The following is a 72,089-nucleotide window of genomic DNA, read 5'->3' as shown; positions in this document are numbered from 1 at the left end:
CTCACACACACTGAGAGAGAGACTCACACACAGAGATTCACACACACTGAAAGAGAGACTCACATGCACTGAGAGAGAGACTCACACACAGAGACTCACACACACTGAGAGAGAGACTCACCCACACTGAGAGAGAGACTCACACACAGAGACTCACACACACTGAGAGAGAGACTCACACACAGAGACTCACACACACTGAGAGAGAGACTCACACACAGAGACTCACACACACTGAGAGAGAGATTCACACACAGAGACTCACACTCACTGAGAGAGAGACTCACACACAGAGACTCACACACACTGAGAGAGAGACTCACACACAGAGACTCACACACATTGAGAGAGAGACTCACACACAGAGACTCACCCACACTGAGAGGGACTCACACACTGAGAGAGAGACTCACACACAGAGACTCACACACGCTGAGAGGGGGACACACACACAGAGACTCACACACACTGAGAGAGAGACTCACACACACTGAGAGACTCACACACAGAGACTCACACACACTGAGAGAGAGACACACACACAGAGACTCACACACACTAAGAGAGAGACTCACACACAGAGACTCACACACACTGAAAGAGAGACTCACACACAGTGAGAGAGCGACTCACACACAGAGACTCACACACACTGAGAGAGAGATTCACACACAGAGACTCACACACACTGAGAGAGAGACTCACACACAGAGACTCACACACACTGAGAGAGAGACTCACACACAGAGAATCACACACACTGAGAGAGAGACGCACACACAGAGACTCACACACTGAGAGAGAGACTCACACACAGAGACTCACACACACTGAGAAAGAGACCCACACACAGAGAGAGACTCACACACTGAGACTCACCCACACTGAGAAGAGACTCACACACTGAGACTCACCCTCACTGAGAGAGGGACACACACACTGAGAGAGAGACTCACACACACTGAGAGAGAGACTCACACACACAGACTCACCCACAATGAGAGAGAGACACACACACTGAGAGAGAGCCTCACAGACACAGAGAAACTCACACACTGAGACTCACCCACACTGAGAGAGAGACTCACACACAGAGACTCACACACACTGAGAGAGAGATTCACACACAGAGACTCACACACACTGAGAGAGAGACGCACACACAGAGACTCACACACTGAGAGAGAGACTCACACACAGAGACTCACACACACTGAGAGAGAGACCCACACACAGAGTGAGACTCACACACTGAGACTCACCCACACTGAGAGAGAGACTCACACACTGAGACACACCCTCACTGAGAGAGAGACACACACACACTGAGAGATAGACTCACACACAGAGACTCACACACTGAGAGAGAGACTCACACACAGAGACTCACACACACTGAGAGATACTCACACATAGAGAGAGAGACACACACAGAGACTCACACACACTGAGAGAGAGACTCACACACAGAGATTCACACACACTGAAAGAGAGACTCACACACTGAGAGAGAGACTCACACACAAAGACTCACACACACTGAGAGAGAGACCCACACACAGAGAGAGACTCACACACTGAGACTCACCCAGACTGAGAGAGACTCACACACTGAGACTCACCCACTCTGAGAGAGAGAAACACACACTGAGAGAGTGTCTCACACACACTGAGAGAGAGACTCACACACAGAGAGTCACCCACACTGAGAGAGAGACACACACACTGAGAGAGAGCCTCACACACACAGAGAAACTCACACACTGAGACTCACCCACACTGAGAGAGAGAATCACACACTGAGACTCACCCACACTGAGGGAGAGACTCACACACAGAGACTCACAAACACTGAGAGATTTTCACACACTGAGACTCACCCACACTGAGGGAGAGACTCACACACTGAGACTCACCCACACTCAGAGAGAGACAAACACACAGAGACTCACACACACTGAGAGAGAGACTCACACACACTGAGAGACTCACACACTGAGAGACTCACACACAGAGAGAGACTCACACACTGAGACTCACCCACACTGAGAGAGAGACTCACACACTGAGACTCACCCACACTGAGAGAGAGACACACACACTGAGAGAGAGACTCACACACACTGAGCGATAGACTCACACACAGAGACTCACACACTGAGAGAGAGACTCACACACAGAGACTCACACACACTGAGAGAGAGGCTCACACGTAGAGAGAGAGACACTCACAGAGACTCACACACACTGAGAGAGAGACTCACACAGAGATTCACACACACTGAAAGAGAGACTCACATGCACTGAGAGAGAGACTCACACACAGAGACTCACACACACTGAGAGATAGAGTCACACACAGAGACTCACACACACTGAGAGAGAGACTCACACACACTGAGAGACTCACACACAGAGACTCACACACACTGAGAGAGAGACACACACACAGAGACTCACACACACTGAGAGAGAGACTCACACACAGAGACTCACACACACTGAAAGAGAGACTCACACACAGTGAGAGAGCGACTCACACACAGAGACTCACACACACTGAGAGAGAGATTCACACACAGAGACTCACACACACTGAGAGAGAGACTCACACACAGAGACTCACACACACTGAGAGAGAGACTCACACACAGAGAATCACACACACTGAGAGAGAGACGCACACACAGAGACTCACACACTGAGAGAGAGACTCACACACAGAGACTCACACACACTGAGAAAGAGACCCACACACAGAGAGAGACTCACACACTGAGACTCACCCACACTGAGAAGAGACTCACACACTGAGACTCACCCTCACTGAGAGAGGGACACACACACTGAGAGAGAGACTCACACACACTGAGAGAGAGACTCACACACACAGACTCACCCACACTGAGAGAGAGACACACACACTGAGAGAGAGCCTCACAGACACAGAGAAACTCACACACTGAGACTCACCCACACTGAGAGAGAGACTATCACACAGAGACTCACACACACTGAGAGAGAGATTCACACACAGAGACTCACACACACTGAGAGAGAGACGCACACACAGAGACTCACACACTGAGAGAGAGACTCACACACAGAGACTCACACACACTGAGAGAGAGACCCACACACAGAGTGAGACTCACACACTGAGACTCACCCACACTGAGAGAGAGACTCACACACTGAGACTCACCCTCACTGAGAGAGAGACACACACACACTGAGAGATAGACTCACACACAGAGACTCACACACTGAGAGAGAGACTCACACACAGAGACTCACACACACTGAGAGATACTCACACATAGAGAGAGAGACACACACAGAGACTCACACACACTGAGACAGAGACTCACACACAGAGATTCACACACACTGAAAGAGAGACTCACACACTGAGAGAGAGACTCACACACAGAGACTCACACACACTGAGAGAGAGACCCACACACAGAGAGAGACTCACACACTGAGACTCACCCACACTGAGAGAGACTCACACACTGAGACTCACCCACTCTGAGAGAGAGAAACACACACTGAGAGAGAGACTCACACACACTGAGAGAGAGACTCACACACAGAGAGTCACCCACACTGAGAGAGAGACACACACACTGAGAGAGAGCCTCACACACACAGAAAAACTCACACACTGAGACTCACCCACACTGAGAGAGAGAATCACACACTGAGACTCACCCACACTGAGAGAGAGACTCACACACAGAGACTCACAAACACTGAGAGAGATTCACACACTGAGACTCACCCACACTGAGGGAGAGACTCACACACTGAGACTCACCCACACTCAGAGAGGGACAAACACACAGAGACTCACACACACTGAGAGAGAGACTCACACACTGAGAGTGAGACACACACACAGAGACTCACACACACTGAGAGAGAGACTCACACACACTGAGAGACTCACACACTGAGAGACTCACACACAGAGAGAGACTCACACACTGAGACTCACCCACACTGAGAGAGAGACTCACACACTGAGACTCACCCACACTGAGAGAGAGACACACACACTGAGAGAGAGACTCACACACACTGAACGATAGACTCACACACAGAGACCCACACACTGAGAGAGAGACTCACACACAGAGACTCACACACACTGAGAGAGAGACTCACACGTAGAGAGAGAGACACTCACAGAGACTCACACACACTGAGAGAGAGACTCACACACAGAGATTCACACACACTGAAAGAGAGACTCACATGCACTGAGAGAGAGACTCACACACAGAGACTCACACACACTGAGAGAGAGACTCACCCACACTGAGAGAGAGACTCACACACAGAGACTCACACACACTGAGAGAGAGACTCACACACAGAGACTCACACACACTGAGAGAGAGATTCACACACAGAGACTCACACTCACTGAGAGAGAGACTCACACACAGAGACTCACACACACTGAGAGAGAGACTCACACACAGAGACTCACACACATTGAGAGAGAGACTCACACACAGAGACTCACCCACACTGAGAGGGACTCACACACTGAGAGAGAGACTCACACACAGAGACTCACACACGCTGAGAGGGGGACACACACACAGAGACACACACACACTGAGAGAGAGACTCACACACACTGAGAGACTCACACACAGAGACTCACACACACTGAGAGAGAGACACACACACAGAGACTCACACACACTAAGAGAGAGACTCACACACAGAGACTCACACACACTGAAAGAGAGACTCACACACAGTGAGAGAGCGACTCACACACAGAGACTAACACACACTGAGAGAGAGATTCACACACAGAGACTCACACACACTGAGAGAGAGACTCACACACAGAGACTCACACACACTGAGAGAGAGACTCACACACAGAGAATCACACACACTGAGAGAGAGACGCACACACAGAGACTCACACACTGAGAGAGAGACTCACACACAGAGACTCACACACACTGAGAAAGAGACCCACACACAGAGAGAGACTCACACACTGAGACTCACCCACACTGAGAAGAAACTCACACACTGAGATTCACCCTCACTGAGAGAGGGACACACACACTGAGAGAGAGACTCACACAAACTGAGAGAGAGACTCACACACACAGACTCACCCACAATGAGAGAGAGACACACACACTGAGAGAGAGCCTCACAGACACAGAGAAACTCACACACTGAGACTCACCCACACTGAGAGAGAGACTCACACACAGAGACTCACACACACTGAGAGAGAGATTCACACACAGAGACTCACACACACTGAGAGAGAGACGCACACACAGAGACTCACACACTGAGAGAGAGACTCACACACAGAGACTCACACACACTGAGAGAGAGACCCACACACAGAGTGAGACTCACACACTGAGACTCACCCACACTGAGAGAGAGACTCACACACTGAGACTCACCCTCACTGAGAGAGAGACACACACACACTGAGAGATAGACTCACACACAGAGACTCACACACTGAGAGAGAGACTCACACACAGAGACTCACACACACTGAGAGATACTCACACATAGAGAGAGAGACACACACAGAGACTCACACACACTGAGAGAGAGACTCACACACAGAGATTCACACACACTGAAAGAGAGACTCACACACTGAGAGAGAGACTCACACACAGAGACTCACACACACTGAGAGAGAGACCCACACACAGAGAGAGACTCACACACTGAGACTCACCCAGACTGAGAGAGACTCACACACTGAGACTCACCCACTCTGAGAGAGAGAAACACACACTGAGAGAGAGACTCACACACACTGAGAGAGAGACTCACACACAGAGAGTCACCCACACTGAGAGAGAGACACACACACTGAGAGAGAGCCTCACACACACAGAGAAACTCACACACTGAGACTCACCCACACTGAGAGAGAGAATCACACACTGAGACTCACCCACACTGAGAGAGAGACTCACACACAGTGACTCACAAACACTGAGAGAGATTCACACACTGAGACTCACCCACACTGAGGGAGAGACTCACACACTGAGACTCACCCACACTCAGAGAGAGACAAACACACAGAGACTCACACACACTGAGAGAGAGACTCACACACTGAGAGTGAGACACACACACAGAGACTCACACACACTGAGAGAGAGACTCACACACACTGAGAGACTCACACACTGAGAGACTCACACACAGAGAGAGACTCACACACTGAGACTCACCCACACTGAGAGAGAGACTCACACACTGAGACTCACCCACACTGAGAGAGAGACACACACACTGAGAGAGAGACTCACACACACTGAGCGATAGACTCACACACAGAGACTCACACACTGAGAGAGAGACTCACACACAGAGACTCACACACACTGAGAGAGAGACTCACACGTAGAGAGAGAGACACTCACAGAGACTCACACACACTGAGAGAGAGACTCACACAGAGATTCACACACACTGAAAGAGAGACTCACATGCACTGAGAGAGAGACTCACACACAGAGACTCACACACACTGAGAGATAGACTCACACACAGAGACTCACACACACTGAGAGAGAGACTCACACACTGATAGTCACACACACTGAGAGAGAGACTCACACACAGAGACTTACACACACTGAGAGAGAGACGCACACACAGAGACTCACACACTGAGAGAGAGACTCACATACAGAGACTCACACACCCTGAGAGAGAGACTCACACACAGAGAGAGACTCACACACTGAGACTCACCCACACTGAGAGAGACTCACACACTGAGACTCACCCACACTGAGAGAGAGAAACACACACTGAGAGAGAGACTCACACACACTGACAGAGAGACTCACACACAGAGACTCACCCACACTGAGAGAGAGACACACACACTGAGAGAGAGACTCACATACACAGAGAGAGACTCACACACTGAGACTCACCCACACTGAGAGAGAGACTCACACATTGAGACACACCCACACTGAGAGAGAGACTCACACACAGAGACTCACACACACTGAGAGAGACTCACACACTGAGACTCACCCACACTGAGAGAGAGACTCACACACTGAGACTCACCCACACTGAGAGAGAGACAAACACACAGAGACTCACACACACTGAGAGAGAGACACACACACAGAGACTCACACACACTGAGAGAGAGACTCACACACACTGAGAGACTCACACACTGAGAGACTCACACACTGAGAGAGACTCACACACAGAGACTCACACACTGAGAGAGAGACTCACACACACTGAGAGAGAGACTCACACACTGAGAGAGAGACTCACACACACTGAGAGAGAGACTCTCACATAGAGACTCACACACACTGAGAGTGTCTCACACACAGAGACTCACACACTGAGAGAGAGACACACACACAGAGACTCACACACACAGAGAGAGACTCACACACAGTGACTCACACACACTGAGAGAGAGACTCACACACAGAGACTCACCCACACTAAGAGAGAGACACACGCACTGAGAGAGAGACTCACACACACAGAGAGAGACTCACACACTGAGACTCACCCACACTGAGAGAGAGACTCACACACTGAGACTCACCCACACTGAGAGAGAGACTCACACACAGAGACTCACACACACTGAGAGAGACTCACACACTGAGACTCACCCACACTGAGAGAGAGACTCATACACTGAGACTCACCCACACTGAGAGAGACAAACACACAGAGACTCACACACACTGAGAGAGAGACTCACACACTGAGAGAGAGACACACACACAGAGACTCACACACACTGAGAGAGAGACTCACACACACTGAGAGATTCACACACTGAGAGACTCACACACTGAGAGAGACTCACACACAGAGACTCACACACTGAGAGAGAGACTCGCACACACTGAGAGAGAGACTCACACACTGAGAGAGAGACTCACACACACTGAGAGAGAGACTCACACACAGAGACTCACACACACTGAGTGAGTGTCTCACACACTGAGAGAGAGACACACACACAGAGACTCACACACACTGAGAGAGAGACGCACACACAGTGACTCGCACACACTGAGAGAGAGACTCACACACAGAGACTCACAAACTGAGAGAGAGACTCACACACACTGAGAGAGAGACTCAGACACTGAGAGAGAGACTCACACACACTGAGAGAGACTCACACACTGAGAGAGACTCACACACGGAGAGAGAGACTCACACATTGAGAGAGATTCACACACTGAGAGAGAGACTCACACACTGAGACAGAGACTCACACACACTGAGAGAGAGACTCACACACACAGAGACTCACACACACTGAGAGAGAGACTCACACACAGAGACTCACACACACTGAGAGAGAGACTCACACACACTTAGAGAGAGACTCACACACTGAGAGAGAGAGGTCTGCAGACAGAGTGAGTACACACGCTGAAGATGTGTTGCTGAATTTTTAATGTTTTTAGTGTCTAAAATGGGGAAAAAAGTTTCATTTCTAGTTCTAAAAATTTTAAAGTTAAATTTACTTTTAGTTCAGATAGTTTCGTTTAGTTTAGTTTAAGTTTAAGTTTAGACTAGTCTAGAGTAAGTAAGGAAGGAAAAGCCGACTGAAAAAAAAAAATCAGTGAAAAACAGCAGAAAGAAATAAAGCAAAGGGACAGAATAAGGAAAGTAATAAACTCGGGGAAAAACCGGGAGAACGAGACACCGAGCGGCGATCACAGTCCTGCACCCGAGAGGCGGCTGGGATTCAGCCCGAGCGGCGACCGCAGTCCAGCACCCGAGAGGCAGCTAGGATTCAGAGGGAGACTAAATCCCGGCAACCGGCACAGCCGAGAGGACTCGGGCTGCAGCCCAGCAATCGGCACAGCCGAGGGGACTCGGGCCGCAGCCCAGCAACCGGCACAGCCGAGGGGACACGGGCCGCAGCCCAGAAGTCCAGCACCCGGCACAGCTGAGGGGACTCGGGCCGCAGCCCAACAATCCAGCACGGCAAAGGCCCGAGGAGCCAGGCCATCAGGCACAGAGACCTCTGAGGAGAAGGGGAGCAATCAGAAGGCTCGCAACCAAGACCGTGAGTACAGGGCCCAGGGAGGTAGGCCCAGGGAAAGGTCCGAGGAGCCAGGCCGAGACAGAGGCCCAGAGACATCTGAGGGGGAGGGGAACAGCCCGAAGGCACCGGGAAACAGCGGCTCACAGACTCAGACCTGAGAAGGGTGAACCCAGGAGCCGAGGCCCAGGGACCACGGGGTCGGAGAGGGGGACCGGGAAAAGTCGCGAACAGGGAGAGGGAAACACCAAACCCGGGGCCCCAGAAAAGCTTATTCTAAGATCAACAATACTTTACCAAAAATGAGCGAATCAGAAGATCCACAACAGCCCCCGAGGGACACTGAGAGCAACCGCTTCCAGGTTCCCCCCAGCACCGCAAAAAAGGCTATAAAAGCGATCAAGCATGATCAGATGAGAGAAAAACCAGAAACTCTTTTTGCTGACTGGTACAACAATGGGACAAAAAGTAACCTCATTTTCTACTCAGATCAGCCAGCGGCTTGGATCACAGCAATAAAATCACACTATACCAGTGTTAAGCTAGGAAATACCGCAAATGGGTCCAAAATGATAATTAACACACCAGGAGACAGGGCAACCACGACTGTCAACGCGTACAATACTGGAACAATATTTGTGCAAGGCAACCTCGACAAATTTGCAACGGCCTTCAGGACACTGAAAGGATTAACTAAGAGGGGAAGGAACAGCCCCAGAGTGGCCCGCACTCCCCCCAACATTGACAACTTACCAGGAGTAAATCTGCCTGGTCAGGAGGTGAACGAGCCACACAGTTCAAACCAGACACTAACCCCGGGGGACCACAGCCACACGATACAACTGACAAACCCCAGCATAACTACCTCGGAGGAAGCCACACATAGTTCCCCTACCATTCCCAGCCCACCAAGAGAAGAGCAGCATAGCCAGGAAGTGAGTGAGCCTTCCAGGGCCGACCAGACACATACCCCGGGACCACACAGCCAGATACAACTAAAAGATAAATTTAATCAATTAGAGATAGAGATGGTTAAACTTAGAGAGGAGTTCCTCAAAATGAATCACGAACAACAGCAGGAGAGGGAGAGACACAAGAGAGAGCTGAATCTACTTGAGAACCAGGTGAATCTACTTAAGAATCAGTTGAAAGAGCTGCAGGAAAAAGAAGAGAGCCACAGAGGAGAGATAACACCATTAGACCAGCAACCAGAGGCTAGAGATAAGACAAGACAGAGCCGGACGGAATGGCTGCACTCCCACATGGAACAAAAGCAACAGACACACAATACAAGGGGTGTCACACAGACCGACCAGCATACTGATTCTCAATCTTCCCCCACCACCGTGGAACCACAAATGAGCCGCTCACAAGAGGTACGCACACACCAGACACCACAGCCCAGCACACACACTATGAGTCCAGACGAAAGCCACCAGGCAGTAAACACAAACAAGGCTGACATCGTAATACTCATAGACTCAAATGGGAAATTTCTATGGGAGAAAAAGCTCTTCCCTAGAAGTAAAGTAGAAAAGATCTGGTGCCCAACAACAGACAGAGCCATGGGATGGCTGACCAAAGCCAGATTAGGCTCCCCCCAACACATAATAGTACACACGGGCACAAAAGACCTAAAGGCCCAACAGAAAGAGGTAGCAACATCGCTCAGAGCAATGATTAGGAAGGCAAGCAATACATTTCCAAACACTAGAATCACTGTTTCCACAATATTGCCGAGAACAGTCTTCAACAACAACACAATTCATGAGATAAATGCCAGCATAGCAAGAGACTGTGAATCAAAACACAACGTGCACCTGGCCCAACACCCCACCCTCAATGAGGAATGTCTTTACGACCACGTCCACATCCAAGGGAAAAGAATATCGATCTTTGCGAAAGCCCTGAAGGACGTCGCTTTTATCCGGGTCCATACCCAGACTCCAAGAGGACTCCCCCCCCGACCACCAGAGATCAGCGGGGTACATATCAGGACCACTACAAAGACCACCACCACACCAACCGAGACCAGAGAGGATCCCCATGCAAAACATCAATATCAGACCTGCACCACTCCTGTCCCACAGGGGAACAGGACCGCTCCCAGCCAGACAGAGGGAGAGATGCACAGGACGTACGCAATACCTCAGACAGAAACAATCCATTAAGAGACAATAAGCAGATGTGCAGCAGCATCTACTTCCGCCTTATGGACCAAGGACTAATTAATAGAAAGAACTGTAACCAAATAGTATTAACTTTTATAGACAACTGAAGTGATCTTTTTTCCCACACTTAGACACGAAAAACACGTACCACTCTTTAACCTATCATAGTGAAAGATCAAACTTAACATGAAATCCTTATATATTTCGACCTGGAATATCCAAGGTCTACGCTCTTCGACGCTAGACGTGAAGAGTAGGACCCCAGAGTTCATAGATGAAACTAAAGATCTAGATATTATCATTTTACAGGAAACGTGGTATAAAGGAAAAGGACTCACTGGCTGTCCCCAAGGGTACACTGAGCTGGTGGTCCCCTCCAATTAATTACCAAGTGTAACCCAAGGCAGAGACTCCGGAGGCATACTGATCTGGTTTAAAACAGAACTTAACAATTACATCAAATTTATAAAAATTGGCGAAAACCACATGTGGCTCAAACTTGAGAGGGAGATTACCTCAAACACCCAAGATGTTTACATTTGTGCACTTTATATCCCTCCAATTGATTCCCCGTACTTTAAAGAGGACACCTTCTCCAACATGGAGGGGGAAATTATCCAATACCAGGCCCAGGGGAACGTATTGATCTGTGGGGACCTCAACTCAAGAACCAGACTTCACCAATAATCAGGGAAACAATTACGTATTCGGGAATAACCACTTTGACATCCCTTCCCTTCCATACAGGCATAACTGCGACAAGCAGTCAAATACCAACGGAAAACAGCTACTACAGCTCTGTCGAAACCTGGGTCTGTACATTGTCAATGGTAGGTTCATAGGAGACCTCCTAGGAAGATCGACCTATTGCTCACCTCTTGGCTGCAGCACAGTAGACTATATGATTACAGATTTAGACCCATCCTCTTTCAGAGCATTCACAGTCAAACCACAAACAACACTGTCAGATCACAGTCAAATTACTATGTATCTCAAAAAGACAGAAACAAACAACATAGAAACACAACCCAGTAAACTGTACAACACCAGAAAATCGTACAGATGGGCCAAAAACGACACAGAAAAATACCAGAAAACAATTAGCAATGCATCAACTCAAGCTCTCTTAGACACCTTTCTGGATAACATATACACTCACAATAAAGATGGCGTAAACCGGGCAGTTATTAACCTAAACAATATTTTTGATAATTTGGCAACAAGTGCAAACTTGACAGCTCGCAAGAACAAACCCAAAACAAAAAACTATGAAAAATGGTTTGACCCAGATTGCCATAACATGAGGAAAAAACTTAGAAAAATATCAAACCAAAAACACAGACATCCAGAAAACGAGGAATTACGCCTTACTTATTGTCAGACACTAACACAATACAGAAACACACTCAGAACCAAAAAAGAGCAATATATTAAGAACACACTCAGCTCCATGGAGGAATCCATTGATTCCAATTGTTTCTGGGACAACTTGAATACACTACACAAAAAACAACACGACGATTTCGCCATTCAAAATGGGGACACATGGGTAAACCACTTTGAAAAATTATACCAGAAAAACACACTAAGACCAGAGCAACACCAAATATGCAAAAAACTGGAAAAGCTAGAAATGGCCATAAAAGATAACCAAAACCCGCTGGACGCCATAATAACAGAAAAAGAACTTCTTGAAAAACTCAAGGACCTGCGACCAGGAAAAGCTTGCGGGACAGACGGCATACTAAACGAGATGATTAAACACACAGACAACAAAATGAAACTGGCTATCCTAAAACTCTTCAACTTGGTTCTGAGTGTCGATTATTTCCCTGATATCTGGAACAAAGAACTCATAACGCCCATATACAAAAGTGGGGACAAAATCGACCCAAACAACTATCGAGGCATCTGCGTAAACAGTAACCTGGGGAAGGTATTCTGTAGCATCATAAACAAAAGACTTATAAACTTCCTTGAGGAGCCCAATGTCTTGAGTAAAAGCCAAATTGAATTCCTGCCAAACTATAGAACATCTGATCATATCTTCACCCTACAGACCCTAATTGACAAACACATTCACCATAACAAAAGCAAAATCTACGCATGCTTTGTAGATTTCCAGAAGGCTTTCAACTCCATCTGGCATGACGGTTTATTCCTGAAACTTATCGAAAGCGGGGTAGGAGGGAAAACATATGATGTAATTATATCAATGTATACAAACAACAAATGTGCAGTTAAAATTGGAGACAAACAAACAAAATACTTCCCACAGGGGCGGGGGGTGATGCAGGCCTCGCCAATCTCACTGGCACTCTTTAATATTTACATAAATGGATTGGCAAAACTACTTGAACAATCTACAGCACCCGGCCTCACCCTATATGAATCCAAGGTTAAATTCCTCCTCTATGCAGACGACCTGGTTCTGCTGTCACCAACTAACGAGGGTCTACGGCAGAACCTGGACCTGCTGGAGTCGTACTGCCAGACTTGGGCCCTGACAATAAATCCCCAAAAAACCAAAGTCCTTGTGTTCCAGCAAAGATCCAAACATCAGGGACCCAAAATAAATTTCACAGTAGGAACAACCAAAATTGACCAAACCACTAACTACACATACTTGGGCTTAAAAATCAGTTCTACGGGAAACTTCAAACTGGCTGTGAATGGACTGAATGAGTAGGCAAGAAGGGCTTTCTATGCCATCAAAAAATCAATCCAAATAGAAATCCCAATTAGCATTTGGCTCAAAATTTTCAAATCAGTAATTGAACCAATTGCACTCTATGGCAGTGAGGTATGGGGACCGCTAACACAGCAAGAATTTGCAAAATGGGACAAACACCCAATTGAGATCCTACATGCAGAATTCTGTAAAAGTATCCTCCGGACTCAAAGGAAAACAGTAAACAATGCATGCAGGGCGGAACTAGGCCAATATCCATTAATAATCACTATCCAAAAAAGAGCCACCAAATTTTGGAATCACCTACAAATGAGCAACCCCCAATGCTATCACTACGACGCCCTGAAATGCCAAGAGCTGACCATAAAGAAGAATACCCTCAGTCAACTAGTCCTGGGACTCAGTGAAGTAACTACTAACGATACTAACAATAACCAGCCCCAGGACAGTGACAGGGTAACACAAAGAATTCGACCCAACACAATCGTCGCTAAGCAAAAGGAAAAATATCTGACATATTGGGCAGAAACAACAAAAACCCAAAGCAAACTCAATTGCTACTAGGCCCTAAACAGACAATACAACATAGCTGATTACCTGACCATGGTAAAGGATAACAAACTGAGAAGAACCTTGACAAGGTACAGACTTAGCGAACATAGCCTAGCGATCGAAAAAGGCAGACACAGGCAGACCAGGATGCCAAGAGAAGACAGGATATGCGCTCACTGCAGTCAGGGAGTAGTCGAGACAGAGATGCACTTCCTCACAGCCTGTGGAAAATATCAGGGCATCAGGGAGAATTTCGACCAAAAATTCTCACAAATATGCCCTGAATTCAGAAATCTGAATGACAACCAAAAACTCCCATTCCTACTGGGGGAGGAGAGAAGCTGTGTAACACTGGCGGCACACTATGTTACAGCTTGCCATGAACAGAGGGACAACCAGTAAACTAAGAAAAGAGTATATATAAACATGGCGAATGTATATTTATACACTCAGGGATATACCTGTTTATACACAGTATGAATAGAACTGCGTTTATGTGTTCAACCATAAATGTATTTTGATGCTTTGGCAACATAAGATGTACCTTATCATGCCAATAAAGCGATTTGAATTTGAAATTGAATTTGACTCACACACTGAAACTCAAACACACTGAGAGAGAGACTCACACACTGAGAGAGACACACACACACTGAGAGAGAGACTCACACACAGAGACTCACACAAACTGAGAGAGAGACTCACACACAGAGACTCACACACACTGAGAGAGAGACTCACACACTGAGACTCACACACACTGAGAGAAAGACTCACACACTGAGAGAGAGACTCACACACTGAGAGAGAGACTCACACACACTGAGAGAGAGACTCACACACAGAGACTCACACACACTGAGAGAGAGACTCACACACAGAGACTCACACACACTGAGAGAGAGAGACTCAGACACTGAGACTCACACACACTGAGAGAGAGACTCACACACACTGAGAGACTCACACACTGAGAGAGAGACTCACACACACTGAGAGAGAGACTCACACACAGAGACTCACACACACTGAGAGAGAGACTCACACACAGAGACACACACACACTGAGGGAGAGACTCACACACTGGGAGAGAGACTCACACACACTGAGAGAGAGACTCACACACAGAGACTCACACACACTGAGAGAGAGACTCACACACAGATACTCACACACACTGAGAGAGAGACTCACTCACAGAGACTCACACACAGAGAGAGAGGGACTCACACACAGAGCGAGACTCACACACAGAGACTCACAAACACTGAGAGAGCGACTCACTCACAGAGGCTCACACACACACAGAGAGAGACTCACACACTGAGAGAGAGAGACTCACACACTGAGAGAGAGTGACTCACACACTGAGAGAGAGACTCACACACTGAGAGAGACTCACACACTGAGAGAGCGCGACTCACACAAACATAGACTCACACACTGAGAGAGAGACTCACACACTGAGAGAGACTCACATACTGAGAGACACTCACACACTGAGAGAGAGACTCACACACGGAGAGAGACTCACACACTGAGAGAGACTCACACACTGAGAGAGACTCACACACTGAGAGAGAGAATCACACACTGAGAGAGAGACTCACACACTGAGAGAGAGACTCACACAGAGAGAGAGACTCACACACTGAGAGAGAGACTCACACACTGAGAGAGACTCACACACTGAGAGAGTGACACACACGCTGAGAGAGAGACTCACACACTGAGAGAGAGACTCACACACTGAGAGAGACTCACACACTGAGAGAGAGACTCACACACTGAGAGAGAGACTCATACACTGAGAGAGAGACTCACACACTGAGAGAGAGACTCACACACTGAGAGAGACATCCACACACTGAGAGAGAGACTCACACACAGAGAGAAAGACTCACACACTGAGAGAGAGACTCACACACTGAGAGAGAGACTCACACACTGAGACAGAGACTCACACACTGAGAGAGACTCACACACTGAGAGAGAGACTCACACATTGAGAGAGAGACACACACACTGAGAGAGACTCACACACTGAGAGAGACTCACACACTGAGAGAGAGACTCACACACTGAGAGAGACTCACACACTGAGAGAGAGACTCACACACTGAGAGAGAGACTCACTCACAGAGACTCCCACACTGAGAGAGACTCACACACAGAGACACACACACTGAGAGAGACTCACACACACTGAGAGATTGACTCACACACAGAGACTCACACACACTGAGAGAGAGACTCACTCACAGAGACTCACACACACTGAGAGAGAGACACACACTCACAGAGACTCACACACCCTGAGAGAGAGACACACACACAGAGAGACTCACACACACTGAGAGAGAGACACACACACACAGAGACTCACACACACTGAGAGAGAGACTCACTCACAGAGACTCACACACTGAGAGAGAGACTCACACACTGAGACTCACACACTGAGAGAGACTCACACACTGAGAGAGACTCACACACACTGAGAGAGAGACACACAGAGAGAGACTCACACACTGAGACTCACACACTGAGAGAGACTCACACACAGAGACTCACACACTGAGAGAGAGACTCACACACAGAAACTCACACACACTGAGAGAGAGAGAGTCACTCACAGAGACTCACACAGAGAGAGAGACTCACAGAAAGAAATTCACACACACTGAGAGAGAGACACACTCACAGAGACTCACAGAGAGAGAGAGACTCACTCACAGAGCCTCACACACACTGAGAGAGAGACTCACACACAGAGACTCACACACACTGAGAGAGAGACACACACACAGAGACTCACACACTGAGAGAGACACAGAGACTCTCACACTGAGAGAGAGACTCACTCACAGAGACTCACACAGAGAGAGAGACTCACACACAGAGACTCACGCACACTGAGAGAGAGACACAGAGTGAGAGAGACTCGCACACACTGAGAGAGAGACACACGCTGAGAGAGACAAAGTGAACTCATTAACTGAAATTTCGAAGGGACAAATGGTTAACCAAATGTCAATATGACAAATGGTTAACCAAGTGTCAAAAGTGGGAACTCATGAAGAGAAATGTGAAAAGCGACAAATGGTTAACCAAAAGTCAGAGGGACAGATGATAAACCAAAGTGACAAAAGTGGGTACTCAAATCACAGAAATTTGAAAAGTGAGAAATGGTTAACCAAAGGCACACGTAATAAATGGGGATAAATGATTAACCAAATGTCAAAGGGACAAATGGTTAACCAAAGTGTCAAAAGTGGGAACTCATGAACTGAAATGTGAAAATGGACAAATAGGTAACCAAATGTCAATGGGACAAATAGTTAACCAAATGCCAAAGTGACAAATTATGAATCAAAATTTAAAAGTGACAAATGGATTGACAAATGTCAAATGAGCAAATGGTTAACCAAGGTATCAAAAGTGGCAACTCATTAACTGAAATTTGAAAAGTGACAAATTGTTAACCAAAACTCAGAGGGACAAATGATTAACCAAAGTGACAACTCATTAACTGAAATTTGAAAAGAGACTGTCAACCAAATGTCAGACAGACAAATGATTAACCAAAGTGGCAACTCATGAACTAAAATTTTAAAAGTGACAAATTGTTAACCAAAAGTCAGAGGAACAAATGATGAGCCAAAGTGGCAAATGTGGTAACTCATTAACTGAAGTGTAATAGTGACAAATTGTTAACATAGAAAGATAGGAGATAGGAGCAGGAATAGCTCATTCGGCCCCTCGAGCCTGCTCCACCATTCAATGAGATCATGGCTGATCATCCAAATCCACTACCCTGTCCCTGCCTTCTCCCCATATCCCTTTATCCGTAAGAAATATATTTAACTCCTTCTTGAATATATTTAATGAATTGTCCTCCACTGCCTTCTGGGGTAGAGAATTCCACAGGTTCACCACTCTCTGGGTGAAGAAGTTCCTCCTCATCAATGTCGTCAATGGCTTACCCCTTATCCTTAGACTGTGACAACTGGTTGTGGACTCCCCGGCTATCGGGAACATCCTTCCTGCATCAAGTCTGTCAATCATGTTAGAATTTTATAAGTTTCAACGAGATCCCCTCTCATTCTTCTAAACTCCAGCCCAATCGACCCAATCTCTCCTCATATGTCATTCCTGCCATCCCAGGCATCAGTCTGGTGAATCTTCGCTGCACTCCCTCCATGGCAAGAAGATCCTTCCTCAGATAAGGCGACCAAAACTGCACACAATACTCACGATGTGGTCTCACCAAGGCCCTGTACAACTGCAGCAAGTCATCCTTGTTCCTGTACTCGAACCCTCTCGCTATGAAGGCCAACATACCATTTGCCGTCTTAACCATCTGCTGCACCTGCATGCTTACGTTCAGTAACTTGTGCACAAGGACACCCAGTTCTCGTTGCACTTCCCCTTCTCCCAATCTATTGACGTTCAGATAATAATCTGCCTTCCTGTTTTTGCCACCCAAGTGGATAACCTCGCATTTATCCGCATTATACTGCATCTGTCATGCTTCTGCCCAATCACCCAACCTGTCCAAATCATGCTGGAGTTTATCGACATCCTGCTCACAGCACACACGCCCACCCAGCTTTGTGTCGTCTGCAAACTTGGAGATATTACATCTAGTTCCCTCGTGATGCGCTATCAATTACTCATAAAAGACTGAGAGTTAGAAGAGTAACTAAAGGCTTTTATTAACAACAGAATGGAGGTCTGCCTCGCGTGGTCGACCGGTCCATGATACTAAGGGCTGGGGAGCAGTCACCTTTATACTAGGACCTGTGGGAGGAGTCAGCCGAGGCATGTCCAGGCATGTACACAGTGGAATACAAACAGGACAAACAGGAATACAAACAGTGGTTTACCACATTCACCCCTTGTTTAAAATTGAGTCCGGCGGGGTGAAGTGTATTAAAAGTTAGTGTATTGGAGTCTCTCCGGAGGTCTTGTCTGCCGCTGTGATCTGCGTGGTGATGGCAGGGGTAGTGAAGTTTCCGGCGTCGAGTCCAGCGTAGGCTGTGGCACAGGCGTGTCGTCCTCGTAGATGTCGAGCTGGTCGCGGGGCCCAGGCCTGCCGTCTGCTGGGGCTGGATGTCGGATCGTGGGGGGGGTGGTAGTGGGTAGAGGGTTACTGCGGCCCCCGAGGGTGCAAGGTCTCTTATGGAGACTGTGTCCTCCCGCCCGTCCGGGTATGCGATGTAAGCATACTGGGGGTTGGCGTGGAGGAGGTCGACCCTCTCGACCAGGGGGTCCGTTTTATGGGTCCTCACGTGCCTTCTCAGTAGGACCGGCCCTGGGGACGTCAGCCATGGCGGGAGCGATGTCCCCAATGTGGACTTCCTTGGGAAGACAAACATTTTCTCATGAGGGGTGGCGTTAGTGGCAGTGCAGAGCAGTGACCGAATAGAGTGGAGCGCATCGGGGAGCACATCCTGCCAGCGGGAGGTTGGAAGGCCCCTAGACTTTAAGGCTAGCAGGACGGCCTTCCAAACTGTCGCATTTTCTCTTTCCACCTGTCCGTTCCCCCGGGGGTTGTAACTGGTGGTCCTGCTTGTGGCAATACCCCTAGTTAGCAGGTACTGACGGAGTTCGTCGCTCATAAACGATGAGCCCCGGTCGCTATGGATATAGCTGGGGAAGCCGAACAGGGTGAAGAGGTTGTTCAGACATTTAATGACCGTGGCACTGATCATGTCCGGGCAGGGGAAGGCGAACGGGAAACGGGAGTACTCATCAATAATATTGAGGAAGTACACATTGCGGTCGGAGGAGGGGAGAGGTCCTTTAAAATCAACGCTCAGGCGCTTGAAGGGGCGAGTGGCTTTTATCAGGTGGGCCCTGTCTGGTCTATAAAAGTGCGGTTTGCACTCAGCGCAGACTTGGCAGTTCCTGGTCATGGTCCTGACCTCCTCAATAGAGTAAGGCAGGTTGCGGGCCTTGATGAAGTGGAAGAACCTGGTGACCCCCGGGTGGCAGAGGTCATTGTGGAGGGCCCGCAGTCTATCGATCTGCGCGCTGGCGCAGGTGCCACGCGATAGCGCATCCGGGGGTTCATTTAGCTTCCCGGGCCGGTACAAGATCTCGTAGTTGTAGGTGGAAAGTTCGATTCTCCACCTCAAGATCTTGTCATTTTTGATTTTGCCCCTCTGCTTGTTGTGAAACATAAAAGCAACTGAACGCTGGTCAGTGAGCAGGGTAAATCGTTTTCCGGCCAGGTAGTGCCTCCAATGACGCACAGCCTCCACAATCGCCTGGGACTCCTTCTCAACAGCGGAGTGTCTGGTCTCCGGGCCTTGGAGGGTTCGTGAAAAGAAGGCCACGGGTCTCCCCGCCTGATTGAGGGTAGCGGCCAGGGCAAAGTCAGATGCATCGCTTTCCACCTGGAAGGGGATGGATTCGTCCACTGCGTGCATGGTGGCTTTGGCAATGTCCTCCTTGATACGGTGGAAGGCTAAGCGGGCCTCTGCCGTCAAGGGAAAAGAGGTGGACTTGATCAGCGGACGGGCCTTGTCCGCATAGTAGGGGACCCACTGGGCGTAATAGGAGAAAAACCCTAGGCACCTCTTCAGGGCCTTGAGGCAGTGGGGCAGTGGAAGTTCCATAAGGGGACGCATCCAGTCGGGGTCGGGGCCGATGACTCCGTGTTCCACAACACAGCCAAGGATGGCGAGGCGGTTTGTGCGGAATATGCACTTCTCCTTGTTATATGTCAGGTTTAGGAGTTGGGCGGTGCGGAGGAATTTTTCGAGGTTTGCGTCATGTTCCTGCAAGTCACGGCCGCAGATGGTCACATTGTCCAGATATGGGAAAGTGGCCTGCAACGCATTTTGATCTACCATCCGGTCCATCTCCCTTTGGAAGACGGAGACCCCGTTGGTGGCGCCAAAGGGAACCCTAAGGAAGTGATAGAGGCGGCCGTTTGCCTCAATGGCAGTGTACTGGCGGTCTTCAGGGCGGATGGGGAGCTGGTGGTACGCTGATTTCAGGTCAATGGTCGAGAAGACGCGGTACTGCGCGATCTGGTTGACCATATCAGCTATACGGGGGAGTGGGTAGGCGTCCAGCAGGGTGTAGCGATTTATTGTCTGGCTGTAGTCGATGACCAGGCGCTGCTTCTCGCCGGTCTTAACGACCACAACCTGGGCTCGGCAGGGGCTGGTGCTGCCCTCAATAATCCCTTCTTTCAGGAGCCGCTCCACTTCGGTTTTAATGAAAACCCTGTCCCCGGCACTGTATCGCCTGCTCTTTGTGGCGATGGGCTTACAGTCGGGGGTGAGGTTAGCAAACAGTTGAGGGGGGGTGACTCTGAGTGTGGAGAGGTTGCACCTGGTGCGCGGCGGGCAGTTTGGAAGCTGCTGGCTGTGGACTGTGAGTGGGGGTAGGAGTCCACCGTACGCCATCGTAACACTTTTAAGGTGGCACTGAAAATCTAACCCCAGCAGGACGGCAGCGCAGAGGTCAGGCAGGACCAGAAGTTTAAAATGATCGTACACGGTCCCGTCTACTACGAGTGTCACCATGCAGTAGCCACCGATGTCCGCCGACTGGGACTCGGAGGCCATAGAAATCCGCTGTTGCGCAGGCAGGACTGGGAGAGAGCAACGCCGCACCATGTCGGGGTGGATGAAGCTCTCCGTGCTCCCAGAGTCAAAAAGGCAGATTGTATCGTGACCATTTACCTTAATGTCCATTGTGGAACTGGCCAGTTGGTGCGGTCTCGCTTGGTCCAGTGTAACGGATGCCAGCGTAGGGGTCGGTGTGTCGCTGCGGGTATCAGATGAGGCGGTGTCGGGGGCCTGCTGCGTCCCGGCTGTTGTCCAAGATGGCGGCGTCCATGATCCCCATGTGGCTGGAGGCGTCCAAAATGGCTGCTGTACCGGTGATTCGCACATGGCCGGGGAGGTCCAAGATGGCGGCCCGCATGGCCCACATGCGGCGCTGCTGGGGTTCGGGGTGGCTTTGGCCCTGCAGACGCTAGCGTAGTGTCCCTTCTTCCCGCAGCCCGAGCAGATCGCGTTTTTCGCCGGGCAGCGCGCTCTGGGGTGTTTTGCCTGGCCACAGAAGTAGCATTTCTGGCCTTGGGGCACTGCTGTCTGGCCTTGGGACACTGCTGCGGTAGTTGGGCCGTTGTTGGGGTGTGGCTGGGGTGGCACGGCGCTATGAGGCGGTCCTACCGTGTCCCAAGCTGTCATTCCCCGCGGCGTCCACGGTGCAGAGGATTAGGCATCCATGCCCTGGTAGGCTGCATCCAACGATAGTGCGAGTTCAGAGGCCTTGTTGAGGTCGAGGTTACTCTGCTCCAACATTCGCTGTCGGGTGTAATTGGATCTGTGGCCCGCTACAAAAGCGTCCCGGATAAGTTCCTCTGTGTACACGGCGGCCTTTACATCCTTACAATCACAGGCCCGGCCAAGCACAGACAGTGCCTGAAGGTATTCCACGGTCGATTCCCCAGGTTGTTGTTTACGACTCCCCAGGAGGTGCCTGGCGTACACTTCGTTCACTGGGCGCGTGTACTGGTCCTTGAGGAGCTTGATAGCGTCCACGTATGAGGTCGCGTCTTGGATGACCGAGTACACTCAGCGGTTCACTTTGGAGGTCAGGACATCCAGTTTGTCCTCGTCCGATTTGATTGCTTCGGAGGCGGTCAGGAATTTTCAAAACACTTAAGCCAGTGAGTAAACTTGGTGGATGAGTCCGCCTCCCGATGATCTAAGTCCAGGCATGCTGGTGTGAGGATCTTCTCCATTATAAAAATGTTGTTAATAACATTGATGCGCTATCAATTACTCATAAAAGACTGAGAGTTAGAAGAGTAACTAAAGGCTTTTATTAACAACAGAATGGAGGTCTGCCTCGCGTGGTCGACCGGTCCATGATACTAAGGGCTGGGGAGCAGTCACCTTTATACTAGGACCTGTGGGAGGAGTCAGCCGAGGCATGTCCAGGCATGTACACAGTGGAATACAAACAGGACAAACAGGAATACAAACAGTGGTTTACCACACCTCGTCTAGATCATTTATATATATTGTGAATAGCTGGGGTCCTAGGACCGATCCCCGCAGTACCCCACTAGTCATGGCCTGCCACTCGGAAAAAGAACCGTTTATTCCAAATCTTTGCTTTCTGTCTACCAACCAGTTCTCTATCCAAGTCAGTACCTTGCCCACAAACCTATGTGCCTTAAGTTTACACGCTAATCTCTTTTGCGGGACCTCATCAAAAGCCTGTTAAAAGTCCAAATACACCACATGCACTGGTTCTCCCTAATCTATTCTATTAGTTACATCCTCAAAAAATTCCAGTATATTAGTCAAGCACGATTTACCTTTTGTAAATCCATGTTGACTTTTTCCGATCCTGTCACTGTGTTTCCAAGTGCTCTGCTATTACATCTTTTATAATGGACTCTTGCATTTTCCCCACTACCGATGTCAGGCTTACCGGTCTATAATTCCCCATTTTCTCTCTTCCACCTTTTTTGAATAGAAGGGTTACATTAGCTACCCTCCAGTCCATGGGAACTGTTCCAGAGTCTATAGAATTTTGGAAATGACCGGCAATGCATCTACTATTTCTAGGGCCACTTCCTTAATTACCCTAGGATGTTGATTATCAGGCCCTGGGGATTTATCGCCCTTCAATCCCGTCAATTTCCCGAACACCATTTCTCTACAAATACTGATTTCTTTCAGTTCCTCCCTCTCTTTAGACCCTATGTTCCCCGACATCTCTGGGAGGTTATGTGTGTCCTCCTTTGTGAAGACAGAACCAAAGTATGTATTTAATTGGTCTGCCTTTTCTTTGTTCCCCATTATAAATTCACCTGATTCTGACTGCAGGGGACCTATGCTTGACTTCACCAATCTTTTTCTCTTCACATATCTATAAAAGTCAGAGGGACAAAGGATTAACCAAAGTGGCAACTCAATAACTGAAATTTGAAAAGTGACACAGTGTTAAACAAAAATCAGAGGGACAAATGATTAACCAAATTTTTTGAAAGTGGGATATTTACTGAATTTTGAAAAGCGACAAGTGGTTCATCAAATGTCAATGGGACAAACGGTTAACCAAAAATATAACAAGTGGAACTCGGTAACTGAAATGTGAAATGTGACAAACGGCGAACCAAATGTCAATGGGACAAATGGTTTACCAAAATATGACAACTGGGAACTCATTAAAAAAAATTTTTTATGGTGTCCTTTTTGTAAATATTAACCAAAAAGTCACAAATAACACAGTGGGGTTTAATGGCAGAGGTGGGCAACTAGTTAAGCCGTTCAGGGAAGGCATTCAGTCAATTCGAAAAAAAATTCCCGAAGTCGGCCGAAGGTCAAAAAAAATTCTTGGCCACCGGCCAGGGCGGCGTTCGACTGGGGACGGCAAGCTGTGTCTAACGGTGTCAAACTGCTAGGCTCTGACACATGAGTGTGGACATATGGGCATTCCAAGTTGTACCAGTAGCCCGACAGAATCGGCTTCGCCCGCCGTACATGGGCGTCGGGTGATGCTTTCCCGCTTGGAGAAGTGAGTTGCTCTCGGCAATTGGTCATGTGCATTTTCTGTAACACTGGTTAATGAGGTAGCAGGTGGGAAATCATTAACCAATTCGGAAGTCCCGATGGGGAAATAAAAAATGGCCATTTGCGGCGATTTGGATGCTCACAGTCGGATGGAGGTGGCCGATTAAACCGCCGATTTGACACGTCCTTTCTGTAGGGCGGGGGAGGCGGAGTACCTACAGAATGTAAACAGTCAAAATGTTCACACGGGTCGCAAGAATTTGCACCCGAAAGCAACTGTATGGTGTAAGCCACGACTTAGAACAATCACTCTATATTAGGCAGGGGATATTAGCGATTGGGGAGCATTCATCCCAGGATGGTTGACTCCCCTGTAGATTTGTAAAATAAAGTTGATTTACTGAACGAACCTCCTGACTCCGAGTGATTCATTGGGAATAAGATGGACGTCGGACCTTTATATCAGAGTGTCCAACTCGGGGAGAAGAATCTCTCCCGGTTTATCTTAAAGTGTGTGGGAGTCTGAATGGGCTCCTGGTCTCTGATCTACCTGTGTGCGTGTGGGAGTCTGAATGGGCTCCTGGTCTCTGATCTAACAGTTATTGTGTGGGTGTCTGAAAGGGCTCCTGATCTCTGATCTAATAGTATCTGTGTGGGAGTCTGAATGAGCTCCTGGTCTCTGGTCAAACAGTGTGTGTGTGGGAGTCTGAATGCGCTCCTGGTGTCTTATCTAACAGTGTGTGTGGGAGCCTGAATGAGCTCCTGGTCTCTGATCTAACAGTGTGTGTGGGAGCCTGATTGGGCTCCTGCAGTCTGATCTAACAGTGTGGGAGTGGCAGTCTGAATGAGCTCCTTGTCTCTGAGTTTAACAGCGTGTGTGTGGGAGTCTGAATGAACGCCTGGTCTCTGATCTAACAGTGTGTTTGTGGGAGTCTGAATTAGCACCTGGTCTCTGATCTAACAGTGTGTGAATGAGTCTGATTGGGCTCCTGCAGTCTGATCTAACAGTGTGGGAGTGGGAGTCTGAATGAGCTGCTTGTCTCTGATATAACAGTGTGTGCGTGGGAGTCTGAATTAGCACCTGGTCTCTGATCTAACAGTGTGTGAGGGAGTCTGATTGGGCTCCTGCTGTCTGATCTAACAGTGTGGGAGTGGGAGTCTGAATGAGCTGCTTGTCTCTGATATAACAGTGTGTGCGTGGGAGTCTGAATTGGCTCCTGTTCTTCTGATCTAACAGCTGATGTGCGGCAGTTTAAACGAGCTCCTTGTCTCTGATCTAACAGTGCATGTGTGCGATTGCGAATGAGCTCCTGGTCTCTGATCTAACAGTGTGTGTGTGTGGTAGTCTGAATGAGCTCCTGGTCTCTGATCTAACAGTGTGTGTTGGGTAGTCTGAATGAGCTCCTGGTCTCTGATCTAGCAGTGTGTGTGGGGGAGTCTGAATGAGCTCCTGGCCTGTGATCTAACAGTGTCTGTGTGGGAGTCTGAATGAGCTCCTTGTCGCTGATCTAACAGTGTGCGTGGGAGTCTGAATGAGATCCTGGTGTCTGATCTAACAGTGTCTGTGTGGGTGTCTGGATGTGCTCCTGTTCTTCTGATCTAACAGTGTGTGTGTGGCAGACTGAATGTGCTCCTGGTCTCTGATCTAACAGTGTGTGTGTGGGAGTCTGAATGTGCTCCTGGTCTCTGATCTAACAGTGTGTGTGTGGGAGTCTGAATGAACTCCTGGTCTCTGATCTAACAGTGTGTGTGTGGGAGTCTGAATGTGCTCCTGGTCTCTGATCTAACAGTATGTGTGTGGGAGTCTGAATGTGCTCCTGGTCTCTGATCTAACAGTGTGTGTGGGAGTCTGAATGTGCTCCTGGTCTCTGATCTAACAGTGTCTGTGGGGGAGTCTGAATGAGCTCCTGGTCTGTGATCTAACATTGTGTGTGTGGGAGTCTGAATGGACTCCTGGTCCCTGATCTAACAGTGAGTGTGGGAGTCTGAATGAACTCCTGGTCCCTGATCTAACAGTGTATGTGGGGGAGTCTGAATGTGCCCCTGGTCTCTGATCTAACAGTGTGTGTGTGAGAGTCTGAATGGACTCCTGGTCCCTGATCTAACAGTGTGTGTGTGGGAGTCTGAATGAGCACCTGGTCTCTGATCTAACAGTGTGTGTCTGGGAGTCTGAATGTGCTCCTTTTCTTCTGATCTAACAGTGTCTGTGTGGGAGCCTGAATGAGCTCCTGGTCCCTGATCTAACAGTGTGAGTGTGGGGGAGTCTGAACGAGCTCCTGGTACCTGATCTAACAGTCTGTGTCTGGGAGTCTGAATGTGCTCCTGTTCTTCTGATCTAACACTGTCTGTGTGGGAGTCTGAATGTGCACCTGTTCTTCTGATCTAACACTGTGTGTGTGGGAGTATGAATGAGATCCTGGTGTCTGATCTAACAGTGTGTGTGCGGAATGCTGAATGGGCTCCTGGTCTCTGATCTAACAGTGTTTTTTGGTGTCGGAATGGTCTCCTGGTCTCAGATCTAACAATGCATGTCTGGGTGTCTGAATGGGCCCCTGGTGTCTGATCTAACAGTGTGTGTGGGTGTTTGAATGAGCTCCTGGTCTCTGATCCAACAGTGTGTGTACACGCTAAAAACCTGTGCAGGGACAACAGAGACTACGGGTACGACAGTTGGGAACTTCATGATCGAGTCCATGGATGGGATCTACAGCTTCCCCTCCCCACCTTAATTGAGTGTGACATGATGCCAGATGATAGGACGGAAATTCCCTCCCCAAAGGTCGCACGCCATCAGCCCCACCTACAGCCAGTTGCCAACAAGATTCCAGCTGTGGACCTGGACGCTCCAATCCTCCTGCTCTTGGGAAGAGACATCTTAAGGGTGTACAAGGTGAGTGAGCAAATCAACGGGCCCCACAATGCTCCTTATGTGCAGCGGCTTGACCTGGGATGGGTCCTCGTGGGTGGAGTTTGCCTGGGAACAGTCCACCAACCAGCGGGTGTCAACGTCTATAAAGCAAACGTGTTGCACAACGGTCGCACATCCTTTCTCAGCCCATGCCCAAACAGGATCTAGGTAAAGGAAGACTACGATGGCATGACGCAGCGTCATAGGTCAACCTCCTCTGCCTGTGAGGAAGAGGCAGGCCTCACTGTGAGCACAGACAGCCTAGGATGCTCAGTGTTTGAAAGGTCCAAGGATGATGACAAGCCAGCACTATCCATGGACGACAAAGCGTTCCTAGCCATCATGGATGAGGAGGTTTACCAGGACGATGGACACAGCTGGGTGGCACCCTTACCATTTCACTCTCCCAGACACCATCTTCCGAGTAACAGGGAACAAGCTATGAAGCGCCTCTGCTCACTCAGGAGAACACTGGAAAAAAGGCTAGAAATGAAGGGCCATCACATAGAGTTCATGCAGAAGATGCTGGACAACGACCAAGCCGAGCCTGCTCCACCTCTGGAGGAAGGTAAAGAACACTGGTACCTGCCAGCATTCGGTGTGTATCACCCACAAAAGCCAGACCAATTACGAGTTGTGTTTGATTCAACTGCTGAATGTAAAGGAGTGTCTCTGAACGATGTACTCCTCAGCGGCCCAGACTTGAACATCGCCTTGTTGGGAGTTCTTCTGCAGTTCAGGAAAGAACCTGTAGCCCTGGCAGCAGATGTGCAGCAAACGTTTTATTGCTTCGTCGTCCGAGAAGACCACAGGGACTATCTCCGCTACCTGTGGCATGAGGACAACGACATCAACAAGAATGTGGTGGAGTGCAGGATGAAGGTCCACGTGCTTGGAAACAGCCCTTCACCTGCTGTGGCTATCTACTGCATGAGGCGAGCCGCTCAGAAAGGTGAGCAAGAATATGGCTCCGATGCGAAGCATTTTGTTGAGAGACAGTTCTATGTTGACGATGGTCTTACCTCGGTTACCGCACCTGAAGAAGCAATAGATCTCCTAACAAGAACCAGAGCGATGTTGGCAGAGTCCAACCTGAGACTACACAAGGTAGCATCGAACAGTGGACAGGTGATGGAAGCCTTTCCTGCAGAGGACCGTGCCAAGGATCTGAAGGATTTGCACCTTGGAGTGGATCCTCTCCCCCTTCAACGGAGCCTGGGGCTCTCCTGGAACCTGGAAACAGACAGCTTCACATTCCTGGTGTCCCGTGAAGAAAGGCCATTCACACGGAGAGGCGTCCTGTCCACAGTCAACAGTTTGTACGACCCTTTGGGGTTCGTAGCTCCCATAATAATGCAAGGAAACGCATTAGTACGGGAACTCTCATCGGATCAGAGTGAGTGGGATGCTCCACTCCTCCCAGAAAAAGAAGCAAAATGGAACCTATGGAAGGAGTCCTTGAAGGCTCTCGAAGACCTGCACATAGAGAGGTGCTACATTCCAGGCTCGCTGTCTTCAACACAGGGAAGAGAGCTGTGCATCTTCTCAGACGCTTCCACAGTAGCAATAGGAGCTGTGGCCTACTTGAGAGCAGCTGCCACCGATGGGAAATACCATGTGGGATTCGTTATGGGGAAGTCCAAGTTGGCCCCTCGGCCTGCCCATACCATTCCACGTCTCGAGCTTTGTGCAGCTATGTTGGCTGTTCAACTATACCAGTTGATCAGAGACGAGATTGACATCGATGTGGGCGCCGTCAAGTTCTTCACGGACAGCAAGATTGTACTTGGTTACATCCACAACTCCACAAGAAGGTTTTATGTGTATGTTTCCAACCGGATGACTCGTATCAGACGATCCACTCACCCTGACCAGTGGTGCTATGTCTCCACAGACCTGAACCCTGCAGACCATGCTACCAGGTCTATACCAGCAGCACACCTACAGCAAAGCAGTTGGTTCTCGGGCCCCTCTTTCCTGTCTAATGTCAACACAGAGGAGACTCCTGAGTCCAATCCCTTCACCCTTGTGGAGCCTGAAGCTGATACTGAGATTCGGCCTGAAGTTACGACCCTGGTCACCAAAGCCTCAGAATCTCAGTTGGGCTCACAACGCTTCGAGCGATTCTTAAGCTGGAGAACACTCTGCCGAACCACAGCCCGACTCATTCATGTAGCAGCATCCTTCAAGGGGAATTCGGACAACATAGAACGCAAAGGATGGAAATGTTCTAAAGGAGTATCCAGCACAAGTGAGCTTTCACAAGCCAAAGGTGTGATCATTCGCTCTGTCCAGCATGATGTCTTCAAGGGGGAATTCAAATGTCTTGAAGAGGGACAGACATTCCCCAAGCAAAGCCCACTTAAAAGCTCAACCCAGTTACAGATGAAGATGGTTTGCTCCGGGTCGGAGGGCGTATATCATCCGCAGACTTGTCAAGAGAAGAAAAGCACCCTCTGATCATCCCGCGCACCCATCACATTGCCACACTACTCATGAGATACTATCATGAGCAAGTGGCTCACCAAGGACGAAAAATAACAGAAGGAGCTATCCGAGCAGCCGGATACTGGATAATCAAGAGCAAGCATTTGGTTTCTTCCGTTATCCACAAGTGTGTTACCTGCCGCAAGCTACGAGGGAGGTTAGAGGACCAAAAGATGGCAGACTTGCCCGCTGACAGACTCACTCCAGAGCCTCCATTCACCAGCATGGGCCTTGACGTCTTTGGGCCATGGACCATCATGATGCGTCGCACAAGAGGAGGTTGTGCAGGCAGCAAGCGCTGGGCGGTGCTCTTTACGTGCATGTCTACCAGAGCTGTGCACATTGAGCTGATCGAATCCATGTCAACAGACAGCTTTATCAATGCCCTGAGGAGGTTTTTCTCAATCCGTGGTCCAGCCAAACTTCTCCGCTCTGACAGAGGGACTAACTCCGTGGGTGCCTGTAAGGAGTTGTACATCCACACGGACGATGCAGCGGTAGGAAGCTACCTCCAAAAGAAAGGATGCACGTGGGTGTTTAACCCCCTGCATTCATCCCACATGGGTGGGTCATGGGAGAGGCTCATCGGTGTTGCCAGGCGTATTCTGGATGCAATGCTGCTTCGGACGGGACCCACTCATCTCACACACGACGTCTTAAGCACTCTCATGGCTGAAGTCATGGCGATCATGAATGCAAGACCCCTGGTGCCGGTGTCCACCGACCCAGACATGCCTGCAGTCCTCACCCCAATGATGCTCCTGACTCAAAAGATGAGTGCTATTTCAGCCCCCTCTGGAGAATTAGACATGGCTGAGCTGCACAGGAAGCAGTGGAAGCAAGTCCAGTGTCTTGCAGACACTTTTTGGAAGAGATGGAGAGGAGAGTATTTGTCCACCCTACATTGCCGTAGGAAATGGACAGAAGACAAGCCAAATGTCAAAGTGAGAGATGTTGTCTTGCTCAAAGACAGCCAAGCACACAGAAATGAATGGCCAGTGGGACTGATTTTCAAAACTCTGCCGAGCAGGGACAAGAGGGTCCGCAAGGTGGAGGTGAAGATTGTCAAGGAGGATACTGTCAAAGTGTTTCTGAGGCCAGTCTCCGAGATTGTAGTGCTCCTTGCTGAAGAAACCTAGAGAACGGATTCTGAGTATGTTTGCAGCCAAAGGACGTTTTCTTTAGGTTTATTTTGTAACTGTAGTGGTACAATGGAATTGTACCAAGTGGGGAGTGTGCTGTCTCTCTGTAGCAATTTATGTTACTTTTCCAGTTAATTCAGGGGTTTGAGTAAGTTGGGTCGATTCCCATTGTGTGCTGCCACCTAGTGGCTATTTGGTACCTAGCAACTGCAGTAAAAGCGCAGTAAAGTGCAGTAAAGCACAGTAAGTGCAGTAAAGCAAACTACAGACCTACAGCGGCACATGCTCTGGGAAGTTATATTGTTCCCACGCCTGAGTCTTGGATATTATTGTCTGTAAGTACTTGAGAATGTTATAGATGATTAGTGTACACTGTATGTTGCAGAAAATGTTTAGTTTGCTCTGTAAGCAAACTTACACAGATATCCGTGAAGTGCTCGCTCTCTGTCTAGCTGGTTAACTAGTAGCTGTATTTTGATGCACTATGTACAGGGCTAATTTAAAGAGAATGCCTTCCAGTTTGCTAAATGTATATTCACAGTAAGCTGTGTTTCCACGTGTTTGGTAATTTACATGCCAAATGTACTGTGTTGCTCAGGCGTACCTAAATTTGTGTATGCATATCAGTTATGCGCTTGTACACTAATGGGTGCTTCCATTTCTGTGGTGTATTTCAGTTTTACAATAAGAATCTTTCAGTAAAGCTTTACAAGAAAAGTCAAGCCTTGTGATTTTTATGGGAAGATATCAAGTTGTTAGCTACCTGTCTAGCTCTGCATAGGAACGCGCTGCGAGGGCAGAAAAGGGCCCACACCTGACTCCAATACCTCACTACCCGGTCTGGGAACTCACCTTACTCCAGTCCCTCACTACCCACTTTGGGCCTACACCTGACTCCAGTCCCTCACTTGCCGGTCTGGGCCCTCACCTGACTCCAATCCCTCACTACCCGGTCTGGGCCCACACCTAACTCTTGTCCCTCACTAACCAGTCTGGGCCGACACCTGAGTCCAGTCGCTCGATACCCGTTCTGGGCCCACATCTGACTGCAATCCCTCACTACCCGAAATTGGCCGACACCTGACTCCAGTCCCTCACTACCGGGCCTAGGCCCACAACTGACTTCAGTCCCTCACTATCCAGTCTGGGACTCAACTGACTCCAGTCCCTCACTACCCGGGCCTGGCCTACACCGGACTCCAATCACTCGATACCCGGTCTGGGACTAAACCTGATTCCAGTCCCGCACTTCATTGTCTGGGCCCACATCTGACTCCAGTTCCTCACTACCCAGTCTGGATCTAAACCTGATTCCAGTCCCTCACTACGTGGTCTGGGCCTACACCTGAATCCAGTTCCTGGATACCTTGTCTGGGCCTACACCTGCCTCCAGTCCCTTACTGCCCAGTCTGGGCCCACACCTGACTCCAATCCCTCGATAGTTGGTCTGGGCCCACACCTGACTCAGTCCCTCACTTTGTGGTCTGTGCCTACACCTGCCTCCAGTCCCTTACTGCCCAGTCTGGGCGTACACCTGACTCCAATCCCTCGATACTTGGTCTGTGCCTACACCTGACTCCAGTCCCTCATTATGCGGGCTGGGCATACACCTGACTCCAGACCCTCATTATGCGGGCTGGGCATACACCTGACTCCAGTCCCTCATAATTTGGTCTGGGCCCACACCTGATAACTGTCCCTCACTACCTGGTCTGGGACTGCACCTGACCCCAGTCGCTCGATACCCGGTCTGGGCCCACACCTGACTCCAGTCCCTCACTACCCTGTCTGGGCCTACACATCACTCAAGTCCCTCACTACCCAGTCTGGGCGTTGTCCTGAATCCAGTCCCTCATTACCCGGTCTGGGCCCACACCTGACTCCAGTACCTCACTACTCGGCCTGGGCCCTCACCTTAATCCAGTTCCTCACTACCCACTTTGGACCTACACCTGACTCCAGTCCCTCACTAGACGGTCTGGGCCCTCACCTGACTCCAGTCCCTCACTACCCGGTCTGGGCCCACACCTAACTCCTGTCCCTCACTCACCAGTCTGGGCCGACACCTGACTCCAGTCACTCGATTCCCGTTCTGGGCCCACATCTGACTCCAATCCCTCACTACCCGAACTTGGCCTACACCTGACTCCAGCCCCTCACTACCTGGCCTAGGCCCACATCTGACTCCAGTCCCTCACTATCCAGTCTGGGCATCACCTGACTCCAGTCCCTCACTACCCGGGCCTGGCCTACACCTTAATCCAGTCCCTCGATACCCGGTCTGGGTCTAAACCTGATTCCAGTCCCACACTACTTGGTCTGGGCTCACATCTGACTCCAGTTCCTCACTACCCAGTCTGGGTCTAAACCTGATTCGAGTCCCTCACTACGTGGTCTGGGCCTACACCTGAATCCAGTTCCTGGATACCTGGTCAGGGCCTACACCTTCCTCCAGTCCCTTACTACACAGTCTGTGCCCACACCTGACTCCAATCCTTCGATACTTGGTCTGGGCCCACACCTGACTCCAATCCCTCGATCCTTGTCCTGGGCCCACACCTGACTCAGTCCCTCACTTTGTGGTCTGTGCCTTCACCTGACTCCAGTCACTCATTATGCGGGCTGGGCATACACCTGACTCCAGTTCCTCATAACTTTGTCTGGGCCCACACCTGATAACTGTCCCTCACTACCTGGTCTGGGACTGCACCTGAACCCAGTTGCTCAATACCCGGTCTGGGCCCACACCTGACTCCAGTCCCTCACTACCCTGTCTGGGCCTACACCTGACTCCAGTCCCTCACTACCCTGTCTGGGCCTACACATGATTCAAGTCCCTCACTACCCAGTCTGTGCCCACACCTGACTCCAGTCCCTCACTACCAGTCTGGGCCCACACCTTACTCCATTCACTCACTACCCAGCCTGGGACTTGTCCTGACTCCAGTCCCTCACTACCCAGTCTGATCCCACACATGACTCCAGTCCCTCACTACCCAGTCTGGGCCCACACATGACTCCAGTCCCTCACTACCCAATCTGAGCCCACACCTAACTCCAGTCCCCCACTACCCAGTCTGGGCCTACACATGAATACAGTCCCTCACTACCCGGTCTGGGACCAAACCTGGCTCCAGTCCCTCACTGCCTAGTCTGGGCCCACACCTGACTCCAGCCCCTCACTACCCGGTCTGGGCGTACACCTGACTCCAGACCCTCACTACCTGGTCTGGGCCTACACCTGACTCCAGTCCCTCAAAACCATGTCTGGGACTGCAACAGACTCCTGTCCCTCACCACCAGTCTTGGCCCACACCTGACTCCAGTCCCTCACTACCTGGTCTGGGCCTACACCTGAATCCAGTCCCTCAATACCGTGTCCGGGACTACACCTGTGTCCAGTCCCTCATTACCCGGTCTGGGCTCCTGCCAGAGGTGTCACTGCAGCAGCTGGGATTACATAGGATATAAATGTCACAGAAAGAGGCCATCTGGCCCATCCATTCCATGCCAGAATTTATGCTCCACTCGAGCTTCCTCCTGTCTTTCCTCATCTATCTCTAATAGAGTGACCCTCTATTGCCTTTTCCCTTATATGCTAATCTAGCCTCCCATTAAATGCGTCAATTCTGTTTACTTCAATTACGCCCTGTGGAAGCGAGTTCCACATTCTTACCAATCTCGGCAAAGAAGTTTCTTCTGAATTCCCTGTTTGATTTCCTGGTGACTATCTTATATTGATGGCTGTAGTCTTGCTCTTCCCCACAATGGGAAACATTCTCTCTGTATCTACTCTATCAACCTTTATCATATTATTCACCCCTATGCTTTCCCAGCCTGTTTATCCTTTTCTGATATGTTCACCATCACATTTCTGGTATCAACTTTTTAAATCTTCTCTGCCTCTATATCCTTTTATAAAAATGCTGACAACATCTGTACGCATTAGTCTAAATCTGGGCTAACCATGGTTCGAATCAGGTTTACCATAACTTAACTACTTTTCAATTCTACTCCCTAGAAATAAACCCTCGTGCTTGGTTTGCTTTTTATTGGCTCATTAACCGATGTCGCTACTTTCAGTGATTTGTGTATTTATACTCCGAGATTTTTTTGCTCCTCCATTTAGAGTCTTTTCTTCCAAGTGATATGTGGCCTCCTTATTTTTCTTACTAAAGTGTAATACCTCACGCTTATCTGTGTTAAATTTCATTTGCAATTGTATACCCATAAATCTATTATAAATGCGTAATAAATAATATCATTTAATGGTGCAAATATATGAATAACTAAAATATTTGTGTCTCCCCATCTGATCTCTATCTCACTCCCTCCTCATCCCCCTCTGTGTCCCTGTCTCTCCCTCACTCCCTCCGCTTTCTCTCTCCCTCTCCCTCAAAATTATAAAATGTCTCTTTGCTGATACACAAAGGCTATACGGCACTGAAACAAGCCTTTCAGTCCAAGCAGTCCATGCCTTATTGCAAGTGTCCAAGCCACTGGGATCTGCTACAGAGGTGAGGAGGTCAAACATGGTTGTTGTGTCTGGGAGGGGACAGTTCATGGGCACCCATCATTGCTGATGTTTAATTGCTGCTTCTGTCTCTCTTACAGTTAGTCTCGGAGTTCCTGACTGGTGCGCTGCCGCCCGGCGGACCACAGACGTCCACGATGGACGACCTGCTGGCTGAGATGCAGGAGATTGAGAACTCGGGCCTTTGACATGCACCACAGCGAGGTAAGATCGCCCCTGGAAGCAGAGGGTAGAGCAGGGGGTCAAAACAGCTCAGGCCAGGGATGGAGCCAGGGCCTTTCCAGCTCTGTGTGTGTGGGGCTCAGTCCCACACCAGGTGTGAGAACAGGTAAACTGAACACAGGCCGGCGATAGAGCCTGGGCTTTTCCTGCCCAGATTCGGGCCCTAATCTCTGGTGTTTTCCCGCCTCCATCCTCCGTTGTGGCAGACCTGGCGATGTCGGTGACCTTGGCCAAGGAGATTCTGGCCACAGAGCAGATCGTGGGCACATCGCAGGCAGATTGCTGAAATGGTTTCATCGCCGAGGTAGCTGGCACAGAAACGGGAGAGACTGCAAGGGGACGGTCCATGAGGCATTGTGGTACAGGTTCACTGAACCTGGGCAATGTGGGTAAAATTTCACTGAACGTGGGCATTGTGGGTACAGGGTCACTGACCCTGGGCATTGTTGTAACTGGGCCCCTGACCCTGGGCTTTGTTATTACAGGGTCACTGACACTAGGCATTAACGATACAGGTTCACTGACACTGGGCATTGCTGTAACTGGGCCCCTGACGATGGGCTTTGATATTACAAGGTCACTGACACTAGGCATTATCGGTACAGGGTCACTGACCCTGGGCATTGTTGTAACCGTGCCCCTGATCCTGGGCTTTGATATTACAGGGTCACTGACACTAGGCATTATTGGAACAGGGTCACTGACCCTGGGCATTGTTGTAACCGTGCCCCTGACCCTTGGCTTTGTTATTACAGGGTCACTGACACTAGGCATTATCGGTACAGGGTCACTGACACTGGGCATTTTGACTAAAGGGTCACTGACACTGGGCATTGTGATTACAGGGCTACTGATGCTGTGCATTGTGGGTACAGGGTCACTGACACTAGGCATTATCGGTACAGGGTCACTGACACTGGGCATTTTGACTAAAGGGTCACTGACACTGGGCATTGTGATTACAGGGCTACTGATACTGTGCATTGTGGGTACAGGGTCACAGACACTGGGCATTGTGATTACAGGGCTACTGACACTGTGCATTGTGGGTACAGGGTCACTGGCCTGGGCATTATGGGTACAGGATCACTGACACTGGGCATTGTGATTATAGGGTCACTGACTCTGGGCATTATGGGTACATGGTCACTGATACTGGGCGTTGGGATTACAGGGTCACTGACACTTTGCATTGTGGGTACTGGGTGAGTGACCCTAGGCATTGTGGCTACTGGGTCACTGACCCTGGGCATTGTGGGTGCAGGTCGCTGACCCTGAGCATTGTCGGTGCAGGTCACTGACACTGGGCATTGTGGTTAGAGAGTCACTGACCCTGGGCATTGTGGGTGGAGATTCACTGACTGTGGTAAACCACTGTTTGTATTCCACTGTGTACATGCCTGTACATATCTCGGCTGACTCCTCCCACGAGTCCAGGTATAAAGGTGACTGCTCCACAGTCCCTCTGTATTCTGGACCAGTCGACCACTCGAGGCACACCTTCATTCTCTTGTTAATAAAAGCCTGTTAGTTACTCGCTTAATCTCAGTCTTTTGAGTTATTGATGGCGCATCAGTTTTATTAACAAGATTTTTATAATGGAGAAGATCCTCACACCAGCATGCCTAGAATTAGACCATCGGGAGGCGGACGCATCCACCAAGTTTACTCACTGGCTGAGGTGCTTTGAAAAATTCCTGATCGCCTCCGCTGCAACGGTCAAATCGGACGAGGACAAACTGGATGTCCTGACCTCCAAAGTGAACCACCGGGTGTACTCGGTCATCCAGGACGTGATCTCGTACGCGGATGCTATCAAGCTCCTCAAGGACCAGTACACGTGCCCAGTGAATGAAGTGTACGCCAGGGACCTTCTGGGGAGTCGTAAACAACAACCTGGGGAATCGACCGAGGAATACCTTCAGGCACTGTCTGTGCTTGGCTGGGCCTGTGGTTGTAAGGGTGTAAAGGCCGCCGTGTGCACAGAGGAACTTGCCCGGGACGCTTTTGTAGCGGGCCACAGGTCCAATTACACCCGACAGCGACTGTTGGAGAAGAGTGACCTCGACCTCAACAAAGCCTCTGAACTCGCAGTATCATTGGACGCAGCCTACCGGGGCATGGATGCCTACTCCTCTGCACCGTGGACGCCGCGGGGAACGACAGCCTGGGACACGGTAGGACCATCTCATAGCGCCGTGCCACCCCAGCCACATCCCAGCAACAGCCCAACCACTGCAGCAGTGTCCCAAGGCCAGACAGCAGTGCCCCAAGGCCAGAAATGCTACTTCTGTGGCCAGGCCAAACACCCCAGAGCACGCTGCCCGGCGAAAAATGCGATCTGCTCGGGCTGCGGGAAGAAGGGACACTACGCCAGCGTCTGCAGGGCCAAAGCCACCCTGAACCCCAGCAGTGCCGCGTGTGGGCCATGCGGGCCGCCATCTTGGTCCTACCCAGCCATGTGCGAACCACCGGAAGAGCAGCCATTTTGGACGCCTCCAGCCACATGGGGATCATGGACGCCGCCATCTTGGACGACAGCCGGGACGCAGCAGGCCCCCAACACCGCCTCATCTGATACCCGCAGTGACACACTAAGCCCTACGCTGGCCTCCGTTACGCTGGACCAAGCGAGACCGCACCAGCTGGCCCGGTCCACAATGGACATTAAGGTAAATGGTCACAAAACAATCTGCCTTTTTGACTCTGGGAGCACGGATAGCTTCATCCACCCTGACACGGTGCGGCGTTGCTCTCTCCCAGTCCTGCCTGCACACCAGCGGATTTCTATGGCCTCCGAGTCCCAGTCGGCAGACATTGGCGGCTACTGCGTGTTGACACTCGTAGTAGACGGGACTGTGTACGATCATTTTAAACTTCTGATCCTGCCCCACCTCTGCGCTGCCGTTCTACTGGGGTTAGATTTTCAGTGCCACCTTAAAAGTGTTACGATGGCGTACGGTGGACCCCTTCCCCCACTCACAGTCCACAGCCAGCAGCTTCCAAATTGCCCGCCGTGCACCAGGTGCAAACTCTCCACACTCAGAGTCACCCCCCCCCACTGTTTGCTAACCTCACCCCCGACTGTAAGCCCATCACCACAAAGAGCAGGCGATACAGTGCCGGGGACAGGGTTTTCATTAAAACTGAAGTGGAGCGGCTCCTGAAGGAAGGGATTATTGAGGGCAGCACCAGCCCCTGGAGAGCCCAGGTTGTGGTTGTTAAGACCAGCGAGAAGCAGCGCCTGGTCATCGACTACAGCCAGACAATAAATCGCTACACCCTGCTGGACGCTTACCCACTCCTCCGCATAGCTGATATGGTCAACCAGATCGTGCAGTACCACGTCTTCTCGACCATTGAACTGAACTCAGCGTACCACCAGCTCCCTATCCGCCCTGAGGACCGCCAGTATACTGCCTTTGAGGCAAACGGCCGCCTCTATCACTTCCTTAGGGTTCCCTTTGGCGTCACCAATGGGGTCTCTGTCTTCCAAAGGGAGATGGACCGGATGGTCGACCAAAATGCGTTGCAGGCCACTTTTCCATATCTGGACAATATGACCATCTGTGGCCATGACTTGCAGGACCATGACGCAAACCTCGAAAAAATCCTCTGCACCGCCAAACTCCTCAACCTGACGTATAACAAGGAGAAGTGCATATTCCGCACAACCCACCTCGCCATCCTTGGCTGTGTTGTGGAACACGGAATCATCGGTCCCGACCCCGACCGGATGCGTCCCCTTATGGAACTCCCACTGCCCCACTGCCTCAAGGCCCTGAAGAGGTGCCTAGGGTTTTTCTCTTATTACGCCCAGTGTGTCCACGACTATGCGGACAAGGCCCGTCCGCTGATCAAGTCCACCTATTTTCCCGTGACGGCAGAGGCCCGCTTAGCCTTCCACCGTATCAAGGAAGACATTGCCAAAGCCACCATGCATGCAGTGGACGAATCCATCCCCTTCCAGTTGGAAAGCTATGTGTCCGACTTTGCCCTGGCCGCTACCCTCAATCAGGCGGGGAGACCCATGGCCTTCTTTTCACAAACCCTCCAGGGCCCGGAGACCAGACACTCCACTGTTGAGAAGGAGGCCCAGGCCATTGTGGAAGCTGTGCGTCATTGGAGGCACTACCTGGCCGGAAAATGATTTACCCTGCTCACTGACCAGCGTTCAGTTGCTTTCATGTTTAACAACAAGCAGAGGGGCAAAATCAAAAACGACAATATCTTGAGGTGGAGAATCGAACTTTCCACCTACAATTACGAGATCTTGTACCGGCCCAGGAAGCTCAATGAACCCCTGGATGCTCTATCGTGTGGCACCTGTGCCAGCGCGCAGATTGATAGACTGCGGGCCCTCCACAATGACCTCTGCCACCCGGGGATCACCAGGTTCTTCCACTTCATCAAGGCCCGCAACCTGCCTTACTCCATTGAGGATGTCAGGACCATGACCAGGAACTGCCAAGTCTGCGCTGAATGCAAACCGCACTTTTATAGACCAGACAGGGCTCACCTGATAAAAGCCACTCGCCCCTTCGAGCGCCTGAGCTTTGATTTTAAAGGGCCTCTCCCCTCCTCCGACCGCAATGTGTACTTCCTCAACATTATTGATGAGTACTCCCGTTTCCCATTCGCCATCCCCTGCCCGGACACGACCAGTGCCACGGTCATCAAATGTTTGAACGACCTCTTCACCCTGTTCGGATTCCCCAGCTATATCCATAGCGACCGGGGCTCATCGTTTATGAGCGACGAAGTCCATCAGTACCTGCTCGCTAGGGGTATTGCCACAAGCAGGACCACCAGTTACAACCCCCGGGGGAACGGACAGGTGGAAAGAGAGAATGCGACAGTTTGGAAGGTCGCCCTGCTAGCCTTAAAGTCTAGGGGCCTTCCGACCTCCCACTGGCAGGATGTGCTCCCCGATGCGCTCCACTCTATTCGGTCACTGCTCTGCACTTCCACTAACTCCACCCCTCATGAGAAAATGTTTGTCTTCCCAAGGAAGTCCACATCGGGGACATCGCAACCGCCATGGCTGACGTCCCCAGGGCCGGTCCTACTGAGAAGACACATGAGGACCCATAAAACGGACCCCCTGGTCGAGAGGGTCGACCTCCTCCACGCCAACCCCCAGTATGCTTACATTGCGTACCCGGACGGGCGGGAGGACACAGTCTCCATACGAGACCTCGCATCCTTGGGGGCCGCAGTAACCCACTACCCACTGCCTCCCCCCCCACGATATGATATCCAGCCCCAGCAGACGGCAGGCCTTGGCCCCGCGACCCGCTCAACACCTACGAAGACTACACACCGGTGCCCCAGCCTACGCAGGACTCGACGCCGGAAGCTTCACTACCCCTGCCGTCGCCACGTCGATCACAGCAGCAGACAAGACCTCTGGAGAGACTCCAATACACTAACCTTTAATACACTTCACCCCACCGGACTCAATTTTAAACAAGGGGTGAATGTGGTAAACCACTGTTTGTATTCCACTGTGTACATGCCTGTACATGTCTCGGCTGACTCCTCCCACGAGTCCAGGTATAAAGGTGACTGCTCCACAATCCCTCTGTATTCTGGACCGGTCGACCACTTGAGGCACACCTTCATTCTCTTGTTATAAAAGCCTGTTAGTTACTCGCTTAATCTCAGTCATTTGAGTTATTGATAGCGCATCACTGACCCTGGGCATTGTGGGTCCAGCATCACAGACACTGGGCATTGTGGGTACAGAGTCACTGACCCTGTGCATTGTGGATACAGAGTCACTGATCCTGGGCATTGTGGCTACAGAGTCACTGAGCCTGGGATATGTGAGTAGAGGTTCACACAGCCCGTGCATTGCGGGTACCGTGGCACTTACAATGGGCATTGTGGGTACTGGTACTCTCACCCTCGGCATTGTGGGTAGAGGGTCACACAGCTCATGCATTGTGGGTACTGGGTCAATTACAATGGGCGTTGTGGGCACAGGGTCACTGACCCTGAGCATTGTGGGTAAAGCTCACTACCACTGGGCATTGTGGGAAACGGTTGACTGACCACGTGCATTGTGGTTACAGTTACTCACCCTGGACCTTGTGGGTACTGGGTCACTGACCCTGGGCATTGTGTGTACAAGGTCATTGCCCCTGGGAATTGTGGGTACAGCGTCACTGAACCTGGGCATTGTGGGCAAATTCCTGAGGGTGATTACAGCGCCCTCTGTGTGTATATCATTAAGTGATGTTTGACCAATGACCCTTCCTGTCACCCCACAGAGCCTGCTCTGTCCTGCCCAGTGAAGTGGGCCATGGAATACCTGAAACACATGGAAGAGAAACTGCATCTGGGGGAACATGAGCTGGAGCACAGTCTGGAACAGATTTGTCATAGAGCCGGGTGGGTGAGGTAGAAACATTGTTATCATCAGGGTAAAATAGATGGAGCTCTTTATTGTAGCTGACCCGGGAGCGCCCGATGCTGACACTGGGTATAAAGTGGAGGCACACTGTCAGGGTAATGTAGAGGAAGCTCTTTACTGTACCTGCCCTGGGAGTGCTCGATGCAGATTCTGGGCATAAAGTGGGGGTAAACTGTCGGAGTAATTTAGAGGGAGCTCTATATTTCACCTGCCTCGGGAGTACTTGATGCTGACACTGGGTATAAAGTTGGGGGATACTGTCAGGGTAATGTAGAGGGAGCTCTGTATTGTAACTGTCCTGGGAGCGCTCGATGTTGACACTGGGTATAAAGTGGGGGTACACTGTCAGGGTAATGTAGAGGGAGCTCTGTATTGTACCTGTCCCGGGAGCGCTCGACGTTGACACTGGGTATAAAGTGGGGGTACACTGTCAGGGTAATGTAGAGGGAGCTCTGTATTGTACCTGTGCCGGGTGCGCTCGATGTTGACACTGGGTATAAAGTTGGGGGACACAGTCAGGGTAATGTAGAGGGAGCCCTTTATTGTAACTATCCTGGTAGCGCTCGATGTAGGTTCTGGGCTTAAAGTGGGGGTACACTGTCAGCGTAATGTAGAGGGAGCTCTGTGTTGTACCTGTCCCGGGAGCGCTTGATGTTGACACTGGGTATAATGTGGGGGTACACTGTCAGGGTAATCTAGAGGGAGCTCTATATTGTACCTGTCCCGGGAGCGCTCGATGTTGACACTGGGTATAAAGTTGGGGGACACAGTCACGGTAATGTAGAGGAAGCTCCTCACTGTAGCTGCTTTGGGAGCGCTCGATGTCGGTTCTGGGTATAAAGTGGGGGTACAATGTCGGTGTAATGTAGAGGGAGCTCTGTATTGTACCAGCCCCGGGAGTGCTTGAAGTTGACACTGGATATAAAGTTGGGGGAGACTGTTAGGGCAATGTAACGGGAGCTTCTTATTATATCTTGCTGGGAGTGCATGATTCTGACACTGGGAATAAAATGGGGAGACACTGTCAGGGCAATGTAATGGGAGTTGCTTATTATACCCTGCTGGGAGTGATCGCTGCTGACACTGGTTTTAAAGTGGGGGTACACGGTCGGAGTAATGCAGAGGGAGATCTGTATTGTACCTGCAATAGAAGCACTTGATGCTGACACAGGGTATAAAGAGGGAGTACACTGTCAGGATAATATAGAGGGATCTATTTATTGTACCTGCGCTGGGAGTGCTCGATGCTCATACTGTCTATAAAGTGCGGATACACTGTCGGAAAAATGTAGAGCGATCTATTAATTGTACCTGCACTGGGAGCGCTCGATGCTAATAATGGGTATAAAGTGGGTGTACACTGTCAGGGTAATATAGAGGGAGCTCTGTATTGTGCCTCTCCCGGGAGTGTTTGATGCTAATACTGGGTATAAAGTGGGGTTACACTGTCAGGGTAATGTAGAGGGAGCTCTGCCTTGTACCTGGGCTGGGAGTGCTCGATGCTAATACTGTGTATAAAGTGGAGGTACACTGTTGGAGTAATGTAGAGGGAGCTGTGTATTGTACCTGACCTGGGAGTGGGAGCGGCTACGGCTACTTTGTGACATCATTGCTGCCTGCTGTATGATTGGCTCCCGGTTCATTTGTGATGTCACCTGGAGTCAGGACCCCGACCCTGGTTACAGCCCATCAGTGGGATGTCAGTGTGGGAGGAGCTGGATGACAGCTGACACTGGGAATGTGTTGCTCCCGATATAAAGGGCAAAGGAGAGAATAGATCAATTTAATATTATCTACAGTAATTCAAACACTCATTAATTGCGAATATCTTCATAATAGATACAATCACCGTGACAAAAATTGTCCCACTGTAGAGATTGTGTGATTAACGTAACTCATTTCTCTATTGACAGTCTCTGGGAGGGAACAATATCTCAGGAAGGTGGAGAGAGAAGTCGTTTCATCGCCACACTCACTGGGACTGGAGAAATGTCGCTGGGTTCCAAGACCAGATCTGGTGGGACCGAGACCCCCAGTGTCGAACACGGCATAAAATGGAAAGCTTCAACAATGATTGGAAAGGTGAGCAACTTTACTGAGAACCCCATCAGTCCAGCATTTGCTGAGGTGAGATTCTAACCAGACAATGGGAGTTGTTCAACATCTGCCAACAGGCTCAGCCTTTGATCAGACAACTTGAGCGGAGCTTAACTCGTAGATAAACCTTGCCAGTACCTCACCCGGGAACGTTTGACACCTTCATGTAGAGGGATCTTTATTCTGTATTCACCCAATGCTGTACCCGAGCTGGTTGAGTTGAGCAAACACATTGGAGGGAGCTTTACTCTGCACATAACCCGTGATGTACCTGTCCTGGGATTGTTTGGTGGGGCAGTGTAGAGGGAGATTTACTTTGTATCTAACCCACTGTGTCTGCTTTATAGGTATTTGATGAGAGCTTTACTCTGTAACAGTGGATTACATGGGATATACAGCACAGAACCAGGCCATTCAGCCCAACCAGTCCATGCCAGCATTTATGCTCCACTTGATCCTCCTCCCATCTTACCTCATCTAATTCTATCAACATAACCCTCTATTCCACTCTCCCTCAAATGCTTATCTAACTGGCCCTTAACTGCATCTATAATGTTCGCTTCAACCACTCCCTGTGGTAGCAATTCTCACCACTCTCTGGGTAAAGTAGTTTCTTCTGAATTCGCTATTAGATTTCTTGTACTGATAGTCGCAAGTTTTGCTCTACCCCACGAGTGGAAACACTCTCTCTTTATCTACTCTATCAAAATATTTCCTCCTTTTAAGGACAACCAGTAGGTCACCCCTCAGCCTTCAAGCGCAAGGAAACCCAGCCTGTTCATCAGTAATAGATATGTATACCCTAGTTTTTCTGGTATCATCCTTGTAAATCTTATCTGCACCCTCTCAAGTGCCTCTAAACCCTTTTTAGAATATAGCGACCAGAATTGTACGCAGTACTCCAGTGAGGTCTAACCAAGGTTTGATACAGGTTTAGCACAAATTCATACTTTTCAATTCTACCCATCCAGAAAAAACCCTAGTCCTTGGTTTGCTTTTCCTTATTGCCTTATTAACCTGTGTCGCTACTTCCAGTGATTTGTGTGTTTGTACTCCGAGATCCCTTTGCTCCTCTACCCCATTTAGATTCTTATTTTCCAAGTAATATGTGACCTCCCTACTTTTCTTACCAAAATGTGAAACCTCAGATTTTTCTGTTCAATTTCATTTGTCAGTTATATGCCCATTAAACAGTTATTGGAAATAAATAATAAATAATATCAATCAGTAATGCAATGTATGACTATAACTATAATATTTATGTCTCCACCTCCTCTCTCTCTCTCTCGCTCTCTCTCCCTCGTTCTCTACACCTCTCCCTCTCTCTCTCTCCCTCAGAATTATAAAATGTCTCTCTGCCGATAACAGGCCATTCGGCCCAACCAGTCCATGCCATATTGCAGGTCTCCAAGCCACTGGGATCTGCCTCAGAATAGCAGGTTAGGAGAACCCACACGGTTATTGTATCAGCCTGTAATCCAGGCTAAATTCACCGGGTGTGGATCAGGCTAACTCAGCACAGGCCGGGAATGGAGCCTGGGCATTTCCTGCTCTATGTGTGGGGTGTCACAGTAACCACTGCAGGAGGGGTATTTCAGTGGTGGGGCACAAATCATTGTGTGGGTCTAATTGCCACCTCTCCCTCTATCTCTTGCAGTTAGTCTCAGAATTCGTGACTGAGCAGAATGGCCCGCTGCTACCCCGTGCACCCCACACGTTCAAGATGGACAATGGCGGAGATGCAGGAGATTGAGGACTCAAGTCTTTCACATGCTCAGCAGCGAGGTAAGATCACCCCTGTGAGCAGAGGGTAAAGCAGGGTGTCGACTCTGTAATGATCAGTAACATGTCATTCTAGAATGGTACACTAGGTGGAGCTGTATGTATATAAGAGTGAGGCTACCCATGATGCACTAGGCTACCTACAAGGCAGTAGTCAAGATGGATGCTGAATAGAAGTCCATATGGCTGAATAAGTGACTAGCACAAGCTAGCTGTTCATTATCAAAACGTCTATTTATTTATGAACATAACATGGTACCAGAGGTGGTAAAATCTGCTGAACATTATGAAATGCGACATGGAGAATTTGAAGCCACTGGAGGGTTTGAAACTCACGGGGAATGTCGACTGCACTTGGCGGACTTTCAAACAATAAATCGAACTCTACATTGCTGCCATCGGGTTTGGTACGAAGCCAGGCGCAAGGAATATAGCGTTGCTGCTCACGGTTGCAGGCCCACAGGTGATAGAGGTATTTAATACGTTTGTATTTGATCAAGAGGAGGACAGAGAAAAAATGGACGATGTGCTAAAGAAATTTGATACACATTGTTCTCCCAAAAAGAACGAGACCTATGAGAGGTACGCGTTCCATTCATGGTCACAGCAGCAATATGAGACTTTTGATAGCTTTGTGACCAATCTGAAACTGAAAGCGCAGACATGTAATTTCTCTGTACTGAAATCATCCATGATTCATGACCAGATTGTGTTTGGTATCCATGATAAAAAAAATGTCAGTGAACGTTTGTTGAGAGAAACCGAACTAACATTGGAGGATGCTATGAAAATATGCTTTGCCTGTGAGCTAGCTCAGCAGCACACAAAGACTTTCAGTGAAATTAATAATAATGCGACTCTAGTGAATGACAGTGCTGCTGTCGGTGCTATGTCCTACAAGGGGAAGATACGTGGGCAGAACAGGAATGCAAAGCAATCGGAGGATGGAATTTTTAATTGTAAATGCTGTGGTTACAAACTGCAGTCACGACAATGCCCAGCGTTTGGGAAAATGTGCACAAAATGTAATGGAAAGTCATTTTGCCAAACAATGCTTTTCAAAAGTAAAAACAAAGAAAGGGCAACAAGTCAATGTGATTGAGGACGCTGATTTAATTGAGTCATTTTTGCAGGAATGGTGTCATGTGACAATATAGAAAAGGGTACAGAAAATGTGCAGCCCTCAGGAATGGACAATGCTGAACATAAAGTTAATGCAGTAAAAGGGGACAAATGGATAATGTCACTGCAGGTAAATGGAGCATTAGTTACATTGAAACTAGACACTGGGGCAAAAGCAAACTTAATCAGTATGAGTGACATTAAAAAAATGAAAGAAAAGCCCAAAATACAGAAAAAGTCATGTACTACTGAAGAAATATAATGGACAGAAAATCGATAGCTTAGGTGTCAAAGACAAAGTGCATCATCTCATGTTTTCTGTTGTGGACGAATGACTTTCTTCACTACTAGGTGACAAAGCTTGTGAGGAGTTAGAACTGGTCAAGAGAGTCTACTGTATAAACTGTGCCATAAGCAGACCAGATGACTCGGTGGATTCTGTAGAGAGTAATTTCCAGGATGTGTTCAAAGGATTTGGAGTTCTACCATTCACTTACAAGATCCAGCTAAAGGAAAATGCTCAGCCAGTGGTACATGCTCAACGGAGAGTTCCAGCACCCCTGCGTGACTGGTTCTAGAAAGAACTGGACTGAATGACCACACTAGGAGTCACCAGGACAGTTGAAGAGCCAACAGACTTGGTTAACTCCATGGTATGTGTAATGAAAAAGAACAATGATCTCCGAGTATGCATGGATCCAAAGGACTTAAATGCAAACATAAAACGTGAACACGACAAGATTCCCAAGCGAGAAGATATCACCAGCGAAATGTCAGGTCCCAGATATTTCACAAAGCTCGATGCCTCACAAGGATTTTGGCAACTAAAACTGGATGAAGATAGCACCAAATATACTACCTTCAACACACCAACTGGCAGGTATTGTTTCCTCAGAATGCCTTTCGGGATAATATCTGCATCTGAAATCTTTTATAGAGCGATGGAACACATAATTGAAGGTCTGGAAGGAGTTCGGGTCTATGTTGATGACATCATCATCTGGGCTCCTCACTGAAAGAACACAATGAGAGCACTAACAAAAGTGTTACTGATATCATCTTTATCGTGTTTCTTGAAAGTTGATTGATATTGATTTGGTTTAACCTCCAAGAAAGGGGGATGTAAGGATCAGTAACATGTCATTCTAGAACGATACACTAGGTGGAGCTGTATGTTTATAAGAGTGGGGCTACCCACGATGCACTAGGCTACCCACAAGGCAGTAGTCAAGATGGATGCTGTATAGAAGTCCACATGGCTGAATAAATGACTTGCTCCAAGCTAGCTGGTCATAATGGAAACATATATTTATTTATGAACATAACAGACTCAGCACAGGCCGCGGCTGGAGCCTTGGCCTTTCCTGCTCTGTGTCTGGGTGTGCACGTGTGCTTGGGGGGGAATGGATGCTCAATACCACACCGGGTGAGATCAGGCTAACTGAGCACAGGTCGGAGATGGAGCCTGGGCCTTTCCTTCCCAGATTCGGGCCCTAATTTCTGATGTTTTCCCTCCCCAAGCCCATGCTGTGGCAGACCAGGCAATGTCGGGGCCCTAGGCTCAGGACTTCCTTGCCAGAGAGCCGACATAGACACATTGCAGGTCGACAGTGAAGCCGGTTGGGCAATGCAGTTCATTGCCGAGTTGTGGGAATGGGCCACTCTGCGTTGTTGGTACAGGGTCACTGACACTGGGCATTGTGGGCACAGGGTTATTGACCCTGTGCATTGTGGCTACAGGGTCACTGGCCCTGAGCATTGTGGGTACAGGGTCACTGACACTGGGCATTGTGGCTACAGTGTTATTGACACTGGGCATTGTGGCTACAGGGTCACTGACCCTGGGCATTGTGGGTACAGGGTCACTGACCCTGAGCATTGTGGGTACTGGGTAACTGTCCCTGAGCATTGTGGGTACATGGTCACTGAAACTGGGCATTGTGGGCACAGGGTTATTGATACTGGACATTGTGGCTACAGTGTCACTGACCCTGAGCATTGTGGGTACAGGGTCACTGACACTGGGCATTGTGGGCACAGGGTCACTGACACTGGGCATTGTGGATACTGGGTCACTGACACTGGACATTTTGGATACAGTGTCACTGACACAGGGCATTTTGGATTCAGGGTCACTGATCCTGGGCATTATGGGCACAGGTTCACTGACACTGGGCATTGTGGGTACAGGATCACTGACACTGGGCATTGTGGCTACAGGGTTACTGACCCTGAGAATTGTGGGTACATGGTCACTGACACTGTGTATTGTTGGTACTGTGTCACTGACACTGGGCATTGTTGATACAGAGTCACTGACACAGGGCATTTTGGATTCAGGGTCACTGACATTGGGCAGTATGGGCACAGTTTAACTGACACTTGGCATTGTGGGTACAGGGTAAAACTGACACTGGGTCTTGTGGGTAAAGGGTCTCTGGCCCAGGGCATTGTGGGTACAGGGTCACTGACCCTGGGTGTTTGGATACAGAGTTACTGACCCTGGGCATTGTGGGTACATGGTCACTGACACTAGGCATTTTGGGCACAGAGTCAGTGACACTGGGCATTGTGGGTACAGAGTCACTGACCCTGGGACTTATGGGAACAGAGTCAATGACGTTGGTGATTGTGGGTACAAGTTCAACATTACTCAGCAGTCTGCTTACAATGTCACTGCCCCTGGGCATTGTGGGTATAATATCACTGCCCCTGAGCATTGTGGATACAGTTTCACTGCCATATCTGCATTGTGGGTACAGTGGCACTGCCCGGGCATTCTCAGTAAAAGGTCGCTGCCCCTGGGCAAACTGGGTACAAAGTCACCGATCCTGGGCATTGTGGGTTCAGGGTCACTGACACTTGGCATTGTGGGTATAGTGTAACTGAGACTGGGCATTGTGGCTACAGGGTTATTCACCCTGGGAGTTTGGATACAGAGTCACTGTCCCTGGGCATTGTGGGTACAGGGTCACGGACACTGGGCATTGTGGGTACAGGGTGACTGACACTGGGCATTGTGGGTACAGGGTCACGGACACTGGGCATTGTGGGTACAGGGTGACTGACACTGGGCATTGTGGCTACAGGGTCACTGACACTGGGCATTGTGGGTACTGGGTCACTGGCACTGGGCATTGTGGATACAGAGTCACTGACACAGGGCATTTTGGATTCAGGGTCACTGACCCTGGGCATTATGGGTCCTGGGTGACTGACACTGGGCATTGTGGGTGCAGGGTCACTGACACTGGGCCTTGTGGGTAAAGATTCTCTGACCCAGGGCACTGTGGGTACAGGGTCATTGACACTGTGCATTGTGGGTACTGGGTGACTGACACTGGGCATTGTGGGTACTGGGTCACTGACACGGGGCATTGTGGGTACTGGGTCACTGACACTGGGCATTGTGGATACAGAGTCTCTGACACTGGGCATTGTGGGTACATGGTCACTGACACAGCATTGTGGGAACTGGGTCACTGACTCTGGGCATTGTGGGTACAGGGTCACTGACACTGGGCATTATGGGTACTGGGTCACTGACACTGGGCCTTGTGGGTACAGGTTCTCTGACCCAGGGCATTGTGGGCACAGGGTCACTGACCCTGGGTGTTTGGATACAGAGTCATGACCCTGGGCATTGTGGGTACATGGTCACTGACCCTGGGACTTGTGGGCACAGGGTCAATGACAGAGATGATTGTGGGTAGAAGGTCACCATCCCTGGGCATTCTGCTTAGAATGTGACTGCCCCTGGGCATTGTGGGTACAAAGTCACCGACCCTGGGCATTGTGGGTACAGGGTCACTGATCCTGGGCTTTGTGGTTATGGTCCTGAGCGTGATTACAGCCCCCTGTAAGTTTTTGACTTTAAATGGTTTTTGACCTCTGAATTTTACTCTACCCCCAGACCACACTCTGACCTGTCCAGCAAGGTCGACCCAAGAACCCCTGGAACAAGCAGCAGTGGAACTGCGGCTGTGGAACTCGAGCTGGAGCTGCATCAGGAACAGAAATGGTATGGCACGGGAGGGAGTAACAGTGGTAATGTCAGAGTAATGTAGAGGGAGCTCTGTATTATACCAGCCCAGGAAGTGCTGCATGCTGACACTGGGCATAAACTGGAGGTACACTGTCAGGGTAATGTAGGGGTACTCTATTGTAGCTGCTGGATGCTGACACTGGGTATACAGTGGAGGTACAATGTCAGGGTAATGCAGAAGGAGCTCTGTATTGTACCTGCCCTGGGAGCACTCGATGCTGACACTGGGTATAAAGTGGAGGTACACTGTTGGTGTAATACAGAGGGAGCTCTGTATTGTACTTGCCCTGGGAGCACTCGATGCTGACACTGGGTATAAAGTGGGGGTACACAGTCAGCGTAATGCAGAGTGAGCTCTGTACTGTACCTGCGCTGGGAGCGCTCAATGCTAATACTGGGTATAAAGTGGGGGTACACTGTCGGGTTAATGTAGAGGGAGCTCTGTATTGTACCTGCCCCGGGAGCGCTCGATGCTGACACTTGGCATAAAGTGGAGGAACACCAACGGAGTAATGTAGAGGGAGCTCTGTATTGTAACTGCCCCGGGAATGCTCAATGCTGACACTGGGTATAAAGTGGGGGTACACTGTCGGAGTAATGTAGAGGGAGCTCTGTACTGTACCTGTACTGGGAGTGCTAGATACTGACACTGGGTATAAAGTGAAGGTACACTGTCAGGGTAATGTAGAGGGAGCTCTGTATTGTACCTGCCCCGGGAGTGGGGGTGGTTACGGCCACTTTGTGACATTGTTCCTGGCTGCAGTGTGATTGGCTCCCGGTTCCTTTGTGATGTCAAATGCAGTCGGGCCATAACCAGGGGTGTAAACCTATCAGTGGGATGTCAGTGTGAGAGGAGATGGAGTGACAGCTGACACTGGGATTTTGTTGCTCCCGAGAACAGGGCAAAGGTGAGAAAAGAACAATTTGATATAATAGTAAGTAATTCATACAGGCACATTATTGCAAATGTATGCAAATTAGATACAATCTCAGTCGCAAAAAATGCCCCACTGTATTCCAGGTAGAGATTCTGGGATTAATATGAATAATTTTTCTATTTACAGTCTCTGGGAGTGAGCAATATCTCACGAAGTAGGAGAGAGAGATGTCGAATCATCGCCTCATTAACTGGGACTGGGGAAATGTTAATGGCTTCACAGAGCAGGTCTGTTGGGACCAAAACACCCAGTTTTGGAGACGGGATAAAACGGGAAGCTTCAACAATGATTGGAAAGTTGAGGAACTTTACTGAGAATCCCACCTGTCCAGGATTTCTCCAGGGTGAGAGTCTAACCAGATACTGGGAATTGTTCAACACCTGCCTCAGGTACATCAAGCTGACCGGATCTTAACTCGTAGATAAACCTTGCCAGTACCTCTCCTGGGAGTGTTTGACACTTTCATGTAAAGGGATCTTTATACACCCCATGCTTTATCTGAGCTGGTTGTGCTTCATTGGACAATGTCAAGGGAGCTGCATGCTTCATTGAAGACTTACTGTATCTGAGTTGGTCGTGTTTGTGAGTGCAGGTTACTGACCCCAGACATTGTGGGTGCAGAGTCAATGGCCCTGGAGATTGTGGGTAAAGGGCGCTGACCCTGGGCATTGTGGGTACAGTGTCATTGACCCTGGGATTGTGGGTACAGTGTCACTGACCACGGACATTGTGTGTGCAGAGTCAATTACCCTGCGCATTGTGGGTAATGGTTGACTGACCACGGGCATTGTGGGTACAGGGTCACTGACCTTCGGCATTATGGGTACAGATTCACTGATACTGGGGCAGTGTGTGTACACGTCACTGACCCTGGGCCTTGTGGGTACTTCGGCACTGACCCTGGGCCTTGTGCTACAGGGTCACTGACCCTGCGCATTGTGGGAACGGTTCATGATCCTGGGCATTGTCGGTAAGTTCACTGACCCTCAGGAATAGTGAGTAGAGGGGACGGCCAATTTTACTATGATAAGGCAGGATCTGGCCAAAGTGGACTGGGATCAGCTACTTGTAGGAAAATCCACATCGGAGCAATGGGAGTCTGTCAGAAAGGAAATTGAGAGAGTACAATGGCAACATGTTCCCGTAAAGGTCAAGGGTGGGACCAACACCCCCAGGGAACATTGGATGTCAATGGATATATGAGAATGGATTAGGAAAAAAAGGGGTCCTTTGGCAGATACAAGGGACTAAAGACAGAGGAAGCCCTAGAGGAGTATATAAAGTGCAGGGGGATACTTAAAAAATATATTAGGAGAGCGAGGAAGGGCCAGGAAATAACACTGGTGAGCAAAATAAAGGAAAATCCTAAGGTGTTTTAGAAGTATATTAAGGGCAAAAGGATAACTAGGGAAAGAGTAGGGCCCATTAGGGAACAAAGTGGCAATCTGTGTGTGGAGCCAGAAGATATAGGTGGGGTTTTAAATAAATCTTTTGCATCAGTGTTTACTATGGAGAAGGACGATGTAGACATAGAAATGGGGCAGGGGGACTGTGATATACTTGAACATATTAGCATCGAGAGGGAGGAGGTACTAGTGGTTTTAGCAGGCTTAAAAGTGGATACATGCCCAGGCCCGGACGAAATGTATCCCAGGCTGCTTTGTGAGGCAAAGGAGGAGATTGCAGGGGCTCTGACACAGATTTTCAGTACCTCTCTGGCCACAGGGGATGTGCCAGAGGACTGGAGAACAGCTAACGTAGTACCATTATTCAAGAAGGGTAGTAGGGATAAACCAGGGAATTAAAGGCCATTGAGCCTAACATCAGTGGCAGGGAAATTATTGGAAAAACTTCTGAGGAACAGAATTAGTCTCCACTTGGATAGGCAGGGATTAATCAGTAATAATCAGCATGGCTCTGTCAAGGGAATATCATGTCTGACCAATTTGATTGAATTTTTCGAGGGGGTGACTAGGTGTGTGGATGAGGGTAGTGCAGTAGATGTGGTATACATGGATTTCAGTAAGGCTTTCGATAAAGTCCCGCATAGGAGACTGATCAAGAAGGTAAGGGCCCATGGGATCCAGGGTGCCTTGGCACATTGGATCCAAAACTGGCTCAGTGGCAGAAGGCAGAGGGTGCTGGTCGAAGGTTGTTTTTGTGACTGGAAGCCTGTGTCCAGTGGGGTACCGCAGGGATCGGTGCTGGGTCCCTTGCTGTTTGTGGTCGACATTAATGATTTGGATGTGAATGTAAAAGGTATGATCAGTAAGTTCGCAGATGACACGAAAATTGGTGGGGTGGTAAATAGCGAGGAGGGTAGCCTCAGTCTGCAGGGCGATATAGATGGGTTGGTCAGATGGGCGGAACAGTGGCAAATGGAATTTAACCCTGAAAAGTGTGAGGTGATGCATTTTGGAGGGACTAACAAGGCAAGGGAATACACAATGAATGGTAGGACCCTTGGAAAGACAAAGGATCAGAGGGACCTTGGTGTGCATGTACATAGATCCCTGAATGCAGCAGAATAGGTTGATAAGGTGGTTAAAAAGGCATATGGGAAACCTGCCTTCATTGGACGAGGCATAGAATATAAGAGCAGGGAGGTTATGATGGAGCTGTACAAAACGCTGGTTAGGCCACAGCTGGAATACTCTGTGCAGTTCTGGTCGCCACACTATAGGAAGAATGTAATTGCTTTGAAGAGGGTGCAGAGGACATGCACCAGGATGTTACCTGGGCTGGAGCGCTTCAGCTATGAAGAAAGACTGGACAGGCTGGTGTTGTTTTCCTTGGAGCAGAGAAGGCTGAGAGGGGGACCTGATTGAGGTGTACAAAATTATGAGGGGCATAATTAAGGTAGATTGAAAGGAACTTTGTCCCTTTGTAGAGGGGTCAATAACAAGGGGGTGTGGCGACACGCCACCACTGGACATAACCTGCTCACGGCGGCATGGGCAGTTTAAGCAGACGCCCCGAGCCGGGGGGCCTCCCTCCAGCAACTTCTTTCCCGCAGGGACAGGCTGCCGGGGCACTTCCTGTCTGGGGAATATTTAAGTGGATGTGCGGGCTTTATCAGTTCCTGTTTGCCATGAGGTTGAAATGGTGGCATAGTGGTTAGCACTGTTGCCTCACAGCGCCAGGGACCCGGGTTCGAATCCGGCCTCGGGTGACTGTCTGTGTGGAGTTTGCACATTCTCCCCGTGTTTGCGTGGGTTTCCTCCGGGTGCTCCGGTTTCCTCCCACAGTCCAAAGATGTGCGGGTTAGGTTGATTGGCTATGATAAATTAACCCTTAGTGTTAGGGGGATTAAATACGTGGGGTTACGGGGATTGGGTGGGATATGTGTCGGTGCAGGCTCGATGTGCCGAAGTGGCCTCTATCTGCACTGTGGGGTTTCTGTGACTCTGTGATTCTGTGTGAAATAAAGCAGTTGTGTTTTACTAGCTCTGGTCTCGACTCCCACGTTTGCCGCGGTATCTCAACACTGGTGACCCCGACGCTCAGGATGAACCCTAAGCTAGCATGGCAGAAACAAACGCAGTCACGGTTAAATTACCTGACTTTTGGGAAAACCTGGCCTAAGCCAGGTTCATTCAAGCTGAGTCCAGAACCGGCTGAAAGGCATCACAGTCGACGCCACAAAGTACGACTACCTCGTCTCCTCGCTCACTTACGCTACAGTCCCCAAGGTTTGGGCAGCGCTGCAGGATCCACCACCGGATGGCAAGTACGAACATCTGAAGGCTGCGCTCCTTAAAAAATTTCAAACACCCGCTTACCAGCGCCACTGCCAACTCCTTGACCTCCCCGGCCTTGGTGACGCTTCACTATCAGACCTGCTTTCCCACATGCTGTCCCTCTCGGACGGCAAAAACCCCGGCACCCTCTTTCGCATGCTTTTCATTCAGCAGCTCCCCGCCAGCATCCGCCCGCTCATTGTGGAGTCTGGCTCCACGGACCTGAATGATATAGCCGAAAAGGCCGACTGGCTGCTCTCTGCACAGTCCGCTCGTGACGTCACGCCGGACCTCACGGCAATGACCACGTGGTCTTCCCGGCCCACTAGGTCCGACCGCCCTACCACTCCGGGTCACTGCTTCTACCACACCCATTTTGGCACTAGGGCACAACGCTGCATGCCACCGTGTACTTTCAAACCCCCCCCCCGCACCGGCCCCCGCGATGGCCGCGGGGCAAAAGGGGCCTCTATTGTGCATCACCGACGACAGAACCAACCACCGATTTCTGTGCAACACAGGGGCCCAGCACAGCATCACTCCCGCCTCCACCCTCGAAATCCAACGCAGCACACGGGGTATCACGCTGGCTGCAGCCAATGGCTCTGACATCCGCACATATGGCACCCAAATGGTCACGCTCGACCTCGCGGGCCGCCGCTACCGCTGGGAGTTCCTCACAGCCAAGATCCTCTGCCCACTCATCGGCGCCGACTTCATACGCGCCCACGGCCTCCTTGTCGACATTCCAATGCACCGTCTTGTCGACATCAACACTATGGCCCCCATCCCCGGCGCATTTACCCCGGCCCGTTCGGCCGGCCTGATGACCTACTGCCTCGCCAGAGCCATGGGCGACTACTCGGCACTCCTAGCCGAGCTTCCCGCCCTCACTAGCCCGACCTTTTCAGCCAAAGCCGCCAAACACGGTGTGGACCACTATATCCCCACCACCGGCCCCCCAGTTTCTGCCCACGCCCGCAGACTCAACCCGGCCAAGCTGGAAAACGCGCGGGCCGAGTTCACCACCATGGAACAACTCGGCATCATCGGCCGCTCCAGCAGCCCTTGGGCCTCGCCCCTCCAGATCACCCCCATGCCCGGCGGAGGCTGGCGCCCTTGCGGGGACTACCGCCGCCTCAACGACGCCACCACCCCCGACCGATACCCGGTGCCACACATCCAAGACTTCTCGGCCCGACTGGCCGGGCGAACCGTCTTTTCCAAAGTCGACCTGGTGCGCGGTTACCACCAAGCCCCCGTACACCCCACGGATATCCCCAAAACGGCCGTCATCACCCCATTCGGCCTGTTCGTGTTCCAGAGGATGCCCTTCGGCCTCAAGAATGCAGCCCAGACTTTCCAGCGCCTTAAGGACTCAGTCCTCCGGGACCTGAACTTCCTATTCTTCTATCTAGATGACACTCTCGTGGCCAGCTCCTCCAAACAGGAAAACCTCAAACACCTTTGCATCCTTTTCGGGCGCCTAGCCCAACACGGGCTCATCCTCAGCCCGGCGAAGTGCCAATTCGGCCTAACCGAGATCGATTTTCTCGGTCCCCACATCACCCCTGCTGGGGCCGTCCCCCTGCCCAACAAGCTGCAGGCCGTCCAGCAATTCCCCCGCCCCACAACCATCAAGGGCCTCCAGGAGTTCCTTGGGATGGTGAACTTCTACAACAGGTTCATCCCCAGAGCTGCAGCCCTCATGAAGCCTCTATATGACTCCCTCTGAGGTAAATCCGGCAAGATGGACGTAGCCTGGACCACTGACATGTCAGCCGCCTTCGACGCCACCAAAAATGCGCTCGCCGACGCCACCCTGCTCGTGCACCTGAGGGCCGATGCCCGGGTCACGCTCACCACCGATGCCTCCGACCACGCGGTCGGCGCCCTCATCAAGCAGTGGGTCTATGGCGCGTGGCAGCCACTTGCCCTCTACAGCCGCCAACAGCGCCCCCCGGAGGTCAAATACTCCACTTTCGACCGCAAGCTTCTCGCGCTCCACCTGTCGGTCCGCCATTTCAGGTTCCTCCTGGAAGGCCGCCCCTTCACCACGTACGTGGACCACAAGCCGCTCACATATGTGATGGCCAAGCACACCGAACCCTGGTCCGCTAGGCAGCAACGCCAGCTCGCGGCCGTGTCCGAGTTTACTATGGACATCCAGCACGTCTCCGGTAGAGACAACATTGTCGCCGACTGCCTTTCCCATCCCGCCATCTGCGCAAATCACCTCACGGTCAACTATGCGCAACTAGCAGTGGCCCAGCTCACGGACCCAGACCTCCTCTCGGCGGCTACCAACCTGCCAGGGCTATGCCTAGTCAAGGTCGCGCACGGGCCCGAAGCCACGGCAGTCACTTGCGATGTCTCACTCGGCCAACCCAGGCCGGTCGTCCCTGCAACCTGGCGCCGCTGCATCTTCGACGCGCTCCACGGGCTCTCCCACCCGGGTTCCCGCGCATCCGTCAAACTCCATTCCCAGCGCTTCGTCTGGCGCGGCCTCAGCAGAGATGTTCGGCCACCTCCTGCCTCACTTGCCAATGGGCTAAGGTACAGCTGCACACAAAAGCACCCCTGGGAGACTTCGAGGTACCCAGCCGTCGCTTCGACCACGTACATGTCGACATCGTCGGTCACCTGCCACCATCGCAAGGCCAAACTTATCTCCTCACGATGGTCGACCGCTACACACGCTGGCCTGAGGCAGTGCTGCTGACCTCCACCACCACAGCCGACATCGCCAGGGCGTTCGTTAACACCTGGGTTGTGAGTTTTGGCGTACCGGACGACATAACCTCCGACAGAGGCGCCCAGTTCACCTCCGAACTCTGGACGGCCACAGCACGCAACCTCGGGATGACGCTCCACCGAACCATGGCGTACCACCCGCAGGCCAACGGGCTTTGTGAACGCTTCCACAGGTCACTCAAGGCCTCATTCCACGCCGGCCTGCAGGACAGTACCTGGACTGACCACCTACCGTGGGTGCTACTAGGCCTGCGCACCACAGTCAAGGAAGACCTCCAGTCCTCAGCAGCAGAGTTAGTCTACGGACAACCGCTGTGGGCCCCAGGCGAATTCCTTCCGGAGGCTACCATGCCTTGGATGGCTGAACAGCAGTGGCTCAACTCTTTCTCTTCCGCTCAGCAGTTCGCCCCACTTCCGGTCAACCGACACGGTGAACTCGCACCTCACGTCCCGCCAAATTTACAGCAGGCATGCTTCATCTTCGTGCGACATGACGCGCACCGCGGTCCCCTGCGAACCCCGTACGACGGACCGTACGAGGTACTACAAACCGGGGACAAGGTCTTCAAGCTGTGACTCGGCGACAGGGTCGACACAGTCTCCATTGACCGGCTCAAACCAGCACACACAGAACCAGGGGAAAAGGTCCCCGTGGCCCGGCCTCCAACTAGAGGCCATCACACCAGCAAGCCAGCACAGCTGGCGGCGAACTGCCCAGCCCCACCAACTAGACCGGCGACCACTCAGAGCCGCTGTGGCAGAACCATCAGACCACCGTCACGAATCGTCCACTCCTCCTAAGCGGATTCTGGGGGGAGCTCTGTGGTGACACGCCGTCACTGGACATAATCCGCTCAAGGTGGCACGGACAGTTTAAGCAGTCGCCCCCAGCCGGGGGCCCTTTCCTCCAACAACTTGTTTCCCGCAGGGACTGGCTGCCGGGGCACTTCCTGTCTGGGGAATATTTAAGTGGATGCGTGGGCTTTTTCAGTTCCTGTTTGCCATGAGGTTGAAATAAAGCAGTTGTGTTTTACTAGCTCTGGTCTCGACTCCCACGTTTGCCGCAGTATCTCAACAGGGGCATAGATTCAACGTAAGGGGCAGAAGTGTTGGAGGGGATTTGAGGGAGAACTTTTTCACCCAGAGGGTGGTTGGAATCTGGAACTCACTGCCTGAAAGGGAGGTAGAGGCAGGAACCCTCACAACATTCAAGAAACATTTGGATGAGCACTTGAAATGCCATAGCATACAAGGCTACGGACCAAAGGCTGGAAAATGGGATTAGATTAGACAGGGCTGGATGGCCGGTGCAGACACGATGGGCCGAAGGGCCTCTTTCTGTGCAGTATAACTCTGACTCTAGGGTCACTGACACTGGGCATTGTGCGAACAGCTCACTGTCCCTGGGCATTGTGGTTATATGTGGACTGATACTGCGCATTGTGGGTACAGGGTCACTGCCCCTGGGAATTGTGCATACATCATCACTGATTCTGGGCATGGTGGGAAAAGTCCTGAGGGAGATTACTACGCCCAATGGGTGTAAAAATTTTAATGGTGTTTGACATCAGACACTTCCTTTCCCCCCGCGTGGAGCCTGCTGTGTCCTGCCCAGGAATACCTGGAACAGATGGAAGAGAAACTGTAGCTGGGGGAACACGAGCTGGAGCACAGTCAGGAACAGAATTGGTATGGAGAGGGGAGGGGGTGGTAATTATAGTGTTAATGTCAGGGTAATATAGAGGGAGCTCTGTATTGTACTTGCCCCGGGAGTGCTCGATGCTAACACTGGGTATAATGTGGGGGTACACTGTCAGGGTAATGTAGAGGGGACCTCCGTATTGTACCTGCCCCGGGAGCGCTCGATGCTGACACTGGGTATAAAGTGGGGTACACTGTCAGGGTAATGTAGTGAGAGTTCTGTAATATACCTGCCCCAGGAGCGCTCGATGCTGACACTGGGTATAAAGTGGGGGTACACTGTCAGGGTATTGTAGAGGGTGCTCTGTATTGTACCAGTCCTGGGAGCGCTCGATGCTGACACTGGGTATAAAGTGGGGGTACACTGTCAGGTTAATGTAGTGAGAACTCTGTAATATACCTGCCCCAGGAGCACTCGATGCTGACACTGGGTATAAAGTGGGGGTACACTGTCAGGTTAATGTAGAGGGAGCTCTGTATTGTACCTGCCCCGGGAGCACTCGATGCAGACAGTGGGTATAAAGTGGGGGTACACTGTCAGGGTAATTTAGAGGGAGCTCTTTATTCTACCTGCCCCAGGAGCGCTCGATGCTGACACTGGGTATAAAGTGGGGGTACACTGTCAGGGTAATGTAGTGAGAGCTCTGTATTATACCAGCCCCGGGAGCACTCGATGCTGACACTGGGTATAAAGTGGGGGTACACTGTCAGGGTAATGTAGAGGGAACTCTGTATTGTACCTGTCCCGGGAACGCTTGATGCTGACACTGGGTATATAGTGGCGGTACACTGTCAGGGTAATGTAGAGGGAGCTCTGTATTGTACCTGCCCCGGGAGCGCTCGATGCTGACACTGGGTATAAAGTGGGGGCACACTGTCAGGGTAATATAGAGGGAGGTCTGTATTGTACCAGCCCCGGGAGCGCTCGATGCTGACACTGGTTATAAAGTGGGGGTACACTGTCAGGGTAATGTAGAGGGAGGTCTGTATTGTACCATCCCTGGGACTGCTCAGTGCTGACACTGGGTATAATGTGGGGGTACACGGTTAGGGTAATGTAGAGGGAGCTCTGTATTGTACCTGCACTGTGCGCGCTCGATGCTGACACTGGGTATAATGTGGTGGTACACTGTCAGGGTAATGCCGAGGGAGTTCTCTATTGTACCTGCACTGTGCGCGCTCGGTGCTGACACTGGTTATAAAAAGTGGGAGTACACTATTGAATTGCTATAGAGGGAGCTCTCTAGTGTACCTGTCCCGGGAGTGGGAGCGGCTACGGCCACTTTGTGATATTTGTCCTGGCTGCTGTGTGATTGGCCCCTGGCTCCTGTGTGATGACTCCTGGAGTCAGGGCCCCGCCCCTGGTAACGGCCCATCAGTGGGATGTCAGTGTGGGAGGAGCTGGAGTGACAGCTGACACTGAGAGTGAGTTTAGTCCAAATAAAGAGGGCAAAGGACAGAAAGGAACAATCAGTATTAAAGTAAGTAATTCAAAAAATGTCATTAATTGCAAATATACTCAAAATAAATATAATCAGTCACAAAAACAATCCCGCTGTGTTCCAGTTACAGATTCTGGGATTAATATGTATCATTTTTCTATTGACAGTCTCTGGGAGTGAGCAATATCTCAGGAAGAAGGAGAGAGAGAACTCGAATCATCCCCTCACTAACTGGACTGGAAAAATGTCGCTGGCTTCAGAGAGCCGATCCAGCGGGACAGGCATTCCATTTTCAGAAAAGGGATAAAACGGAAAACTTGAACAATGATTAGAAAGGTGAGGAACTTTACTGTTAATACCATCGGTCCAGTATTTTGTCGACGTGAGAGTCTAACCAGATACCGGGAGCTGTTCAACATCTGACATCAGGCTCGGCCTTTGATGCAGCAAGTTGAGCGGAGCTTAACTCGTAGATAAAACTTGCCCATACCTCAACTGGGAGTTTTTGACGCTTACACACGGAGGGATCTTTATTCTGTATTCACCCCATGCTGTACCAGAGCTGGTTGTGCTTCATTGGGTAGTGTAAAAGGAGCTGTACGCTGCATTGATCATGTGCTATATCTGAAATGGTTGTGTTTTATGAACCAATTTAGTGGGAGCTTTACTCTGTATGTCACCCATGCTCTGACTGCCCAGAGAATGTTTCGGGTTGTCACTGTAGGGCAGCTTTGCTTTGTATCTCTCTATCATGTAATGATATCAGCAAATAGAGATGGTATTTGCCTGTTTGATTATGATGTCTTACTAGCATGTTTGCATGTATTGATTGCTTGTGCCTGACCAGCAGAGGGCATGTGACTGAGAGAAGCAAGGCAGTTTAGTTTGGTTTCAGTTTCGTTCTAGATGCATCACTAGCATAATGTCTCCAGTAAATGTTGTTAAAAGAGTTGAACAAGCTTTAGATTAAAAGACATTCTCTTTCATAAATGTCTCATGATTGAACCCACAAAGAAATCAATACATGGTGTCAGATGTCAGAAGGATTGAAAGAGATGAAGAGAAAAAATCTGAAGTTAAATCAGCTCTCCACAAATTAGCAAGCCAAAAGAGAACATCGTTGCTTACCATTGGAGAATAGCTAACTAAGTGAAAAAATGGAAGGTTTATACCCACCGGCGACGCTTCAGTTGACAGGTAATGTGGCTGAAAATTGGAGGAGGTTCAAACAACGTTTGGGGTTGTATTTTTCAGCAATCGGAGCTGACGAGAAAGGTGATAAAATGAAAGCGTCACTGTTCTTACATGTCGTGGGTGATGAAGCGCTGGAGGTGTATAATAACTTCACATTCGCTGCTGATGGAGACAAAATGAAGTTAGATAAAATAATGGAACAGTTTGAGGCCTACTGCATACCTAAACGTAACATGACGTTTGAGAGGCACAGATTTTTCACATGTGTACAGAAAACGGGTGAGACTATTGATCAGTATGTGACTGAACTGAGAAACAGAAGCAAATCGTGTGAATTTGGGGGACTGACAGATTCGCTGTTAAAAGACAGACTGGTGTGTGGTATTCCAGATAATAGTCTAAGGGAAAGACTGCTAAGAGAGCAAGATCTAGACCTGGGAAAAGCCATAGCACTGTGTAGGGCTACAGAGACTGGGAAGTTGCAGGCAAAGGAGCAGTTCAGTGACAATAGCTGCAACGTGTATGCAGTGAGAAAGAACGGATACAAACCGTTTAACAAAATGAGTGCCAATGTGAAAAAAGAGGCATGGCCAGTGAACGAAAATGAAAGGGACAATCGAAAGTCATGTAGTCGATGCGGTACACAGCATCCACCAAGAAAGTGTCCAGCATATGGTAAAACATGCAATAGTTGCAACAAAAACAACCATTATGCCCGTTGCTGTAGGAACCAAGCGCAAGAAAGCAAGGTCCATACAGTAGATGAAAGTGAGATAGAGGAATTCTATGTAGATGTTGTGTCTGAAAACAAAAAAGAAGAAAGAGACTGGATGTTGACACTAAAAGTGAATGACATACACATTCCATTTAAATTGGATACTGGAGCACATGTTAATGTGATATCAGAGACTGATTTTAAGAAAATTAGACCCAGACCAAAGATACATGGAATAAAAGTGAAAGTGACAGGATACTCAGGTACTGATATACCAGTGAAAGGAAGATGCATTGTCAACGTAACACACAAGGACAGAGAGCACACGCTAGCATTAATCGTGGTGCCAAAGGATGTGCAAGCCATGCTAGGTTTAAAAGTCTGTGAGAGACTGAACCTGGTAAAGAGCGTCCTCGTTGTGGAAAGCGAAGGAGAGACAGTCTATGATGAACTCATGAAAGAGTACAAAGACCTATTTAAGGGTCTAGGCTGCATTCCAGGAGAACACATGATCAGAGTAGTTAAAAGTATGACACCGGTCATACATCCATGCAGAAAAGTTCCATTTGCTCTTCAAAAGCAACTGAAGACAGAGTTGGACAGGATGGAAAGCCTGAACGTGATTCGGAAGACAGATGAGCCAACTGAGTGGGTGAGTTCCCTCGTCGTAGTGGACAAAAAGAAAGGATAGCTCAGAATTTGCCTGGATCCAAGAGATCTAAACAGAGCAATAAAGAGAGAGCACTTCAAGCTTCCTACACGTGAGGAAATCATGGCACAGTTTGCAAATGCAAAGTATTTCAGCAAGTTAGATGCATCATCAGGATTTTGGCAGATGAAATTGGACGAAGCAAGTTCAAGACTGTGCACGTTCAACAGTCCATTTGGCAGATACAGATTCCTAAGGTTACCATTTGGCATTGCCTCAGCTCCTGAAGTGTATCACAAAACAATTCATATGATCTATGAGCACCTGGAGGGAGTTGATACATCAGTGGATGACATCATAGTATGGGGAACCACGAGAACTGAGCATGACGAGAGACTGAAATAAGTGCTGGAAGCAACAAGGAAAACAAACCTGAAGCTGAATAGAGAGAAATGCCAGCTCGGGGTGACAGAACTGACATTCGTGGGAGATATCCTTAGCAGTGAGGGCATCAGACCAGATCCCAGAAAGGTGTCCGCCATTGAGAATATGCCAAAGCCACAATGCAAAAAGGGCGTGCAGAGGTTTAATGGAATGATCAACTATATGGGTAAATTCATATCCAACCTCTCAGAAAAGATGGCACCACTGAGAAGACTAACTGAAAAGAACATAGAATGGGAATGGAATCATGAGCATGAGAAGTCATGGAGCGATCTAAAGAAACTGCTCACAGAGGAACCAGTTCTGAGGTTTTATGACCCAGCGAGACCCATCAAGATATCATCAGATGCATCACAGAGTGGGCTCGGTGCCGTTCTTCTGCAACAACATGACTACTGGCAACCTATTGCATATGCATCGCGCTCAATGACAGATGCGGAGACTCGATATGCTCAAATGGAAAAGGAGCTGCTCAGCATCACATACGCCTGTGAAAGACTTCACCAGTTTGTGGCAGGACAAGCAATCAGTGTAGAGACTGACCATAAGCCCTTGATTGCATTGTTCCAAAAGCCACCAAATAGCTGTCCGCTTAGAATACAAAGAATGATGATCAGGCTGCAATGCTATACACTGAATGTTGCGTGCACACCAGGTAAGCTGATGTATACAGCAGACACGTTGTCCAGAGCAGTTGACCCAAGTGAGCCCGCAAGCACCACAATGGATGAAAAAGTGAACGCCTACGTGGACATGATCACAAGTGCACTGCCCATAGCAGGTGCAAAAATGGAGCTCATAAAGACTGAGACAAACAAAGATGAAACAATGAGACGACTGAGGAAAAGCATCTTGGATGGATGGCCCAAAATGAAGCAAGGCTGCTCACCTGACATAGCAGAGTACTGGAACTGCAGGGCGGAACTATCAGTGGTCGATGACATCATCTACAAAGGAAGTAAAATAGTTATGCCAAAGAGTCTGAGAAAAGAGATGTTAAAAAAGATCCATGGAGGATATCTGGGAATCGAAAATGTAAGAAAAGAGCACGAGAGGTGATGTACTGGCCACGAATCAACCAAGATGTGACAAATGAGGTGTCAAACTGCACAATATGCCTGAAATATCGAGCAAGCAATCCGGTAGAACCACTAAAGCCACACCCAGCACCAGACAGACCTTACCAGAAGGTAGGCGCTGACCTATTCGTATGTCAAGGGAAGGACTATCTTGTAGTAACAGACTATTACTACCTGTATCCAGAGGTTTGTAGACTGTGCACCACCACTGCAGATGCTGTGATAACATGTATGAAAGCCATATTCTCCAGACATGGCGTGGCAAGCGAGGTCTTCACAGACAACGGACCTCAGTTTTACAATGCAAGTTTCTGACACTTTGCCAAAGAGTGGGACTTTGTCCACACAACGTCAAGTCCTCACTATCCACAGTCCAATGGGCTAGTGGAAAAATCGGTCCAGACAGTGAAAAGACTGATGTACAAGGCAAAAGACAGTGGAACTGACTTCTACCAGAGCATGCTTGTATACCGCACAATGCCGCTCGAGTGTGGTAAGTCACCAGCCCAACTCCTTATGGGACGTCGGCTAAGGTCAAACCTACCCATCCCGGAGAACCTCCTGAAAACAAAAGAGGGGGAGAAATTGAGGGAGTTCAAAGAACAACAGAAAGAATAGCAAAAGTACTACTATGACAGAGGAACACAAAACCTACCTGAACTCCACACTGGTGACCAAGTAAGGTTCAAAAACAAAACAAACACATGGACTCAGAAGGGAACTGTCCTGAGTGAAGTTCAACCAAGATCATACACCATTCAGGCAGATGAGGGTGATGTTCTGAGAAGAAATCGTCGAGATCTTCTCATGGGACCAGCCACAGCAGGTCAAGAGACTGATACTGTTGAACAACCTGATCACACAGCTGAGAACACATCATCTGAGGCAACAACTCACATTCAAGGACAATCAATCAGAAAATCCTCAAGACATGTGAAGCCTCCTGAGAGACACATTGAGCAAATTTAAGGACTATTGTTATAGAAGGAAGTAATGTTATCTTATTCTTTCTTCACGTTCTAGTGTATTGACATATTTCATGTGAACACACAAAGCAAGGTTAAAAAACCTTGATCATGATAATGATAATGTAAGTTCATTAAGTGTTACAGTTAAAATGCAGATTAATACAAAGAAAACATGTTGTTAGTTAAAAGTAAAATTCTTTTGTTTTAAGAAAAGGAGATGTAGTGATATCAGCAAATAGAGATGGTATTTGCCTGTTTGATTATGATGTCTTACTAGCATGTTTGCATGTATTGATTGCTTGTGCCTGACCAGCAGAGGGCATGTGACCGAGACAAGCAAGGCAGTTTAGTTTGGTTTCAGTTTCGTTCTACATGCATCACTAGCATAATGTCTCCAAGTAAATGTTGTTAAAAGAGTTGAACAAGCTTTAGATTAAAAGACATTCTCTTTCATAAATGTCTCGTCATTGAACCCACAAAGAAATCAATACATATCATACCCGTGCTGTACCTTCCCTTGGAATGTTTGAATGGTCAGTGTAACGGGAGCTTTAAGAACAGAATCCCCACAGTGCAGATAGAGGCCATTTCGGCCCATCGAGCCTGCACCGACACATATCCCACCCTATCCCCGTAACCCCATGTATTTAATCCCCTAACACTAAGGGTCAATTTATCATAGCCAAATCAACCTAAACCGCACATCTTTGGACTGTGGGAGGAAACCGGAGCACCTGGAGAAAACCCACGCAGACACAGGGAGAATGTGCAAACTCCACACAGACAGTCACCCGAGGCCAGATTTGAACCCGGGTCCCTGGCGCTGTGAGGCAACAGTGCTAACCACTATGCCACATAAGTAATAGGAGAAGGAGCAGGCCATTTTTATTTGCTTATGGGATCTGGGCATCGCTGGCAATGCCAGCATTTGTTGCCCATCCCTATTTGCCCTTGAGAAGGTGGTGTTGAGCCACCTTCTTGAACCGCTGCAGTCCGTGTGGTGAAGGTACTCCCACAATGCTATTAGGTAGGGAGTTCCAGGATTTTGAGCCAGCGACAATGAAGAATCGGTGATATACTTCTAAGTCAGGATTGTGTGTGGCTTGGAGGGGAACTTGGAGGTGGTGCTGTTCCCATGCGCCTGCTGCCCTTGTCCTTCTAGGTGGAAGAGGTCACGGCTTTAGGAACTGCTGCCGAAGAAGCCTTGGCTAGTTGCTGCATTTCATCTTGTAGATGGTACACACAGCAGCCACGGTACGCCGGTGGTGGAGGGAGTGAATGTTTAAGGTGGTGGATGGGGTGCCAATCATGTGGGCTACTTTGCCCTGGATGCTGTCGAGCTTTAGTGTTGATGGAGCTGCACTAATCCAGGGAAGGGGAGTGCATTCCATCACTCTCCTTACTTTTGCCTTGTAGATGGTGGAAAGGCTTTGGGGAGTCAGGAGGTGAGAGCTGCTCTTGTTGCCACAGTATTTATAAGGCTGGTCCAGTTAAGTTTCTGCTTAATGGTGACCCCCCAAGATGTTGATAGAGGGGGATTCGGAGATGGTAATGCAATTGAATGTCAAGGGGAGGTGGTTAGACTTTCGCTTCTTGGAGAAAGTCATTGTCTGTCACTTCTGCGGCGCAAATGTTACCTGCCACTTATCAGGCCAAGCCTGAACGTCGTCCAGGTCTTCTTGCATGCAGGCATGGACTGCTTCATTATCTGAGGAGTTGTGAATGGCGCTGAACACTGTGCAGTCCCCAGCACACATCCGCATTTCTGACATGTTGGAGGGAAGGTCATTGATGAAGCAGCTGAAGATGGTTGGGCCAAGGAGACTGCCCTGAGGAACAACTGCAGCGGTGTCCTGGGTCTGTGATGATTGACCTTCAACCAGCTCAACCACCTTCCTTTGTGCTGGGTATGACTCCAATCAGTGGAGCATTTTCCCCTGATTCCCATTGACTTCAGTTTCCCTCGGGCTCGTTGATGCCAGACTCTGTCAAATGCTGCCTTGATGTCGAGGGCAGTCACTCTCACCTCACCTCTGGAAATCAGCTCCTTTTTCCTTGTGTGGACCAATGCTGTAATGAGCTCGGTAGCTGTGTGGTCTTGGCAGAACCCAAGCTGGGCATCAGTGAGTAAGTTATTGGTGACTAAGTGCCGCTTGATAGCACTGTCGATGACACCTTCCATCACTTTTATGACGATTGAGAGTAGACTGATGGGCGGTAATTGGCCAGTTGGTCCCTTCGAGCCTGCTCTGCAATTCAATAAGATCATGGCTGGCCTTCTACCTCATCTCCACTTTCCTGAGCTATGCCCATATCCCTTGATTCCCTTAATATTCAAAAGTTTTGTGCGTCTCCTTTCGTGATTTCCTTATTCCCCAATATAATTTATCCTGTCTCATCCTGTAAGGGTCCCACAATTACTTTTGCTAAACTTCTCCATTTTACATACCTATAGAAGCTTTTACAGTCTGTTTTTATGTCTCTCCCTTGTTTACTCTCATTTTATTTTCCCTTTCCTTATCAATTTCTAGGTCCTCCTTTGCTCAATTCTAAAATCCTCCCAATCCTCAGGTTTACTATTCTTTTTGGCAGCATTACAAGCCTATTCCTTTGATCTAATACTATCTTTAACTTCTCTTGTTAGCCACGGTTGGGCCACTTTTCCTGTGGGTTTTTGTGCCTTAAAAGGAATGTATGTATATTTGTTTTAAATTATATATTCATTCCTTAAATGCTTGCCATTGCTCGTCCACTGTCATACCTTTTAATCTAATTTCCCAATCTACCATAGCCAACTCGCTCCTCATACCTATGTAGGTTGCTTTGTTTAGATTTAGAAACCTAGCTTCAAATTTAACTAAGTCAATTTCAAACTCAATATTCTATTCTATCATATTATGGTCACTCTTCCCTAAATGCCACTTTACTACAAGGTTATTACTTAACACTTTCTCGTTACACAATATTAGATCTAAAATAACCTGTTCTCTAGTTGGTTCCTCAAAATACTGATCTAGAAATCTATCTTGAATACATTCCATGAATTCGTCCTCCACACTATTATTGTAATTTGGTTTGCCCAGTCGACATGTAGATTAAAGAGCCCCATGATTACTCTATTGCCCTTGTTACATGCACCTCGAATTTCCAGATTTATACTCTGCCCTACAAAACAACTACTGTTTGGAGGCTGATAAACAACTCTCACCAAAATTTTCTGTCCCTTGCTGTTTTTTTAGTTCCACCCAAACTGATTCTACTACTTGATTTTTCATATCAAAAATCCTTTCTCTCTGCTGCCTTTATCAAATCATTTATTGGCCTCCTTTTCCATTTTGACTATCCCTTTTAAAATTTATGTATCCTGGAATATATGGTTCCCAAACTTGGTTACTTTGCAACCACATCTCCGTTATGGCTACTTCATTAAACATGTTAATTTATATCTGTGCTATTAATTTGTCTATTTTGTTGCAAATGCTTCGCACATTCAGATGTAATGCTTTTATCTTTGACTTATTTCTCTTTTTCCCTGATGTCACCTTAGTCACTGATGCCTTATTTTCTTTGCTACTCTCTCTGTCCCTCCCTGACACATTCGGTTTATTTTTACCCAAAAATCTACTCTGCTCCAGAGCCTTGACATTTCTCTTGCTGCAATTAAATGCACTTTTTCCTAAATATTCCTGCCCACCCACTTCATTAGTTACAAGCCCTGTCTACTGCCCCAGTTATTCGATTCGCCAGGACACTGTTCCCAGCCCGGTTTAAGTGGAGCCCGTCCCAACAAAACAGTTCCATCTTCCCCCAGTACTCATGCCAGTGCCCCATGAACCGAAACCCCTTCCTCCGACACCACTCTTTAAGCCATGCATTTAAACATCTAATCTGTTTGTCCATATGCCAACTTGTGTGTGGCTCAGGTAACAACCCAGAGATGATTACATATGAGGTTCTGCTTTTGTATCCTATTTTGTATCATAGCTCCTCAAATTCCCTCAGCAGAACATCATTCCTAGTTCTTCCTATGTCGTTGGTTCCTTATGGACCATGACAACAGGATCCTCCCCCTCCCACAACAAATTCTGTGTATAACGCATGCTATATGCAGGAAGATGTCAATGGAGGGTTCAGGTGTGCAGAAAATGGGCAAATGGAATTAAATCGGGGAAGTCTGTGGTAATGCATTTGTGGAGGGTAAAAAGGCAAGGGATCACACACACACAGTAGCAGAGACAGTATTATATAGAATGAATCCCACACTCACGCACAGTATCAGAGATTGATAGACACACAATGAATCCCGCACTCATACACAGTATCAGAGACTAACAGATACAGAATGAATTCCATACTCATATACAGTACCACAGACTGGCAGATATATAAGTAATCCCACACTCACCGACAGTACCAGAGACTGGCAGGCACAGAATGAATCCCACACTCACACACAGTGCCAGAGACTGAGATACAGAATGAATCACACACTCACACACAGTACCAGAGACTGACAGATACAGAATGAATCCCACACTCACACACAGTACCAGAGACTGACAGATACAGAATAAGTCCCAAACTCACACACAGTACCAGAGACTGACAGATACAGAATGAATCCCACACTCACACAGAGTACCAG

This window comes from Somniosus microcephalus, unplaced genomic scaffold (genome assembly GCF_052327205.1).
Source record: "Somniosus microcephalus isolate GS21.2 unplaced genomic scaffold, FLI_Smic_1.0 unresolved_chr3, whole genome shotgun sequence".
NCBI lineage: Eukaryota > Metazoa > Chordata > Chondrichthyes > Squaliformes > Somniosidae > Somniosus > Somniosus microcephalus.
The sequence above is the reverse complement of the archived record's forward strand: the minus strand, read 5'-3'. Positions refer to the sequence as shown.